General features: G+C 49.5%; 1 protein-coding gene and 1 long non-coding RNA gene across 2 annotated transcripts; both read left to right on the forward strand.

The window, feature by feature from the left end:
- The first annotated feature begins 23,240 nt into the window (after positions 1-23,240).
- LOC146766565 (uncharacterized) lies at positions 23,241-56,298 on the forward strand. The gene is made up of 3 exons (XR_014957267.1): positions 23,241-35,315; positions 45,638-45,770; positions 47,040-56,298. It is a non-coding gene; the product is annotated as an uncharacterized LOC146766565 (long non-coding RNA).
- On the forward strand, positions 38,304-40,995 carry FOXL2 (forkhead box L2). The gene has a single exon (XM_021555819.4). The coding sequence runs from the start codon at positions 38,809-38,811 to the stop codon at positions 39,730-39,732; it is 924 nt and encodes a 307-aa protein (XP_021411494.1). The 5' UTR covers positions 38,304-38,808; the 3' UTR covers positions 39,733-40,995.
- Positions 56,299-57,630: the final 1,332 nt, after the last annotated feature.

Genomic DNA, 57,630 nt, shown 5'->3' on the forward strand with positions numbered 1-57,630 from the left:
TTTGATTACTCTAATTATTGCACTCTAATTATTCAGTTTCAGAGTTTGGTTCTGCACTTATAAGAAAAACTCCCAGGAAAGTCTCCTTGGTCAAATATATCCTTGTGGAAATCTGCTATGTTGTATTTAGTGCTTTAGATCTAGTTCTTGTGGGGTTTTTTGGTTTGGTTTTGGTTTTTTTTTCATATTTTTAGGATCTTAAGTGGATTTTTATTTTAAGGATGAGAATTAAAAGAAGCTTCACTGTATAAATTCAGAGGGAATCAATTAGGTTTCACTTCCCTTCGGTGGGGCTATTAGCCAAAAAGAAAGATTTCTCTAGTGTTTCACTCCAAGAAAAAAAAAAAAATGACGTGTCTGTTCAGTCCTGGTTTGAGCTATCTGATAGGGAGCTGGAATTTATAATTTTAAAAAAGTCTTGTAGCTGAACCTCAGCTCTTCACAATGGACTAATCTTGGAGTGTCTCAATGCAGGGCCAGATCAGCTTCCTTCATGTCAGTAATAAACAGCAAATAATTTGGGGGAGTTAACTGGCAAAAGAAAAACCTCTGAGATGAGCAATCACTCTGTTCAAACTTTCTCTGATTTGCCTACTTTTGTGTCCTTGGTTTTGCCCTTTGTCTCACGTTAAAGGATCTAATTAAGTGAACCTGTTAATTACCTAGACAGCTCTCATGATTTTGTTGTTCAGTCTATATAAAGCTTCTCTCTTTTCAGGAGGCAAATGGGTTCAGCACAGGCAAGAGGAAGAGCACATTGTCCCTCTTTGCTTCCTGGTAGTAAACTCTCCTAATGAGTGCCCTGCCTGGTGGTTGTGCTGCTCCAGAAGACACCTTCTTTCCAGGAGCATGAAAGTCCTGAGATGGTCTGGAAAGACAATGAACACACAGGCTGTGCCAATGAAAAGTCATCATTCATGTAAAAATGCAGACAGTCTAAAAAAGAATAACTGGATCAGCACAATAGTGGCAAACCCTTCTTATTGAACTACTTTGACAAGGGGAAAATTTCTAAAATACTAAAATAAAAGACTTAGCTGTGCTATTCATATCAAATAAATCCAGCATCCCTAAAGCAATTTTTTTTTCTTCGTCATCCTGTGAATAACCTGAGTTAGAACAGCTGGATAAGGAACAACTCTGAATTGCAGATGCTGCAATGCAGATTATATTTTATTAAGCTGAAATGAGAGACATAGCAAACTCTCTCAGGGAGTTCAGGAGTTTCCACCCTCCTAGTAATTGCATACTGTACAGGAAATGGAGGTTAAAAAAAATTACAAAAGTCACTCAGGGTATCTCTAATAGCATCAATGCCTTGAAACAAGTTCTCATCTCAGAAATCCTCTGTAAGAAAGAATCAGGAAAGCCTTTTGGTAGTTCTTGGCATTTTCAGGAAAAAGGCTCCAGAGCTGCAGTGCAGGCACCCAGCCCTGTGCAGACTCTGCACTGACAGCTGCATTTCACACTGAGCTGCCAGGGCACTGCCCAGGATACCTGCTCTGAGCTGCTGCCGTCTTCTCGTATCACCACTGCTTTCCCCTGTAGGCACCACCTCCAAAAAAGGGTGATTTGTTACTCCTGCAAAGCACAGCTGAAAGTATTTCATGTTGTTAATCCCACAGGCAGGCAGGCAGGAGCATTATCAGCCTGCAGCTTTCATCTCGCCAAGGTGGGTGAGATAAGAAGTCGGCACTGGCCTGGCAGGGAGCTCCAGGCTGCTCCTGGCCACAGCCCACCCCTCTCTGGGAGCACAGCTGTGCTCCGAGCTTCCCTCCAGCCACCTGGGCTGCATCTTAAAGGGAGAGCAATGCCTTTCCTCCTGCTTCCTCTCCTTTCCTAATGAATGCTATTTTTAAAAAAATCCAAGTCTGCGCTGTTAGCTCTTGAGAATAAGGTTGTTTTGGCAGTTGCAAGTCATGACAGTCACTATAAAAGGGAAGCTTTATACTCAGATTATGCTTTGTGAGGTAATTCTCTAAAAAACGTGGAGTACTGGGAGTGTCTCATCCACAGCAGTGCCAGAATGATCAGTTTGCTCTCTCGAGTAGAGAAAGAAAGGATTATCTGGGAAACAGAACACTTAATTTTTTGTTTTCTTCAGTGACTGAGTCATTAACAGGTGTATGGTTGAGGACCAGAAGGTTCTGTACCATGTCCTTGTTTCTTTTAGCTGTCTATCATCTACTCCAAATTGGCCATCAGCTTCTTGTACCTTAAAAGAGGCATTGTGTGCCCCTCAAAGGGAAGGAAATATTTGCTTGCAATTTATAGATAAGATGCTTTAAATATGGGTTTGACTTAGCCTGTCCAAATTCAGAAAGCGGAGGCTCTTTGAGGTGTGATATATGGGGTGTACCTGATGGATTGTGCAGGAACTGCTTCATTCAGATTCACTCACTCATCCAGCTGATTCTGGAGGAAATTGAGCTCCTTATTCAGCAGAGTTACCTGGATTTCTTTATGTGTGTCAGGGACTTCACAATCAGTGAAAAAGGGGGCAGTAGATTTTTGTGTGTTTCATTTGCTCTATTTTCCAGAATAAACACAAGGTTGAATATGTTCCATTAAAATGCTCATATTTGAATTTAAACCATCCCAAGTGCAAAAATCTTGTGGGAGGGGGAAAAAAAATCTCTAAGACATGAACCTCATTGTACTTCCTTTAAGACTCCATCAGAATAGTAAATTAGTAAATTAGTTACACTGAAACCACCATGCTGCACAAAATATTTGGTTTAGTTCTGTCTTTGTTACGTACCAGCCAAAACTGGTGCAAGATAGAGGCTCTTAGGAAAACTGAACAATGCATAATACATAAATTGGGCAATTTAGAGTACTGGTGGGATTATATTGCTATAAAAATTGCAGCTATATTAGCTCTTGCAAAATTGGAGACAAGTTGATTGTCCAGGAAAACTTAATTTCTAAAAGATTTAGGTAAATTTCAAATTAACTTCCTCAAATGTCCTAAATTTATGTGAATCTCCAACTTAGCACTCTGTCAGTAATACTAATATGCTTCAATAATTATGAGAATAATTATCAACACTTATTTGACTTCTTCCTTTTTGAAAATGTCTGTACAGTTAACAGCAGTTTCATTTACTTAATCTAGAGAGGAATTTGATTCTATGTATGAGGTAACACAAGTAGTCAGCAAATTTGCATTCATTACGTTTTAATAAAAGATCACATTTGGAGCTTGGCTGTATGATGGCAAATCAGGAAATACAACCTCTAACACATGGCTATCCAAGCTAGATAAATGGGCAAGACAGAAATAAAGTGGCTCTGTACTAATAAATGCAAATCTATGCAGATTAAAGCTAAAAAGAAGGTGTTTGAAAGGCACCAGATTCACTTGGTTTACATCATGGGATCTCAGGAGATCAAGTTGTATAAAAGGTGATTTAACAAATGCTCAGATTTGTAATTTTATCCTTCAAGAAAATAACTGAAGTACTTCTATTGTCACATTTGAAGCAAGATGCATAAGAAATAAAAATCCTACAGTGTCCATCTTTACTTTTAATAAATTTAATTTTAAATTATAGGTAATTTTTAGATACCAAAATGTAGCCTGTGGTTTTAAATAGTTTCTCAGAAGTTATTCTTTTCTTGCCATTATTTCAGTTGTAAATATTCAACAGACAAGTAAAGGGCATTAAATTTATATCACTGCTTCAGTGAAGGCTTTCTGTCAGCAAGTATCAACTGACTCATTTAAGAACTTGGAGTTTTTATGCTTCTTTGACATGCAGCCAGCAGCCAAATTCCCTGGCTCTTGTGTCCTCTTGGAGTGCTCCAAAAGGCTAAGAGCACATTAAGTTGAGAAGAACTCACAGAATGTTACAAGGACAGGCCGCTGTCACATATCTGACAAATCCTGCCTCCATACAACGAGCCACATCTGATGGAGAGAAATGGGCTGAACACATAAAAATCATCTGTTGCACTGCTACGTTTCACGTATTTACAATCACATAACAAAAGCAAAAACACGAAGCCGTGGGCTGGGACCTGCTGATTCTCGTGTCAGCCAGATGTTTGCTGGCCCCGTCTGTCTCAGCTGAATGCATGGGCCTGGCCTGTGTGGAGGAGAGGAAATGGCTGACATCAGTGAAACCTTGCCTGTAGTGACTGCTCTCTATCTTTCCCATCTGAGGCTGCTCATCCTTTCGGAGGAGCTGGTGGGAGCTGCTGGTGTGTCCTGAGAGCGGATCTGGAACGGGCCCAGGCTGTGTGAGGGGCAGCTGTCCTTTTGTCCCTCCGGAGCCAGCGGAAGATCCCAGCCCGGGCAGACCAGGAGCCCCTGCTCCTGCCGAGGGAGGATCTGCAGGACGGGGCAGGCATGGCCCTGCTCCTGCCGAGGGAGGATCTGCAGGACGGGGCAGGCATGGCCCTGCTCCTGCCGAGGGAGGATCTGCAGGACGGGGCAGGCAGGGAGAGCCGTGCTGGAGCTCCCTGCAGCTGGAAGAGCCCAGCACTGCCCAGGAGGGACGGCACCAGCCCGGGCCCGCAGAGCTGTCACTGCACGCGGCTGTGGCAGTGTCTGCCAGGGCTTGTCAGCAGGTCCCAGGCTGTCCTCCCCTCTCAGAGACTCCCTGTGCTCCTGGGGAAGGCTGGTCACCCTGCACAGGGCATGTCAGCAGGTCCCAGGCTGGCCTCCCCTCTCAGAGACTCCCTTTGCCCCTGGGGAAGGCTGGTCACCCTGCACAGGGCATGTCAGCAGGTCCCAGGCTGGCCTCCCCTCTCAGAGACTCCCTGAGCTCCTGAGGAAGGCTGGTCACCCTGCACAGGGCATGTCAGCACATCCCAGGCTGGCCTCCCCTCTCAGAGACTCCCTGAGCTCCTGAGGAAGGCTGGTCACCCTGCACAGGGCTTGTCAGCAGGTCCCAGGCTGTCCTCCCCTCTCAGAGACTCCCTGTGCCCCTGAGGAAGGCTGGTCACCCTGCACAGGGCATGTCAGCACATCCCAGGCTGGCCTCCCCTCTCAGAGACTCCCTGTGCTCCTGGGGAAGGCTGGTCACCCTGCACAGGGCATGTCAGCACATCCCAGGCTGTCCTCCCCTCTCGGAGACTCCCTGTGCTCCTGGGGAAGGCTGGTCACCCTGCACAGGCTGCAGGGTCATACCCAGCTCTGCCTCACTGCACCCTCACAGACATCCTGTCCTTCATGAGGGCTTTAGGAGCAGAGGGACTTTCCTACGCCCAGGCAGCACAGAGAAGTTAACTAGCGCTGAATTCAGAAAGGCTGTGAGTCATGCTGGAGGACAAGGCAGAGATTAGTGCAGTTTCTGAGGAAAGGCAAACGTTTGGATGGACGAGATCAGAAATGATAACGAGGTGGCAGCCTAGGCTGGGTGTGCAAGGCAAGGTGTGCTGCAGCCAGTCATCTGTGCAGAGATGTTAACATCAAGCAGAACAAGGAAGAAGAAAACTGAATTTAGAATTCTTAGCCATCCTAGTCCCAAACCAGGTGTAGCTGGACAAAGAGACTGCCAGGGGCTTGAGGAAGACAGGCATTGGCACAGGGATCTTGCTTCACACCTTTTTCATCATCTCTGTGCTGCTCAGTTCTATTTGCTCCATGTTGTGTTCTGCTCAATGAAGTCTTTTGTTCTGCCTTAAAGTCCGGGTCTATTTGGTGATTTTGTTTGTGAAAGGTGCTCTGTGCCTTCAATTGTTCTCTCTGCCCTGACTCTGCCTGCTCCAGGCTGTCCTGTCTGAGATGTGCCCAAGAAACACATTATATTCAGAACACAAAAGAACCATGGGTGTACACAGACAGGGGAAGGTTTTCAGGTCAACTTCTTACTCTTCATAGAATTCCACCTGCTATTGTGGCAGCTGCTGCTCACTGAGCTGGTAGCTTTTATGGAACCCACTATTTCAAAGTATTGCTCTTGCTTAATGATAGCCAGAGTCCCTCACTGTGGGGATAAAATCAGGACTTTTTTTACTTTGCAGATCACTTCGCACTTTTAAATACTTGAGTTTCATATGCCATTTTATGACAGATGTTAATATTGGCATGTAATTCTACATGGCTGACTTTAGTTTCCACTTCACTTAAAATGCATACCATGAGGAAATCTCCTCTCACTCTCCACTTCTCTAAGACACTCATGAACACACTGGACACCCCAAGCCCCAGGACAGATTCTTGTGGAACTCCACGGTTCCCTGTGGCAAAGCACTCCTACCCCATTTATCAGGAAGGTATTTATGAGTGTGAACACTTAATATGTTTTTTATCCCATTTGAACTTAAAGCTCAGAGAGAGAAAAATGTATCATGAACTCTCTGGGAATATAAGTAAGGTATATGAGTAAGGTACCTATATCTGTGTTTGTTTGTCTTTTCAGAGAAAATCAGTATTTCTAACATTCTGGCAGCCCATTAACCATTCCAATCTCCTTGGTTTTACTCAAGGTAATTTTGATAAATGTGCATTTTTTGTCCCCTTGATATGATGGGTTTATATATTCCTGTATTCTTCACATACAAGATTTTCTGGTTTACCTTTTGATTTTAATTTTCTTTTAACAAGAATTAACTCTGTATTTAAAGCACTGCTGTGGTGGATGTTCTCCTCCTACAAGCAGCAACATGATACGGGTGCTAGTGTTGCTAGTGTTCCTGTTAGGAACATTTTGATCCAGGAACAACTCAGAAACAACTAAAGAATTGTTTCTGCTCTCATGTATATTCTGACCAACTGCTTTGTGAATTTTTTTGGGGGAAGAGATGTTTGTGGGTTTTATTACAATATTATTTACAGGAAAATTTGGAAATGTAACTAGATTTTTAAAATTATGTTCAACATGTGTCCTGAAAAACTAGGTGAGAAAATCATCTTGGTTAGACCTTGATTTTTTTTAATTTGATTTTTATTTAGGAAAATAAAACCTTGAAATGGATTTCTCAAAAGCCCAACACAATGATCTTATGTGAAACAAAATTATTAACTTTCATGTCAAGAAGTTGCTTCTTGAAGATAAAATTGAGCGTGATCTTGGTATGAACAGGCAATTTGAACACAAACCTTTTATTAAACATTTGTGAGATATAATATTTTGTCTCCTCTTTGCTTGAGAGAGGATCAGCTGAGCCACCCCATGTGCAGGCTGGTGGCTGTGTCTGACTGTGTCCCAGCAGTGTCACTGAGCAGCCCCTGGGCTGATGTGGTTCAGCCTTGGGTTCATCCCATTTGGGGTGATTTGCTCCCCAAAGCCTGTTCACCTTTGTTAAATTGTTAAATGCATTGCTGTGTTTGAGCTGTGACCTATGCCACTTGATTTGTACAGAGACAATTCTCCTGAGTGAAAGAGCTAATACAATTAATCTACCTCACTTGGCTTTAGATTTTTCTCCTTGCATTTATTTCCTAAGTCACATTCTGCAGCTCCTGGCTGAAGTGGTGCTCTGCTGGTTTAAAGCTGGGCAGGTGGCTCCTTTCCTTTTGATGGTGTTTGAGGAGAAAGGCTGATTAGTTCTCTCATCTACAACCTTTTGAATGTAGCCTGAGAGAAGTGGTTGAGTCAGTATAAAATCCTCTCTGCAAAGTGCCTCACGCTGTGTGGCAGGACACACATTCCTCAGGAGTGGCAGGACACTGTGACAGACACCACCATGGCACACACACAGAGTCTGTCGTGATGCAAGAGCTTCTGCTCCCTTCCCAGCCAATCAGCCAAGTGATGGATGTGGTCAAAGGGTTTTAAATGTACCAGCTTGCCTATAAATCACAGTCCTGACAAAAGCAGCTTTGTAGCATCCTCTGAAAGAGAAGAAATTCCTCCTTCTTCCTGGTAGTTCCTAACGAAGTCCAGAAAACCTTACTGTAAAACCACTCTAGAAATAAGGGATTCCTTTATCAAAATGATTTCTATAATTATTTTTAAACATAGGAGACTGGGAGAATTCCAACCCATGCATGGAACCATGATCAGCAGCAATGTCTGTCCTGGGCACTGCACAGCTTGAGGGGATGCTCAGCTGAGTCTTTCCTCACAAGCTAATCCAAAATAACAATGTTTCAAAATATTTTGGGGAAGAATCCCTTTTTAGATAATTAATGCTAAGTAGTTTTTAAAAAAAATCCTTTTTCTTCACAATTGCCATCCCATCCCCCTCCAGAAAGCCACAGTCTGACATCTGCTACTGCTGCTACTCTGCCTGTTATTATTTGTCTTAGAGCCTCTGCCCATTTCTTTGCTTCTACAGCTGCTGCTGGTGTTTCCTCTTGGTGCTTCCTGCCTGCCTGGCCTGAATTCCTAAATCTGACACCCTCTTGGCCCTCTGGCTTTCTGCTCAGCTGGTTAAGAGCTGGCATCCAGTTGACTGCGGCGCTTATTTCTGCAGTAGGAACATGAAATAATATTTGGGTTTCATTTTCTTTTGAGAAGCTCTTCAAGACCCCTTCATGAAGGTAATCTATTATGTTTTCATGCTGACCCTTTGATCTGTGGAGGATCTTGTACCCGTGTGAGAATGGCCAGTGCCTGCAAGGTCTGCAGGGAAACTTGGAGCCAATTTCCTGCTGCAAAAGCCTTGTGGAGCTGGTTTGGGTGGGGAAGGGGAAGGTGACTGCAGAGCCTTGCCCTGGCAGCATCCCTGATGTCTCTGCTGTCTGTAGACACTTCCCAGTAGAGGGGAGAAAAATGCAAGGAGGAATTCAGGCTGTGCCTTCTCTCTTGTTCTTTCACCCACGTCTCTCTGGAAGCCCAGAGAAGGAGAGGTTCATGGTGAGTGCTCCTCTCCAGTGCCCTGGGAGATGCTGCCTTCAGGAGAAGGGGGAGTGCCTGTCTGGGCCCTTCCACCTACAAAGATAACAGCTACAAACTGGAGAAGAGGCAAGTAACTGGAACTGCAGAATCTTCTCCAGTTTCACCTTAAATTTCTCACATTTAATGAACTTCATAATACAGTACTGAATTTAACCATATTAAGGACTACATGGCCAAGGTATTTTGGTTTTTGAGAACTGACAGCTGAGAACCTGGCCTCTGGAAGATTAGACATTTGAAAGAGTCCACAGGTTATGGCAACAGCTTATCAGCAATATCCCCATTTGGCTTACTGATATGAGGCTTTTCTGGTTTTATTAGATCACCTAGGAAATATTCCTGTCTTCTATACTAGCACTGGTCCCTGCCAACATGTTGAAGGGTGGGGAACTTGCTGACCTGATTGTTTGGAAAAGACAACTTTTTTTTCCTCTCCTGAAGTTACCAGCTGTATTCTATTAATGGCCAAAATAGACTTCTGATGTAATATTATCTTTTCAGCTGTGAAACAGCACCTATCCCATGTAGATTTTAAAAATTTGGAACCAAAATAAATCTTTGCTTAGCTACAATGTGAGTAGCCTGATGCTGGCTTGTGCACTGAGTGGCTAAAGTGAAGCATTACAGCAACAATCTGATGTTCCCACTTGTCTGTCATCTGGATGTGGAGCATTTTTTTTGCACTGGATAAGTGTAAGATGTTATTCCAGGAGATAATACTGTGCAGGCAAGTAATCACTTTTTAATGGATGAAAGTATTTCCAGAATAACTCCACGTTCAGCACAGAGAATACCAGGGAAAGGTCAATCTGAAATGGGCACAAGGAGTGACATTGGAATGGATGCATGGAGCTGTGCTCCACCAAATGAAGGCCAAGGACTCCTGGTGTCTTCTAAACCAGAAACTGAAGATTCAGAAATTACATGGAAATACCAGTAAATTAAAAGGAAAAAAGTTGCTATCACCTCCCTTTCTCCTGAAGTTGGTCAGTTAGCTCTGTTGAAGGACTGAATTCAAGAAGAGACACAGGTCTGACGTCCCAGGTTCTGTACACAACAGTTTCCAGGTGGAGGGATCAGCCTGTTCAGAGCACAAGGTTTGTTTCTTGCAGCTGGCCTTGAATGATTAGTTCTCAATGTTTTGTTGTCATGCTGCCCACACCACAGTTAAGCAGCACCTGAAACATTCTCAGGACAAGGAAACTAATGAAGGTGGAAATATAAGTTTGAATTTATGAGACAAAAACATGTAACCAATAAAGCATTTAATCTTCATGTAATTTTCTGTCAGTACAACGTAATAGGGAAGAGCAAGAATAATCTTGTGCCAAAAATAGCTAATTTTTAAGAGAACCAAGCTGCTGAGCACTGTCATGTCTCATATTCCTTAAATCTGTATTTTCCATACTCAGATTTCTATCAAAACATAAGACAAATACTATGAAGAAGATCTCCAGCTTTTGAGAATGTTGAATAAAAGCCTGAAAACACAGGATGTGGGTAACAGTGCACTGCAGTCCTGCAGAGACGCTTGTGGTGAACTTCCACCAGAAAATTCCTTGGAGACTCCTTTTCCTCCATTTGGAATATTCTGGGCACTGCCAGGGATTTCACAGGTGGGTGCTACACAGGAAATTCTATTGCCTCTCCCAAAAAGCAAGAGTAAGTACAGGAGGGGTTAATTTTGACTTCTTAGTTCATTCTTAGATAGTATCTTAGGAGTGTGCTTGACAATCTTGACACCTGTATATATATATTTATTTTTATAGGAACATAGTATTACATTGGATTTTAAGTGATTCCATTTGGTTTGTAAAATGATATTTTGTTTACATTGGTTCTTCTGGTTTGTTTTCAAAATGTTGTTACGGTGAGCTCTTAAATATTTTAATTAGCTGCACATTAAAAAATACTGTTTTCAGGGAATTAAGTCATTTAGAACTAGTTAAGGCCCTTCTGTATCACTTTAACCTGAATCTAGGCTGCTAATCCTGTTGAATAACAAAAACACTGAATTTCCCTCCCTGGTTGTAGACTCAGGCAGATGCTCACAAGTAAAGTGCACCTTGAATGTCACTTGAGGGAAGAAAATTAGAAAATTGAATTTTTTATGTAGCTCTAAAATATAAATTAATTCCACTATTGTTGGTTACGTAGTCTAGTGGAATGTTTGAAATTCCTGAGGTATCTGCTTCTGTTTCATATGATATTTCTGATGATGTCTAATAAAATACTCTCAGAAAGTTTCTTCAAGCTGAAAAATGTTTTTGGTTTTCCCATATTTGTAAACATTTGAGTTGCCTGATATTATTTCATGGCTTTTAATGTAATGTATTTCTTAAAAGTTCCCAAATTCATTAGGTGTCTTCTCATTGCTTTTATTGAACGTTTGTCAGATCTTTGGGGGCCACACAAGTACCTCAACGTGTAAAATGCATCACGTACAGCAATGTCTGCAGGTGTGGCCATTCAGAAACCTAAGCATATAGAAGATAAATACAGACATTGTCCATTCAGATGCGCTTTGGTCTGGCCACAGCAGTGCTGCCTTCCTTCCATTTCCCCTTCTCCATGGTTCCCCTCTTTGTCATTCCCCTTGATGCCAGCGCAGGTCTTGACCCTCCATCCAAATCTGTGCTCTTTTTCCTTGGGTTTCTGGGTTTTTGCTGTTTGTGCTGAAAGCCAAGGTGCCGAGCATCAGCTGCTGCTCCCTCCCAGCCCAGACCTGCACTTTTCTGGTGGCTGTCACCTGCCAGCTCTGTGCTGCTGCTGCTCCCTCTGCAGTCCCAGCACACAGGATTTTCTCCCTGGGCAAATAACATGAGAGCCCCCAGCTTCAAACAGCTCCGTTATCCCTGAGCCCCAAACTGCCCTGCCTGCTTTCAGGGGTTTCGTGGGAGAGCTGCAGCCTTGCAGAGCCCCCTCCCCTCTTTGCTCTCCCTGCTCAGCCACAAGTGTCCTTCCATCTGCCCCTGCTGCTGCTGCAGCCTGGAGCAGCCCCTGTGCCCTGCTGCCTCTGACTCACACCTACATCCCAAATGCCACGTGAAAGCCGAGAGTTTCAGCCTTGCCCTGGAACAATCTGCAGCAGCTTAAGGAAAACAGCCTCTGGCTGTTACCCAAAGAGGGTTCAAGAATTATTTCTCTAACCCTCCTAAAGTAAAAAAGTTGGCCACCAAAAACAAATGGGAGGAAGACCCCCACATGCATTATCCATATTGGCTGGCTTTTTATCAAAGAGATAACAGGAATAAAATAAAATAAAAGCTTGACAATTACCTCTGTTGCCTGGAAAATACAAAATAAAAAAATGTCTATCCATGCAAATAAAACAGATCAGTACCTATTTTTTTTTTATTTCTGGTGTGTTTTTCTGTAATATTCCCATCAACTCCTGGTTATCAAGAATCATTTCAGAACAGGTGTATTTTAAGCAGTAGTAAGGACAGAGTGTACTGTTCAAGTAGAAATAAGGTTAAATACCCATCAAGAGCAGGATGATTGGAAGAACTCACCAAAAAAAGCAAGCTCCCAATTCTGTGCTGCTGAGACTGTCCTGCTTTAAAGCCCCATGCTGGTGAAACCCTCTCCAGCACACCCCACAGTGATGGCTGTACTTCTGTTCTTACAGGAGGTATTTTCTCTCCAGTGCTCTCTGTAGCAGGGCCAGGGACAAGGCAGCACCAGACAGGTCTCCAGGCTTCAGCAGAGTAAAAGGAAGTTTGATTAAAATTAATATGGCAGGCAAAAAGCATTTGGGAACCACTTTCTACCAAGGTCTTTGCTAATGCTCCTAGGAACAGAACAGGGAGGGAGATCACAAAATCATCCTCAGTGTTTGCTTCCAGCATTATTTTTACAGGCTGCTCACTGGTTTGTTCTCTTTCTAAAGTTCTTGAGGGCAAATTTTCCCTGTAATTTCATATATTTTTCTCACTGCTCCTTGTGGCTTTGCTTGTGAATGCTCATCCTAGCCAGCTGGAGCACCTTCTTCCTTGTGCCTGGGGAAAGCAGCACCCTGCTTCCAATTAGCAAGGCAAGGAAGTTGGCTGCAGGAGCCTCTCCTAACGAGAAACACCTCTGGTGTTCTGTTATTTGTGATTGCTGCCTACTGTCCCTAATCAAGCTCAAGAGATTGCTGTGCTTGGAACCAGATACACGGATCTTGTCTTCATTAGGAAAAAGGTGGTTTAGATGTCTCGCTAAAGGGATTCAAAAGACTTGAGCTTAATACAAATCAGTTGCTGTTTTTAAAAGGGGGTTGTTAATTTGAATAGCTAAAATAGATTAAAACAGCTGCTGTCTTTGGTAAGGCTGTAGCAATGGCTAAAATCAGGAAATACCCATGGTGTGGCTAAGCCAGAAACTGCCAGACAGGCTCTCTAGGCAAGCCAGGTGAGCTCTTGTTTCTGCTGCTGGGGCCAGTCAGGATTTCTTTTCCAGGCATGGACAAGTGCTTTGTGTGAGCACCCAGGGGTGCCTGCCTCATCTGGCAGGGTACTTTGTTGTATAAAACACAACAAAATGGTGAAATAGGACTTGTACCTTTGAGCAGGTTCCCTATTTCTCAGCATCTAACTTTCTGTTGCTCCTTACAGTATGTGAGTGCACAATGGGTAGGAAATTCCTTCATGAGGGTTGATACGGCCCCAGCTTTCCCCTTAGGCCCTGGAAACTGTGTTGTAATAAAATTTTACATGAAGAGGAAAAAATTGTCAACTGTGAGAGGAAAGAAGACAGTCATTGTCAATCTGAGTGATAAAATTATATTTGCCCATAGTAATGAAGTTTTTTCTGTACCAGACTGGGCAGCTTTGTCCAGATTACATTTCAATAAGTGTCATTCCAAGTTTGGTTTTCTTTCTGTTCTTTTTCAGTACTGTGAGCATTGCAACTGCTGATGTGAACAGTTGTTCCCACACCATTATACTGTTTATGTTATTAACACTAATATAAGCCAGTCTACCCTTCTGACTAACCTTAATGGGGATGAAAGTCCTTAACATCTCCTTAATGCTTTCTTCAGCCACTTCAGTTACTTCTTCTCTGAATCAGAACTACTTACACACTGCTATTGCATTTAAATATGGCACTTGCTTCTCTGTGGATAAATGCTAGTTTGGTTCCAATTATTGCATTGGAAGCCTGAGGCTAGAATGAGGTTATTGCTTAAATAATATATTAAAGGAAGGAGGCCATTTGGCTGGTTTTGTTAAAAATCCTGGGGCAACCATTTGTGTAAAACCACTGAAGGCTCATACAAATGACACCTGTATAAGCTCCAGGGAGAATGGTCATCTCAGTTCACGCTAGAAAAACCCCAGCTTGATAGTCATTAATGAAGCAGGAGAGCTGCAGAAAAATTCCCTTCTGCATCTCTAGTAGGAGATTGAGGAATAGCTGAAGCAGCCAAGAAATATCACTCATCACTGCTCCAAAATCTAAGGAGAGTGGGGTTGGGGGTGCAGCTGAGAGGCTCTTGGAAACTTTTGAAATTGTTTTCATGCTTTAACAGCTATATTTAACCTTCATTAAATGTTCAAGTAAGTGAATATTTTGGTTTATTAAGTGGGGTTCAGGTTGCAGTACAGACCACCACTCATTTCTGCTTTAATCTTTGCACTTAGGGGAAATATTTGCCAAGTTTAGACACTTTCCAGTCTCTTGAATTAAAACTGGCAACAAAGCAAAAAAACTTTTGAAAAGTCCTACTTACATCTGATATAAACTAAAGTTGTGTTGATATTAGATTTCACAAATACCTCGGAATTTCTGAATTTGAATATCTTTGAATTTCTGTTTGGTTAGCTTGGGTACTGTGGGCAGTGTGCTCCTGGATCCCGGGCACAGCTGGCATCCAGTGCTGGGTGGCACACAGCTCATGGCATTTCCTCACGGGGAACCGAGGTGCAGCTGTTCCCAGTGAAGGATCAGGGCTTTCCTGGCAGCAAGGCTCTGACCAGGCTGCCCAGGCAGTGCTTTGGAAAGGTGCACGTTGAGGTCTGATTCCCCAGCATTTTATTTTCAGATCAGCTCTACCTGCTGGAGTAAGATCTGGTGGTGTGACCCTGCAAAGGCAGACACACAGAAGGAGGTGTGAAACCCTTTTAAAGTGGCCAGACCCAATCCAGATACCTTGCTGGTGTTCTCATCCTGCCAGAGCCAGAGCTGTGGGGCTGTGTACTGTTATGAACAAAACAGCCTTGCTGGGACACTGCTGGCTTGAGTACTGACATTGAAACGTTAATTAGCTAATTGCTCCTGGGAACCACCTACACCCCCCACCCACACTGCCATTCTAGGACTGGGATGCAAACTAGAGAGAGACCAGTGGAATCATGGGAGGGGATTTTGGGGATGAAAACACCCTTAAATGGAAGGCTGGGCACAGTGGAGGGGGCTGGATGGGTGCACTGGCTGGGGAAAAGGGAACCACATCCCTGGTCTTTGTATGACCTGTCACCATAACCTGCAGAGGACCAGACTGGACTGGGCTGTGGGAAGTGGGCACAAAGGAACAACTCTCCCTGATGTTAGAAGGAGGGAAGGAGAGGGAGCAGCTGCTGCTGGACTTCAGCTATAGACCCTGGCTCATCCCCTCACCCTCTGGGTACCAGTGTGCCAGGAGGAAAGGAGAGAGGGACTTGGGGCTTCAGATATAGACTGCACACCTCTTCACCTCTGGCTACCGGTGTGCCGTTCATTCCATGTGCCTCACAAGGAAAGGCACAGCTGTGATGCTGCCCTGCAGCAGCTGCAACCCAAGACTGCAGTGCTGTGACTGGGCTGTCCTCCGGGGCTCGGCGCTCCTGGCCTGGGAGCGTTTCTCATTTCTGGGGCGGCAGGATGCCGCAGCCAGAGGGAGCTGGGGCTGGGGACGCTCCATGGCTCTAGGCCTGAGCTGGGGGTGTCTGAGAGCAGCACCCAAGGCCTCGATTCCAGAGTGGCAGCACAGAGCTGGGATTGCCCCCTGCTCTCCCAGGGCTGCGCTGCTGCCAGAGCCAGCTCTGCCCGGCCCCGTGCTGGCAGCAGCATCCTGCTCCTTCTCCTGCCTGCTCCATCCTGCTCCTTCTCCTGCCTCCTCGGGCTGTGATGTTCCCCAAGGTGCAGACAGCCTCATGGAGAGGGAAAGGAGTGGGGGAGGTTATTTTGGCCCGTGCTATTTACAACTGCATGTTGCACAGTCACCTTACAACCTGTAAAAAATGAAGTGCCGGGGCTGGCCTGGTCACACGTCCGTGTGTACAGCCCTTGTGGAGAGCTGTCCCCTCCCTGGCACGCCAGTGTCCCCTCTGCTGTGCCCCTGGCAGGCCCAGGGCCCGGCAATATTCCTGTTAATGGCACCTTGACAGGAGGGGAGCCTGTCTGGGACAGCTGCGAGGGCCAAACTCAGAGCTGGGCTCAGCTCTGGGGGGTGTGGGACACGGGGCAGGCAGGGGACATGGGGACAGTGCGGGGACAGCCTCTGGGGAGCTCCTCACAGCCAGGACACCAGGACTTTGCTTTCGTTCCCAAACCTTTGCTTTCATTCCCAAACCTTTGCTTTCATTCCCAAACCTTTGCTTTCATGCCCAAACCTTTGCTTTTCTGAGCTGTCCCTGCAGCTGGGTAATTTTTCATTCAGAAGAATAAAGCCTAATACATTAAAATAACAGGAAAAAAACCAAACCCCAACCTTCTAACATAGCAAATTATCCCTCATACAAACTCAGTATTTGGTCTCGCCTCATCTCCAGTGCTTTTTAGGCACTTTTAGAGATGTCTGGGATTTCTTCCCTGTTCATGAGCAGTGCTATAACTAGAGCTGGGTGATGCTTTGCAGCTCTCTGTTGTTCTTTATCAGAAATGTAAGTTCTAAAATCCTTTACTAAACTCAAAGCTTCTAAGGAATAAGTTAATCTATTTTTTTTAAAAGGAAACACAAAAACAATTATTGCAGTATGTAAGTAAATACATTTCTTATTTCAAACGACATTATTATTTAGAAATCCATAATGTTATTTTAGATAAGACAAGAATTAAGCAAGATTTCATTTTGGGTGAGCCAAAAGGACTTATTTAGGTCAGGAAAAAAAAATTAAAAAGACTTCTAGAAAGATAAGTTAATTTCTAGGAGCTGAAAAAAAATTAAAAATCCATTCTTAAATTTTTGGTTTAGTCAGTGAACAAAACTCATTTTGTTCTAGACATTGATCTCTGGAGCTAGTAAGGTGATAAATCTTTGTCCAGCTTCTGTTCAAATAATTAAGACATATTTTCTGTATATTACATTTCCTGGTAATACAATAGCTCCACTTTTACATAATGCTATTTCAGGATTTATAAGACTGGAGGTAATTAATTCTAATATAATTATTTGTTACCAACTGGAGATTATGAACAATAGCACAAACTAAAAAGGGAAGTTCTTCAGAAAGCAAGGATAGAAGGAGTACACAAACTAGATTTTTTTTTTCAAATGCTTTCACTAGTAAATTTTACTAAAATAGAAATTCAGACAGGAGCTGTGGGATGTGAGCTCTGTCTTGGCAGGAGTGGGCTCTGGCTGCAGCCACTGTCCACTGACTTACACCACCTGAGCAGCCAGGGAGATTCTGGGAGCTCCCTGCTGCAGCAGCAGGGACATAGCTGGTGCCTGGTCCAAATTTCAAGCAAATAAATTGTGTGTGTGGATAAATCATAACAGCACCAGCATCATCAGAGCCTCAGCTCTGCCCACAGCCTTGCTAAGGTCTGTGCAATCCCTGGGCTGGTCAGTACCTGATGACTATTCTGCCACTCCTGACAGAATGCCCATTTTTCGCATGAATTGCTAAGGTCGCAAAAGCCTCTAAACTGTCTGCAGTGATCAAGTCCTGATTAGAGTTTGCAGATGAATTGAGAGGTCCTGTTCCATAACCTCTGTGTGACTTTGAAATGTGCATTCCACTTCAGGCAGAGTCTAACACAATCTGTTTCCACTGAAGGCAAGCACCACTGGAAATATGATTACAATAATTGTGTTATGAATATGGCATTGTCGTGATCAAGTGAAGGGCTCCAAAATGTAACTGATAAAATTGTAGCTTTGACCTCCATCTTCAGCTCCAAAACTCCATCCAGTTCAAATATCCCTGTGTTAGGCTCGTTAGCACAAAGGCAGCCCAGCAGTTCAATCCCTGCTCCCAGGAGCCACTTCACAGACAACACTGGGGTAAACAAGAGCTTGTGGGAGGGGAGAAACAGGATCCAGCTTTTGATGTTGGTTTAGAGCGTAAAAGACTGAATCCTGTGCTGTAACAGTTCCATCAATTCCCGGAGCTGGAGCAACACAGAATTTGATTTGAAATTCCTGTGTAAACACGCTGGGGCAAATTCCTTGGCTGCATTGGTATCACTGAAACCAATGAATCTGGGGCTGTTTGCACCATATGAGGATTCATCCCCTACGTAAATATTTATGCAAAAAATGAGAGAATTATAGCAATTTTAAAATATTTTAATGTGGTGTTCCAAATCATGCAGGACATAGTAGACCACTTCTGCTTTGTTTTCTTATCTTCTGGCTTCATTCAGGTCCTAGGCTGAACTTCTCAGCTAAATATGGAAAGAAATGCGTGAATTGTACCAGTCCTACCATTAGTTTCAGTTTGCAGAAGTGCCATTGATACAGACTCCTGCATTTATTTGGGGTGGGAAGTGTCTATTTAAATTGTGAGATCAATCGTCAAATTAGATGTGTGACTGCACACATCGTTCCAGTGTTTATTTTCTTTTCTGGCACACTTGTGGCTCTTCGGGTTTGAAGAATGTAACTCAATTGGAATGAGCCTCAGTGATAAAATGGTCATCACATAAGATGTCTTTGTGTTGTTTTGAAATGTACTATTACAAGGCATTTTAATAAACTTTGTTTTTATTTTCCTTGATTAATAACACATTTGCTTGTGAATTTTCTGGGATGTTTGATTCATGGTCTTTCCTTTCTTTTCCTTAGAACTCCTTGGTGGCAGCAGCCTCCAGGAGGCCTTGTGGGACTATCCCATGGCGAGCTGACCTGGTCCTGCCTTTGTCCAAGTAATTTTAGTCGCACTAACACTTTTGACCCCTGGTGTCATTGATAAGCTCCAGAGCACCGAGTGCTGGGTCAAAAACATTTTGAAAGGTCTGCAGAAAACTAAATGCTTAAAGCCATGTCATGGATATTTATTTGTTTTAATGATGAATATAGAAAATAATATTGTCACTTTCTCTTCTCTGCCGGTTCACACTGACAGAGAAGCTGATTTATGGATAGGAGATACATTACAGGAAAAAAACTGCCAGTGATGTAAGGGAGAATATTCTATTTTCACCTTCTCTGCTCAATAGTTGATATGATTTTTACCCATTCCTCAGTTGTGTGTTTTAGAAGACTCCGAGTGTTGTGCAAGGCATTAAACAACAGCAGTTGATCACTTCTGCTAATATGGTTTCACTATAGGATATTGTCATCTTCTTCTGATTGGCATTTGCCTCTCAGAGAATTGTTTGGCTAATGCACTGCTTAATACTTTAATTTTCTCTTTTCCTTTTTTTTTTTTTTTTTGATTGAAACTGGCTTTTATCTTTAAACTGTTTTTATAAAGCAGAAAACTGTGTCCCTTTGAACTCATCTTCTGATGTCATAAGAGCTGGGAGCTGACATGAATTACACTGTGAAAATACTGACATTTAGAGTTAGGTACCAGCATGTGCTAAAACCCAGTAACATATGATGCGCTCCAGAATATTTTTTTTACCACGGTGTTATTAGTGGCAGGCTCTTTGGTCTGAACTCCTTTGATAAGCAAAATTAGCACGCTGTTTTTCCAGCCTAAGTATGGTAAATTCTTTCCCCTTTTGGGGTCAAAAAATATAAATATTAAAGAAAACTCCAAGCGTCGCTATTTGCAAGGTTACAATGTTTGTTATTAGAGCTGCGGAACATGTTCAGCTTTTGGAGAAGACAGTGTGAGGGACCCCTGAAAGGACAGGAAACATCTCCATTTGCTGGCAGCGTGCCTGGATTGAACACATTGCTCCCAGTGCCACCCTGATGGCACGGTGGGGAGAGCCAGCTCAGCTATGCAGAAGGAAAACAGGCAGCATATCGATATTTCATAACACAGCACGCTCAGGAGGGGAGGGTAATTGGATGAGGCTCTTTGCAGGAAGCCAGTTCTGTGGACAGCCAAAAACCCCAGGATGTTCCCTGGAATTAGGGCCCTAATCGTAATCCCCTCCCAGGAGGAGCAGCCCAGTGCAGGAAGCACTTTGCACAGGGCTTCCTCTGGGTGCCCCAGAGATGTCCCACAGAGAAGCCTGGTTTTAATGCTGCATTCCTCAGCACAAATAAAGCACAGCTTTGCAGCCTTACTTGTGCAAGGCTTGAAAGGAGACTCTTATGGAACCCTCCAGCAGAGGTATACTGAGGCAATAGAGAAAAGAACCATTTCCCTTACTTTTTTTTTTAATACAACAGGGTTATGCCTTACATGAAGATAAAGTAGATTTTGAATGTTAAGTAACATCAGAAAAATATACAGTGCTGTGCATTCTCTAAAGAAGGCTGAATTTAGCACCATTTATTTCCTCCTATATCCATACTCTGACTGTGCCTTGTAGAAGCAGTTTTGATTCCATCAGGCAATTTTCATGATTGTGTTAATGGATATTATCTTTCCCAAGAGCATATAGAAAACTTGGAGATGCTTTTAACATCCCCGTTCGTCTTACCCAAAAAAAGAGATCCAACTAATCAAAAAGCCTGCAGCCTTTTCTTTTTTTGAACCTAGTCCATAGCTCTTGGAACTAACTAAAACAAGAGCACAAGAAATGCAATGCATTTGTAAATAATCCCAATTCAGAATAGCAGCTTTGGCTGGGCTGAGTATGGAAGCAATCGGCGTGGCCCTGGCCACTGGAGTGTGACCCAGTCCCACCCTCCCTGCAGGGCACACAGGGAGGAGAGATGGGTTCCCTGGGGACAGTCCTTCTGGAATAGTCCTGCTGGGACAGTCCTGCTGGTGCCATCAAGGGGAGCAGGGATAACTGCTTCTCCTGCCTTGGGAGCCCCTGCAGAGCGCAGGGATGAGCACAGAGGGCTCCAGCCCTGTTTGCTCCCGGACAACAGGGCAGCTTTCCTGATGCCTATTTCAGGCTTTCCTAGAAACAGACACCAGACAAAGCTAAAAAGATAAACGCAGATATATTTAATGAAGGGCCTTCATGTACATTAAGGGCAAGCTAAGCCTCCCCAAGGGGCTACACCCAAGCTGGATGATGGTCATGAGTTTTTCAGACAATTATAAGTTTGTCCATTTACATATCAGGGGTTAATTCTCCAATTTCTGCTTCAGCTAATGAAGTCATTTACCTCAGTTTGCTCTCCCCAATTCACTTTTGTTTGTACTTTTTGGAGCCTGAGGCTGTAGGGTGTCCTTGGATCTCAGGCCCAGAGGGATTGTTTTGTCTGACCAAAATGTGAAGACAGTAGCAAACACTCTGTATGGAGTTTGGAGTTGTGCACTGATGCAGTACAGGATTTGGAAAATACAAAAGCTGAAATCCTAAGGCATCATGATGGTGATATGCCCATGTCCCATGGTGGTGCTGAGCCCCTGAGCAGCACTGAGGGGCTGTGAGGAACACAAATCTGGCAAGGAAAGGCGAGGAAAGGCAGGGGCAGCAGCTGGAGGCAGCTGGAGCTGAGCCGGGCACCCAGCCCCAGGCTGTGCCTCTGCTGTGGTGACAGCACAGCTGAGCTGCACACCCTCTGCCCCCCAAGGGAGCACTGGGAAAAGTGATGCCTCGAAACTGAACAAACATGCAGGTAAGAAGTGGTATAGGTTGTATATTGGAGTGTGTGAGTTGTGTAGAAATTATCATTTCACTGGTAATTGCAAAGGCATTATCAGTCATTTTATCAACTGCTGCTAGCCACAAGGAGTTCTCTCTGATAAAGATTTCTGCTGTTTGCAGGCAGGCCTGGATTTACAGCCACGAGATAAAGTGATTACACTCACAAGAAACCCCTGCTCATGAAGGAGCCCTCAGGGGAGCATTGGTGCCCAATTCTGCTCCGGTTTCTCGCCCTGGGTTGCTGCTTTACCCACCAGAGTGGCCCTGTCCCTGCAGCTGCACTCCGAGGGAGGGCACAAGGCTCTGCTCACAGAGGTGTCCCCACCTCCATCCCCAACATCCTTCCCACACACCTCAGCAGGCTCTTGGCCCCTCTTTTCTCACCCAGCAGATGAATTCAGGCCGCTTACAATAAAATGTTGATAAAGTTTTGTTCAGGTTAAAAATGGTGTTCTGTTAAACATACTTCATTTTCTTCAGAGTCTTTGACTAAATTTTTAGGATTTTCTTTTTGCAAAAATAATGTGAAAGATACAAAAAAATTTCATCTTTTTTACCCCCAAACGAAAAAAAGGGGAAAAAAACCAAAAAACACCCTAAGAAATAGCCAAATCCAATCAGATGTACTTTAGCTTTGAACAAGGAAAGGCAATTTGTGATAGGTTTTTCCAGAAATGGACAATTTGGAGGGAGGATAGCTTCTTGGTTAGGGGAAAAAATAAAAAAAAAAAATTAAAAAAAAAGTATGGGAATTATTAGGAGAGAAGAAACAGTGAGAGAATAAGCAGGAAAAGGGACTTTGGAGGAGTGTGGGCAGCATAGCAAGGGTGGCACACAGGCACTCTGGGAGACCCAAGGGTACTTTATGTGGCTCATGAGTTGTGCTCTTCCACTGCCCAAGTTCCCTAACAAACTTTTCCCAGCAAAAGGGATAATTTTCATCCTGTCCAAACCATTCACAAAATTCTGATCAAGAATGATGCAAAAAGAAGAGTGAATGAAACGGTGCAGGACTTCCCAAGGGGCCAAGCACAGATGGAAGAGCAAGCCTGAATAGACTGGTGATAAAAGATTTGTCAGGAGAAACTCATGAGAAAGATGCCAAAGGTTGGAAAATGAGAAGGCTATTAAGAGCTTTGGAAATCAGAATTTCACAAAACTTTTGCAGGAGAAACCTGTGTGTCTGCTAGCCTATGTTTTTTTGCTATTTTTCTCCAGAGAATTAGGAAAAAATGTGGAACTGAAAAAATATGGGAGCTGAATTGTGTTTAGGTGGACTTTGGGAATTTTATAACATAATGAGAAGGATTCTTGGACAACCTTTGAGAAACCTGGAATTGCCACTGGCAGCAGGGGTGCCCCAGGCTCCGGGGGTGTTGGGCTGGGGTCTCCTGAGCCTTCCCAGCCCCTGCTGTGCCGAGATCAAAGCTGAACCCCCCAGGCACTGCTGACCCAGCGCAGGCAGAGGGTCCCGTGGGTGCCCCGTGGCTCAGCACTGCCCCCAGCCAGGGCTGCCCCGCTGAGCTCTGAGCTCCCAGGGCACACGGGGCTCAGGGGGCTGCTGCCAGAGCCTGCCCTTGCACAGGGGGATGGGGCACAGAGCACACCCCTGGTGTGGGGACACATTGTGGGCAAGGAAAAGCAGCCAGGAGCTTTGCCCTGGAAGCTCTGGATCCAGCAGGGAGAACTGCCTCAGCCTTGGCTCGTGGAGCCTCTGGGGACTGGAAGCTTTTTCCGTGCAGTTTGAAAACCCATGTTGTGTAAAGTTGTTTAATACTCACCATTCAACTGATTTTAAAATGGATAATAATCGCTGAGTTTTAAATACACAGAGCTTGTTGGAGCTACAGCTTTTCTTTTTTAATACTAACATTAAATATTTATTCTGGATAAGGATAATCTAGTAATATGGGGAAACACCTGTGATTGAACTGCTGTGATAAGGATCTCTACTATATACTTCTCCTGCCAATATTTTCACAAACCCCACTATATTCAGGGGAAAATAAACTTAATTCGTTTTCCACTCCTGTTGACTCACAAATTTAAATGTGTTTGATGCATGAATCTTTGTGATAGGTTTTAAAGTCCAGCTCAAAACCTGGGCTAATTTGTTTAAGGAGCTCTGTTTGACACAAGCCCTTTTTTTCCCTCCAGCACCAATTGGGTGATGATGATTGGGTCATTTGTGGAGACACCAGAGCAGGAGAAGGCAGCTGGAGACAAACACAAAGTTTATCCAGCTGGAAAACACAGCCAGTTAAAGATGAATTTCTGTGTGTCAAGTTCCTCCTTCACATATTTAACTGTGTGGTAACTACAGCTCCTCTAATGATAGGTGCAGGCTCCAGGACCAACAATTTCTCTTGTCATTATTTGTTCCAGGGCTGGGATGTCTGTGCATAGCTCTGTTCTCAAATGAGGAATAGGTAGAGGAAACCTAATATGTAGATGAAATCTAATAATAGCATGAAGGTTCTTTTTTTTCAACTCCCTGAATTGTGCTGTAAATGCAGGGGAATGCAGTGGCAGCAGGGTATCACTCATGGGCCAGCTGCCTTTTTCTGTGTCTGTTCCCAGAGAATGTAAATCTAGATTACCTCCTCTTTTAGCCATTGAAAAGTAATAAACAATGAAGTTAGGAACCCACAGAAAAAATGTGCATCTTTTTGAGGAGGTTTTTTTCCCAGTGCAAGTCAGGTGCTAAACCCTATTTTTCATCAGGTCATGGCCCGGGGTACCAGAGGAAAGCTGTCCCACAGCACCCAGGCAGCAGTGACAGCAGATGAAGGACATTGCCTCTTCACTCTGTAGGGGAAAGTAGAAAATGAGCTCAACACCTACACTCTTGTTTTCTCTAGGTGGTTTTCTCTAGACATGGATAACAGCTTCCCAAAAAGGAATATAAAGTTAAAATCACATCTTGAGGGTGCTCCTGTGAGGGTGAGGTGTTACAAACCACCAAAACTTGAAGCCAGCTGACAAGCAGTGAACACGAATTAACACAAATCATTTCCTTTGAAGCAACAGAAAGAAGAAGCCACGAGAGATGTATTTTTATAGAAAATAAGAATTTCAACCACAACACTTTGGTAACTGCTGAAGGACCCATACCAAGACTGTTTTCCTGTGAAACTGGCTGCAGACAGCCAGGAGGGAAATGTCCATGTCATGGCCCCTGTGGAGAGAGCACTAGGGCTGACCTGCCCTGCTCTCCTTGCCCCCAGAGCTGCCTGGCCAGGGCTCACCTTACTCTTACTGCATCCTCATTATTTTTATTATTACTTTTTTCCTTCGGTGACATAACTCGTTTTACTTAAACTACTGGAAAGCCTGGAATACCTGCAAACAGTTTCAAGTGTTAAACTGGGGGCCAAATACCTGCAGAGAACATTGATGTAAGAAGTTTACTGCTGCTGTACTGACATTTGCTTCAAAAAGCAGAACATTCTCAGAGATTGCCCATAGAACCCTCATGAAATTATCCTAGAACACTTGCTGAGATTAAACATTTTCTTTGTTTACTTTTGAAATGACAAATTTACTTATCCAAATTATTTTCTTCTGTGTTGCTGTAGAACCCATTTACATAGGAAGGCTTAAAGAAACCTCAACAAATTAAGTGAAGATGTGAATTTAAAGCAAATTACTTTAGCAGGACTAAAATCCTGTGTAGAAATTCCTTTCAGAATTTGAGTACTCTAAACAGCTTTTAACTTAGTTAACCCAAAAGCTTTTGTTTGTGAATAAGTTGGAGGCTGAGGCAAATTAATTAATCTACTTTAAACACTAATTCAGTATCATTTCCTGAGTGTGTGTCTGTAGCCAGTTCTGAGGAATACGTGCTGCAGAAATGGAACCAGTGAGGATTTTACTCTCCTCCAAAGGACTTTGGTTCCTATCTAGGTCTGGTAACTATTCCTCAAAATCTAAAGTTTTTGCAGTGACTGTGTTGTTGGAGCCCTGGGCTTGTTGCCAACCTCTTCCATAGTCTCAGTATCCTCTTCATCAAATTTTCATTACACATTTCCCTAAGAAAATTCCTTAGGGATGTTGTTTGTGTCAGCCTTCCCATCTAGTTCAGAGCCTTTTTTAATCTACAGCAGTGGAATTTAGAGGAATACTGTAAGCTTTGGAGTAAATCTTAAAGGGAAAATACTGTTGGCAGCATGGAAAGCATTAGATGCTGATTCAGTATAATCTATGCTGACCTTACTAACACATAGAATATATCCTATTTTTGGGATATATTTTGGGATTGGAAATGCTGCAAACTGTGTGTTGTGGTGTAGCAGCCTTGTGTGCACAGTTCTATGGAGTTGGGCACAGTTCCTTGTCCAGTGACCACTCACAGCCTTTGAAATTCTAATTTATCCTTTGCCAGTATAGAATGTAATAGCATCACTGTTTTAAAAAAAAAAAAATCTTCTTGAATTTATATCAAGTATTTAATGGCAAAATCACGGTTTTTTTATTCCACTTAGCCACTTGGCAGTGGAAAGGCCCTACTGTGTTCTTTCTTTGAAGTCTGAAAAAAAATCTGGCCTAGGTTGGTTAGTTGGGGAAAAGAGATTTGTCTTGTGTAACAATTATTCTCCTAATGTCATGAGACAGTCGGGGTGCATTGTGTTTTCCTGACATAAACATTTGTGTTTTCCTGACATAAACATTTAGCTCATCTGCTGTTTTTATACCAATTGCTACTCACATCAGCCCTGTAGAATCTGAAAAATGCCTTCTAGTAGGGGATTGTCTTCTCATTGGCCCTGCTGATTTTCCAAAAGATTTTGCTTTGTGCAATGCATTATAATTACATGACAGGAGAACAGTGGAGAATATGCCATAGCATTTCCCATAGATTTCCTATCTGAGATAAGAAAGATAAACACTCTGCTTTACTTCTCCAGGAACAAAGCCAGCCTTGGGCAGTTTCCTGGATGGGAGCTGCAGGAGCTGTGTGCCTGCAGGAGCTGCGTGCTTGTGTCCCTTCCCCAGCTCTGTCCCTTCCCCAGCTCTGTCCCTGCCTCAGCTCTGTCCCTTCCCAGCTCTGTCCCTTCTCCAGCTCTGTCCCTTCCCGAGCCCTGTCCCTTCCCAGCCCTGTCCCTTCCCAGCCCTGTCCCTGCCTCAGCTCTGTCCCTTCTCCAGCTCTGTCCCTTCCCGAGCCCTGTCCCTTCCCAGCCCTGTCCCTTCCCAGCCCTGTCCCTTCCCAGCCCTGTCCCTTCCCAGCCCTGTCCCTGCCCGATCTCTGTCCCTTCCCAGCCCTGTCCCTTCCCAGCCCTGTCCCTTCCCCAGCCCTGTCCCTTCCCCAGCTCTGTCCCTTCCCAGCCCTGTCCCTTCCCAGCCCTGTCCCTTCCCAGCCCTGTCCCTCCAGGATCTCTGTCCCTGCCCCATCTCTGTCCCTTCCCAGCCCTGTCCCTTCCCAGCCCTGTCCCCCGGAGCCCCGGCTCTCCGCGGCGCGCAGCGCTCCGTGTCCGGCTGCCCGCACGAAGTGCCGAAGCCCCGGCTGAGGTGTGTGCTGGGCTTCCTGACAATGTCCGTGTGCCCAAGGCTCCCTCCACCCTCCCGCGCTCTCTCTGCGGGCCAGAGCAGCTGCTGATGATTTTCCGAGCGCTCTCCTTTCTGGGGAAACAGGGGCGGCCTTTAATTGGATCTCTCTTTTGTTCCTGGATCGCTGCGACTCCAGCGAAGGGGGGAGGACAGAGGTCTGCTTTAGGGTATGCGTGGCTTGACTCTCAATGACCCACCTCCCGTTCAGCCGTGACACCCCGGCCAGGGAAATATTTCGCTTGGGGATGACTTTCCTAAAGCAGGGACAGAATCTCTGGTTGCAGGAGCAGCGAGCGGCAGAGAAGCTTTCAGTTTGTTCCACTCTCTGCTGCACTTCCACAGGATGAATTGTTCAAAAGGGGAAAGACTACCCAGGCATCACTTTCCCAAACCAGCTGGGAAGCTTGTGCTGTGGTTCCCAGGTAACTGGGTGGGTGAGAGATTCAAGAGCTTTAGACGGGTTGGTCAGGAGAGGCTGGAAAATTGCATAATGCTGCCAGTGTTAGTGGCTATCGAGATGTGTCAGGAGTGACCTCCTCCACAGCTTCAGAGCTTTGCAGTGCCCATTTTTGCTTCCCATTTAACTTTCTCATTTGTAACCTCTTTTTTTATTCTCAGACCAAGTTTTGTAATGCACTGACATCTGCTGTGTGTTTGACTAATGCAGCCACTCAAGAACTGAAACAGGCCTTGCAGCCTGGGCAGAATGGGGCTGCAGGAACCAGATTTGAGAGAAAGGGGAAGGAGGGTGGGAGAACCTGGTAGCTCATTATTCAAGGAGGCAAGAGGGAAGAAGCCACCCTGCCCTTAAGAATCTTCTGTTATAATTGTTTTATGGAAGAAATGCACAAAGTAAACTGATTTCAGTCATACAAACAGCAGTTCTATCCATGGACTACCGTTATCACCATTTAGAAAAAACTACATAAGCTCCATTTTTCCTTTCTTTTTTACCTAATCAGGGCTGTGGTGATGTGGTGGACCATATTATGGTCCTGATAAAGGGCTTTTGTGCCAATTTTCAGACACACTGAGACTGAGAGGAAGTGGTGTAGCTGAATGACGTGCACCGTGAGAACCCTATCATTTACAGTTCCAAATTCTGTAAGACAGGAGCAGCCTCCACCCCTCCAGAAAATAATTGTAGGTACCACAGCAGGAGCTGCTGCACAACAGCATCACTTTTAAAACACTAAATCAGCCTCTGAGAAGACTCTCAGTTTGACAGCACCAAAACTTGCTGCTGATTGAAACTTTTCCTGAAGCAGTTTCAGTGGAGGTTGGTTTCTGGCAGGGATGTGAAGCAGCAGAGGTGTTCCCTGGTGGTGTGGGACAAGCAAGACCTCCTCTTCCTCTGCCTCTGCCTCACTCAAACCCAGCTCCCAGCCCCAGCTCCTGCCCTGGGTACATTTCAGCTGGACATTTCAGACACTCAGTGCAGTACTAACCAGAAATTTTTTATCAAGGCCCTTTTAAACAAGAAACTGACCTGTGCCCAAATGAACAGTTAGACAGTTTTGATTTTTGCCAAAAATTGACAGTACTTCTAATGAAAAACTGAAGCCAGGCTTCAGCAGAAGCAGAAAATAATAATTTATAAAAACCACACTTTTTTGCTTTCTTCAAAAAAAAGTTGTTTTCTGGTTTCAGGAAAATCTAACAGCCTCTCTGAAAAGGAGGGAGCCTCCTAACAAATTGTTTTCATTTACATCAGCTTAATGAATCAATGAGTTATGGAGTTATCTCCCACATTAGTCCCTCTATATAGGTATTTTTAAGGTAAGAAGTCTCTGAGGCAGGCAAGACTCTATGCATAGACACTTGAGCAAGAAAGGAGAGATTGCTTTTTTTTTTTTCCATTTTCTATCTCAGAAGTGGCTGTAAAATCTTGGTTTGTAAATGTACATTTTACTAGAAAAACAAGACTTTAAATATGTCATAAACTGTAGTTTCTCTTTTTCTTCATTCCCAGCAAATGTGCAAAATAGCTGCAAGGCCATGACAGTGCTGGATTAACACCTCACCAACAGCAAGAACTGAAACAGAAAAGTACCTTCTCATTATGAGGGGTTTTAAACAGTAGGGGAAATCCTGCTCCATCCCTATCAAGAGGGAAATTCCTTTTCAGCTTCAAAAGAACCAAAGTGTAGCTCTGCATTATTCTGAAAGCCTGTTCAAAAGCCCTCACATTTCGATCCCTTTGCAGTCATCCCACAAAGAGAAGGGACACAGCTCCTCACAGCCTTGTCTGGGGGTTGCAGGACCTGCTCCTGGGGTGCTGCTCAGGAACATTTCTCCAGGCCTTGTAGCATTGAATCACTGCTGCCTCTCTCTTTCTTTTTAGAGTTTTTTTTTGTGTTTATTTGTTTCAATGGCACAATGTCTCCCTTGAAAATCTCTGCTGAAGTGCCCTTCATTCATTGTTTTTAATGCTTCTTATTGTCAAGCCCCACCACATTCTCAAAGTGAGCTGTCTGACATCAGCAATCACAGTCAGGATTTTGAACAGGAGTTCCCAGCTGCGTGTGAAGATCCTGTGTATTACCTAACTCTGAGAAACCACATGCATAAAAATGTGATATGAAATGACCGATGGAGGATCCAATAGCAAGTAAACCTTTGTTTTATGCCTTCCAGCATTGATGCTGTTTGTAAAACACTTGAATTGCTAAAAGGTGTGACATGCTGCTTAAACACTGTATAATACTCCAGTCATAGCATCGTCTACATGAAGGGTTGCAACTGTTAATTAACTTGTCAGGTGAAGCTGAGCCCAGCTCTCCTCACGGAAGTATAAGCCAGGCATTTGACCCCTGGTACACACTGCACATCCTCAGAGCTCTCTCTGGAAGGATGCAGGGACACACAAAGCACTAAAAGCTGACACATCACACAAGGCAAAAGCCTTCTGAAAATGAAACAGCCAAAGCCCTTCATTTCCTCTGCCATTGATTTAAGTCAGCTAAAATCGGAGCTTTAAAATATCCAACTGTTGCACCCTGCCCATTAAAAATAAACCACGGGAGAACATAAATTTTAACTTTTTGAACTATTATTCCAAATACCTGCTGGAGACTTTAACGTGCATTCAGTGCAATACCTGCTTCCACATTCAGTGGGCAGCGCCAGAGTTCAGCCCCACATGAAGCCATCAAACAGAACTGGCTCAATGCAATATTCAGCCATGTAGCACATGTTTTTCTGTGGAAATAATGATCTTTCATGTTTTGTATGAAACACCTATGGCGCCAGGCAGATGAAGACTGATACAGCGCTTAACTTCCCCTGACAGCTATTCTCATAATGGGTCTCTCTTATTTGTTGCAAAGGATAGCTACAAATTGGATGAAAAAAGGAAAACAAATTGAAATTCAATTATATGTAAGTAAACAAACTGTAATAAAATGAGCAGGCTGAACTTTCATCTACATTTCAACTGGATTTGAACCAAGCCCCTTCTGAGAGTCTAAGAAAGTTTGGTTAGTTATTTTTTTGTTTGGTCTGCTCTGCATTTCCTTGCTCTCAATTGTGACCAAGAGGAGAAATGCTGGAAAACTGCAAGCAACTCTAATCTGCTGTTTCTGACCAGCTCAAAAGCAGGACAAGCTGGAAATGTCATGCAAATTCCAGGTTTGGTACATTCCCAGTTCAGGTTTGCATACTCAGAAGGTCAGAACAAGATGGAGAAAAACTAAAAGACCTCGAGGTGATTGTACAGACAAAAATCAACTAGAATTTAGGTGGCCAAGCTTAAACTGAAATATTCAGCTTCTTCAAAGTTTCTGTTCTTGCCATGAAGGGAAATTTAGTCTTTTGGGTTCGCATTGTGCTTCCAAGCCTACTGGTTGGCTGGGACAATGCAGGGACCTAAGAGGTGTCTGGGGATCAGACCCACCCTCCCACTGGCACTGCTACCTCCAGGGAGTGTGTGCTTTCACTTTCAAGTTTTGGAGGGGAACTGTATGTGATCTGAAGTTGACTTTGGCTATGGCTTAGCTCTTTTCCTCCAGAAAGAAGATAATTACTTCAATCACATCACTTTTAACCTGGTTCTCTAGAGATGGCATGTGGTTTGATCCAACTAGACAGATTTGTTGTCTGATCAAACCTAGTTATTTATCTTGCAATCTTATAATCTTTGTAGAAGTACAGTAGTTACATTTAAAAGGAAACTAACTTCTAATTGTTTTAAAGTGCAGCATGTACTGGGAGAGGCACAGCTAGGGTTAGGAGGGAATAGTTGAGTGCACCACTCTGACTGAGGAGCTTGGGGAAAAAGAACGGCCATGTGCTCCTCCTGAACCCTTCAGGTTTTCAAGAGGAGGAAGGTGCTCTTTGCAGGGTGTGGCAGCCCTCCCTCACATAGCTCTGCCCTCTGGATGTGGCAGGACATTCCCTGGGTGCTGCAGCCAGGGCTTCTGCTCAGCCAGCAGATGGGGAGAAGCTTGTGTGTACAGCGAGTTATTCACAAATTGTTTAAGTAGGTAATATATACACACATTCCAGATGTGGACACACTATTTAAAACAAAAGCACCCTGTTCCTGGCTGATACAGCCCCTTCTGCAAGTTCTGGAAGACCCTGGGACATGACTACTTAGCTTTAACCAAGTTCAGCTGCTTCTGCATTGCTCAGGAATGGAAGAGGAGCACGACTTACGTGGCCATAATGTAGATAGCAAAGTCAGAGTACACACGTGGATTTTACAGCACATGGCTGTGTCTGGCTGGCTTTCTCCCAGGGCAGCACTTCCTCTGCGAGAGCCTGCAGAGAGTGGACAGAAAGCCCTGACCATGCCTCGCACTAATTCTTCAGGAGCTGCTAAAGACAAAACTTGAATTCTCACAGACGCGCTGCCCAAATTCAGTGGTTGGAGTGAGTCAGCACGAGCTGCTGGCTCAAACTGCAATCTGCAGAGCTGCAGCCATGTGCCAGCATGTCCCCAACTGGGCAGCTCTGCTGTGGGACTGGGAGCCTCCGACACGAGACTGAGCAGGAGCATCCCAAAAACTCCCACAGCAAAGTGCTCCCAGTACTGACACAGCAACAGCTCAGTGCCAGAGCTGACTTCAGCCCCAAGCCTGAGGTGCAGGCTCTCCAGACTGGAACAGCCTTGCCAGCACCACTGTCTGTAAAAAAGCCTTTGTCAGCAATGCTGTGTCAGGTGAGGAATCCCCTTCTCCCCATCACCACCAATCCAGTTACATTGTTAGATTGTGTTGGTGCATATTTGTCTCCTAAGCTTAGGCATTTCAGCTTCTACCCTGAATGAGCTTTTCAAACAGTGTTGCTTCAATGCAGTAACAGACCCCTTATGAAAACAGACTTGGGTGATTATATAAATTCAGAGAAATTATATAAATTCACCGTGGCTACAGTTTGGGACCCACATTCTCAGACAAGTAATAGGAAACAAATTTTCATTGATGTCTGTAGCTGGGTTGGAAGAATTTCTCTTGAAGTATCTTTTTTATAAAAAACCTTAAATTTGTATAATTTTCCTTGCTTCAATATTTAACTAAGCAAGTTTTTATTACCTAAAAATTATCTGTTAAGCCATGTATCTCTGCAGCAACAATGGGAGATGCCTGCTTTGGCTCGAATTTTGTTGTACAAAGCTATTAATTTGCAGCTTCGGGGTGATCTGGAATGGACTTGAATGGTTTGGGGTTTTTATTCCTCTTTTTATTTCCCCCTCTTCATGCTTTGTAGAAAAATAAGCATCAATTTTGAAGTGCTAGAAAGAGCAGCTTACTTTTGAGTCTGTCAGACTGATACAAACAATCTTTGCTTCGAGCTTCCTAAAAAGACATAATTTCTACCCTGTCTAAAAAGCAGAGGCTGCCTTGTTTGTTTTTATTTGCAGCATTCGGCAGCGTTGCTGTAGGCCACGAGCTGCAGGATGGCAGCAACACAGGATTATCCTGCAGAGCCCTAACTGGTGAATCCATAACAGCCAACCTGAACTCTGCTGCGGGCTGCCATTTAATACCACAAGAAACTGTTTGCATTTCATCATGTAACCGGTTGTGTGAATTCAAGAACCTTCCTTGGATCAGGCTGTGTTTTCAGATGAAAGAAAGGAACTACCAAATGCTGGGGTGAAATACAGAGTTTATTTTCCTCTTGGCCTGCTCTCTAAGCATAAACAAATATACCATAGTGAAGACTCGGGCTCAGGCTACAGAAGAAAAGCTGAGGAGAGATGGGAAGCAGGAATAGATAAGGGGAAAGGGCTGGGGCTGTCTTTTCTCGTGAGGTAGATTTCTTTGATATCGAGGCTACAGGAACAGGCTCAAAATTAAATGGGATCATGAAAATATCTTCAGAGTATCAGCTGAAGGGGGAAATATACCCTCCAGATCCTAAAACCTTTCGCTCCCATTGGATTTGGTAGAGAATTGAGCCCATTTGTGACTCTTCCCCTCGGGCTCTGTTAGACGGACTTTTATTCAATGTGATTTCAGTCCAGATCATAATAAAGTTACTCTGTTCCTCATGAAGCTCACATTATGGATGTACAGCCATCATGGTCTAAGAATTGCTTCGTTTTTCCTGTAAAAACAGAAATCCTTGTACATCTGGGAGCTTGTAAAAACAAGCCTGAAGCTACCAAAATTTTTAGCTGTACAGTGTAAATGAGAAACTAAATTCTCCACTGCAAAACATATAGGCTCAAGGTTTTGACAATGAGACTCATTCATGCAGAAGAAGACACTTTCCAGGTGAATATTTCCTTCTTTTGGCGTCACACGCTGATTAATGCAATTACAAAGCGTTTATGAAATGTTCGGAACTGCGCTGCTGGGAATCCTGAACAGAGGGGAAAGTGGGATTGTGTGTGTTTGTAGTGTCCCTAGATGAGCGAGGTGATTTGCAGGCCAAGTGAGAGGCGAGGTTTTGAAAATGCAAGCTTTTCCAAGACAGTGACAGGCACGCAGTTTCGTCTCACATAATGGTTGTGTTGAGGTTGCAAAGGTTTTATTCTTAGCAGTCAACAAAAGCACCTCCAGGTTCGAGCCCTGCCTGTGGGTGTCGTTTAGAAAGGGAGCAGAACGGGCTCCGGAAAGGAAGCGGGGCGGCTGCGGCCCGGCCCGAGCTGCCTGCGGGCACTGCAGCAGCCGCGTCCCGGGGCTCCTCCGCTCCCTCCGCCCGAGGGGACGCGGAGCTCCCGCGCTCCGGTACCGCAGGAAAACGCCTCCGTCCCAGCCTTTTAATAGATTCAATCGGCTGAATTTTCACTGGGGCCAGAATATTTTATTTCCCGCAGTACATTTCGTTAATTCTCATGAGAGCCGTGGTGTGAGACAGACCCGCGCACGCCGCGTTTAACACCGACCCTACTTTTTCTGGGTTTGTTATGTGGAAAAATACTCCACGATCAGTAGTACCTGGAAAAACAATATTTTAAATATCTCTTTTTTAAAAAATAATAATAATAAAAAGGAATAAACTAGGAATAATTGAAACGGCAGCATGGTGACTGCCTTGTCCCGGCCGCTTTGGGGGTGTGCCGAGGGAAGGAGAACTGCTGGGGGGACGAAGCGGGGACCGAGTGCTCCCGGCCCTCCCCGGCTCCCGGAGCCCCGCGCTGCCGCGGATCCCGTTCCTCGGGGAAACGGGACTCGGAACAAGGCGCGCCCGGGGCCGCTTTTACATCCGTGTCCGTGTCGCTGCTACGTGAACAGAATGAGTGCGGATAATGTCGGTACGGCCCCAGTTTGCTGCGGGCTCGAGAGACACCAGCACCCGAAAGGTGCGTCCTGACGAGGCACCAGCTGCGAGTCGGTCCCGGGGAGCCGGGGCGCGCCGGGGAAGCAGAACGGACTAAGAGCCGCTGGACCGACAACGGGGCTGTGTCGCCTGTCCCCGTCCGGCTATCGGTGCGGGAGGCGAGAGCCCTGCCCCGGTGCCTGCAGGCGGGCTGCGCTGGCCGAACGGGAGCGGGGCTCTCCGAGCCAGGGGCGGACCGGCGCTCCCCGCCGGAGAAACGTTTTCTCGCCAAGAGAAAAGAAAAATTACCAAAAACCTCAACAATCTTTAGTAGAGGAAGGCTGCTGCATTTTTAAACAAAACAACGCCAGACCTTCCAGGCTCTGCTGCCTGCAGAGGGTGAGTAGAAAACAAAACCAAACCACTTGGGCTACTCGAGTCTTAGCAAGAGCCTCAGCTGAAGGCACGGCTTTCGTGGGCATTCTCGTCCGCAGTGTCGGGGCCAGATGTGGGGGTGGCACCGTGCCTCCTGTCCCCGCGGCAGACCCCGCCGCTCGCCGTGCCCCGCTCCGCTCGGCGCTCCCACCGCGAACGGGCTCAGCGCGGCGCAGCGGGAATACCGCGCCGGGGCCGCGCCGGGAGCTCCCGTGCTCTGTTCGGGAAGGGGAACCCGGTCCGGCTCGGTAGCGGCGAAGCCCCAGTTTGCATCACCTCTCGGGTCCCCTCTTTCAGCGGGGTTGCGCGGCCGCGATCAAGTCCCTCTCTGCCCGCTTCCATCCCGGCTTCCCTGCACCGGGGCTGGGCCGTGGCCGGGGCTGTTCTGCCCTCGTGTGCAGAAAGCGAGAGCCCGTTCCTCGCCGCAGCAGGCCGGGACAAGGGCACGGCGCCGTGAGCCCCCTCCATTGCTAATTCCCCGCCTGTTTCCCCTACCCCGGCGAGCGGCTGGAGGACCGGCCCGGGAGCGGCTCCGCCGGCTCCTTCTGCTCCCGCCTTGTCCCGGTTTGTCCGGCCGCTGCCCGGCCGAGGGAGCGGCGGCGGGAGGGGCGCGGGCTCAGCCGGGGGCACCGGCGGATCGGGCTGCTCCCGGGGCCGTGCTGGGATCCCGGTCCTTCTCCCGAAAGGACTCTCCGCGCTCCTCTGCTCGCTGCCCGTCCCCGTTACTTGCATTCCCCTCGCTGCGGTGTTTGTGTGGCTGCCGAGAAGCCCTCAGCTCTCCGCTTAACCGCAGCTACGGCGTGCAGCTGCCAGGGGCGTGTTCCTGCCTTTGCAGGTAGTTGTTTCATGTCCCAAAAAGGGCTTAATTAGGAGAGGGGAGAGGGGAGAGGGGAGAGCCCGACAGCCCCTGCCTGCCCTTGTGTCAAACGTTCAAGTAGCCGCACACGGGGCTGCGCGCTCACCTTTGCTGCTCGGCCCGACCGCCGCTCCCAGCGCTGGGCTGAGCTTCTGCCCTGGTGTTCATCCGAAATCCCCCTTGGTGGGGCTGTCAAAAAAACCCAAACAAGACCCTCGGATGTCAAATGTCCTTTGCGAGCGAGCGAGCCCTGCCAAGGAGCTCCGCGCCCGGCTTAGGAGTGAGAAGGGAGGAATGTGCCATTTGGCGGAGGTGATGACACACGCGGCAGCGCTGCTACACCTGCACCGGCCCTCGCCGCGGAAATGCCTGCGAGGGGGAGCGCCGGGAGCGGCATGGGTGGCCGGCAGAAAGAAGCTCGCCCCGGCCCTGGGGAGCCCAGCAGCCCCGGCCCCGACGGGGGGGGGCACAGCTGGCTCCGGCTGCTGCGTCGCCCTGAGCGGAGCGAGCCGCCGGGGAGCCGCCGGGGGCTGCCCGGGGAGGGGAACCCTGGAGAGGGTCTCTCCTGTGGGCCTCATCCCTTCGCCGTTTCGTTTGTGCGCGTTACGAGGGTGCCCGGGGCTGGCGTGCGCTGCTCCGCGGCGGGGTGCGGAAATAGACGGGCCTCCTTTCTGCGATCGAAGTCGTGCAGCCCGGTTTTGGGGCACACGTTCCTCCGCCGACGGGAGGTAAGGGACTGGTTATACGGCTCTAGGCGAAGATGCAGAAACGTGTTCTAACTGAGATAAATAGAAATATATAATTTTATATATATATACACATATATATATAATTTTATATATATGTATGTATGTATATATATATATATATAAATCTAATAGTTCCTCGAAGAGCTAATTTATTTATTAGTTAAAATACGTTTCTACATCTTCGACTGCCTTTACCCGCAATTAGCTTGTCCCGGGAGCAGGGACCCATGGCCGGGCAGAGGAATTAGAAATCTGCTCATGGGCCACCGAAGCCCTGGGCGCCCCGAGGGGAGAGGCCGGCTGCCCGGGCATACACGTCTGGAAGATGCCAGCCCCCCGGGCTCACTCTTGGTCAGGAAAATTGATGTCGCAGTTAAAATCATCGGGACAGGGCACATCGTGAAAGGCGGTTCACGTGCAGGAAAGGCAGGAGCGAGTCTGAGGGCCATGAGCTGCCGACGGGCAGAGCTGCGGGCGCCGAGGTGAGCGTGCGGCTGCTCCCAGGGCCGCTTCGGGCAGCCCGAGGTGTGTTGAGCACGGGCGGTGAGTTCGGGTCCTGCGGAGCCGTGCCGGCAGCAGCGAGCTGCTGCAGCGCCCCGGGGCCCAGCGAGGCGCGGCCGGCGAGCGCAGGTGGTCCCGGCCCTGCGGAGCTCGGCCCGGCTCCTGCGGCTGCCGGCGGGTGCCTTGGCTGGTGGAAAGGCTCGGGGAACAAACGGAGCCGGTCTGCCCCGCTCCCGGACAGGGACTGGAGAGCCCGTTAGAAACCAGTGTGGAGTGTCCCGCTGCTGTACCGGGGCTGAGCCCCGGGACGTTGGTTTGTTAAAGCCAGCTGACACTGCCTGTCTGCTGCTCGGGGAGGCTGAAGGCAGGAAAGGGGAAGGAGAAGGGAATGTCGGTGCCACATACGCTACTCCTGGAACCGTGTGAAATAAGCCGAAGCCCTCCAGGGGAAGGAGCAGGAAAGCTGCCCAGTGTCATCCCCCGTCTCGCCACCCTGCCCCGGCCCTCGAGGCGCCTGTCAGCCCCGCAGCCGCGTTGGGGGTCTGCGTGTACTCTGAGGGGAGGGAGAAGGGGCGACCCGACACCTTTTGCTTTCTGCCTCCTGCAAATAAGAGCTGCAAGAATCGACTTGCAGGGAGCGGCAACAGCCTCCTTGTGCTCCTCGGGCGCGATCGGTTGGCGGGGCCCGCGGCCAAGACATATAAACGCGACCGCGTGTGCGGCTGGAAGCGTGACAAGCCGCCGTGGCAGGGCGAGCGCTGCGGGCACACCCCCTCGCACCCACAGGCTGCAGCGCGGCCCCGCGCCCGGCGGGAGGGGAGCGCGGCGCCGCGGGCCCCGGCGGGCTCCGGAGGGGGCGGCGGAGGCTCGCCCAGCGCCCCCCGGGGCCGCCCCCCGCCTCCCCCCGCCCCCGGCGGCTCGGCCGAGCCGGGGCGGTTCCGCGCAGTTCCGCGGGGCCACGTCGGGCCGCGTGTGCGCGGGGCTGAGCGCGGCGCCGTGACTGCAGGGTGAACTCGGCCGTGCCCAGCGGCTCGGCGGCGATAGGGGAGCGGGCTCCTGACGAAAGCGGAACTCGGCCGGGCCCATACAAATCAGAAAAGAGCCCGGCCGCCGCAGCAGAGGGGAGCGGAGCCCGCGGGGGCAGGGACGCCGCCGCCGCCGCGCTGCACGGACCAGCGGCGCCGCGAGAGGCGCCTCCCGATCTCCGTCCGGGTCCCGGCTTCGACTTCGGCTTCAGCTTCGGCCCCGTCCCGGCGAGCGCGGAGCGGGACGGCCGGCAGCGGCGGCTCCGTGCAGCGGGCAGCGCTCCGCACCGCGCGGCGCCGGGCGCCCCGGGCGGGCGCGGGGCACCATGATGAGCAACTACCCGGACGGCGAGGAGGACACGGTGGCGCTGCTGGCCCATGACACCGGCGGCAGCAAGGAGCCGGACCGGGGCAAGGAGGAGCTGAGCGCGGACAAGGGCCCCGAGAAGCCGGACCCCTCGCAGAAGCCCCCCTATTCCTACGTGGCCCTGATCGCCATGGCCATTCGGGAGAGTGCGGAGAAGAGGCTTACGCTGTCCGGGATCTACCAGTACATCATCAGCAAGTTCCCTTTCTACGAGAAGAACAAGAAAGGCTGGCAGAACAGCATCCGCCACAATCTCAGCCTCAACGAGTGCTTCATCAAGGTGCCCCGGGAGGGCGGTGGCGAGCGCAAGGGCAACTACTGGACCCTGGACCCCGCCTGCGAGGACATGTTCGAGAAGGGTAACTACCGCAGAAGACGAAGGATGAAACGGCCTTTCCGGCCGCCTCCGACCCACTTCCAGCCGGGCAAGACCCTCTTCAGCCCCGACAGCTACGGCTACCTGTCCCCGCCCAAGTACTTGCAGTCCACCTTCATGAACAACTCGTGGCCGCTGGCGCAGCCCCCCGCGCCCATGCCCTACACGTCCTGCCAGATGTCTGGTGGGAACGTCAGCCCCGTCAATGTGAAAGGACTCTCGGGCCCGGCGTCCTACAGCCCCTACTCGCGGGTGCAGAGCATGGCGCTGCCCAGCATGGTGAACTCCTACAACGGCATGGGCCACCACCACCACCACCACCCGCACGCCCACCACCCCCAGCAGCTCAGCCCGGCCAGCCCCGCGCCGCCCGCGGCCCCGGCGGCAAACGGAGCCGGCCTCCAGTTTGCCTGCGCCCGCCAGCCCGCCGAGCTGTCCATGATGCACTGTTCTTACTGGGAGCACGATAGCAAACACAGCGCCCTGCACTCCCGCATAGACATCTAGGGAGGCTCCGGCCCGCCGCCGTCACAGAAATGCACCGGCCCCGCTGCCCCTCTCCTACCCCGCCGCGTTCCCCTGCGCTCCGTGTCTCTCCTCCTCGTCTCTAGCCACGGACTTCCCTCTCTCTGTGCCCAAACTCTCGCGGTGGGGAAATAGCAGCTTTGCCCCGCGCGTAGTGTCAGTGTAGGAGCCGTCCCTCCACGAGAAGAAGGCAGTGTAAGTGTGGGGGTTCCCCGCGGGGCTGCGCCGGGCAGCGGCGGCCGGGCCGCCTCTCTCTGGGCGAGCGGGGATTCACCGGGAGTTTCTCTGCTCGTGTGTGTGTTTGTGAGTTGGGTTTGGTGGGGTTTTTCGGTTTGGGTTTGTTTGGGTTTTGTTTCTCTTTTTTTTTCTTCTTCTTTTTTTTTTTTTTTTTTTGTTTGTTTTTGTTTTTGTTTTGGTGGGGGAGGGAGGGGGGAGCATCTAATTAAGAATTGGTTGTTCAGCCGTAATCTTTTCGGGCTCACCCATGAGGAGAGTAAAGTGGAGTTTGTAAATAGCGGAGGCATTTTCACGCGTGCGGTGCGGGGCTGGCGGGGCCTAGACACTACCGTGTGCCCGCGGTGCTCGTCCTCGTCCTTCTCTTCATCCCCTGTCTTCTTCCTCGCTCTGCAAAGCACTGCGCTTCTTCCGAGCTGTGGCTTTTCGTTCAAATAGTAATTAACGTGGGGACTGCTGTAACAGCAGATGTGTGATATTGCTGGTTAATAGAAACCAACAAACAAAACCCACCAGGGTCACTTGTGAAACGTTTCGGCAGCGGTAAATATATTTTTTAAAGGAGACAATGTCCTCTGAGGTCTTAAAAGTAATTTTATACAGGTCTAAAAAAATATTTTGATGTTATAAAAAAAAAAAAAGAGACGCTTTCCTGTAAATTGGGATATTTTTCCATGTGTATATTATTATTAATAATGAAAGTTTAAACTATCTTCAGTTTTTTGCCCTCTACCTGGCCCAAAATTGATTTCCCGGTAGGTTCTGCTTTTGAATGCTTACTCTTTTTCTTAAAAGTTTTTGATCCTTCAATTTTACATAGATTAATGTGAAAAAAAAATAGCGATTTTAAAACAGGGGCCAGTTCATAACGATTTTGTAAATGTTTGTGTAAACCGATAGATGCTGTGGCATAGTACCATTTTGGGACCAACTTTTCTAGAATGAACTAGCACTTTCATTGTACTTTCTAGCATTGTAAAGTCTCCAATAAAATGCCTTTCCTTCTTTCCATATCGTTTTATTTCACTCCGCTCCTCCGCGCTCGGGATCGGGACGCGGCAGCGGGAGCGCGGCGGGCGCCGTGCCGGGGCCGCTCCGGGCGGCGGGCAGCGCTCCCGGCCCGCGGCCGCCCCGCTCCCCGCTGCGGCGCACGGGGCTCGGCTGCGGGGCCCGTGCTGGGCGCTCCATCATCTCCGCCAGGCCCCGGGGCTGCCTCGGCGGCGGCCGACAAGGTGCGGGGCCGCCGCGTTGGTCCCGCGGTGTGCGGGGCGGGCGGGCCGGGAGCGCCTCCGCTGCGGGCCGCGGGCAGCTCCGGCACCTCGCCCGTGTGCCCGGCCGGAGCGCCGGCGGCAGAGGCCCGAGACTGTGCCAGGGCCGTGCCGGACCTTGGCTTCGCTTTCATTTCTTCCTCCCGTGCTCGGAGCCGTGGTCCTGGAGGGAAAAGAACGGTCCCGTGCGGCCCCAAGCCCGGCCACGCTGCAGCGGGGCCCGAGCGCCATGCGGGAGCCGCAGGCAGGGCTCTCTTTCCTCGCCGGGCCTCGCTTCTAACTCTGCCCGTCCCCGCGGGCAGCGGCCCTTGCCGGGGCCCGGGGGCCAGCGGGGACGGCAGGCGGGCGGCCCCCGCCCGGCGCGGGCCTGGCTCGCACAGCTCCGACTCCGGCCCGGGCCGGGCCTGCGCTGCCGCCGCGGCAGCGGGGATGCGGCGTTCGCTCCCGGACCGCTGCCCGGCCAGCGCTGCCGGGGGCGAAACCCGGTAACGGGGCTGAGCGCTCCGCTCCGCAGCCGGGGGCCCGGCACTTCCTTGCCCGGCTGCCTGACGCTCTCCCTTTCTGCCAGGGCCGGCTGGCCTGCACGGCAGGCAGCGGCAGCCTGCAGCCCGGTCACAGATGCTGTGCGAGACGCGGGGCCTGGCCGCCTCTCTGCCGCTCGGTGGGCACGGCCAGGGCACGGGGGCTCTGCGGAACCCGCCGGCCCATCCCGGACCCTGCGGTACCCCCCGGCCCCGTGCCCCAGGCGGGGAGGATGCTGCGAGCGTTGATGCGGCCGAGGGGCTCCGCTCCGGGCGGACAGAGAGGCACAGGGGTGCAGACAGCGGGGTCGCTGCCCGGCCGTGCCGCCGCCGCTCCGCGCTGGGCACGGGAGCCGCGGGCCGAGCGGCTGCCCCGGTACAGGGGGCAGGGACAGAGCCTGGCCTCCGCACGAACACCGACTCAACAGGAGGCCGAAGGCCGAAGCGGGGATGCCAGCGCACACGGGACGCGGCCAGGTCTCATACCAGCGGTGGTTCTGCGGCAGCGGCTCCTCTACGTCTGACCTGCCCGGGCCCTCGCGTGGGAGCGGGAGGCGGAGGAGAGAGAGAGGCAGCACCGCTCACACGCACCGAGGATCGCAGCTTTGCACCGCAGGGCTCAGGGCCTTGGCTGCTTGATTCTTACTAGATAGATGCTGCCAATACCGCTGCTTTCCCCCGGGGTATGTTGAGGCCGAAAGGGAAGCCCCCGCCAGCGGAGGTGGGCACGGGACGAAGGGAGGGTGGGAGCACCTCCCCGGACCCCCGCACAGCCCAGCGGCGCCTCCTGGGCTCCTTCCTGGGCTGTGCCGCCGTTCGGCCTGAAGCAAAGGCTGCAGCACTGCTGGCACTCTCCCGGGAACGGCTGGGGCTTGCCAGCTCAGAGTGAAGCGATACCTCACCGTGCCAAGTGCAGGGGGAGAGGCGGCAGCCGGGACCGGGCAGGGTCGTGCGGCCCCTGGGCTATTCCAATTCCTGAGTGGTCTCCACCCAGGTCCCGCTGTGCTTGACCAGCGGCCGCTTGAGCCCATAGAGAGAAGCAGGGAGCCGCGCGGCTGGGAGAGAAGCGGGCCGGCAGGGCCGTGCGGCCACTCTTCTGCCAGGCCAGCGGCCTGTGCGTCTGCCGGGCTCCCCGTGCCCGGCCGGGGCTCTGCTTCCTCCGGCCCGAGCTCCCCGCGCCCGGCCGGGGCTCTGCTTCCTCCGGCCCGAGCTCCCCGCGCCCGGCCGGGGCTCTGCTTCCTCCGGCCCGAGCTCCCCGCGCCCGGCCGGGGCTCTGCTTCCTCCGGCCCGAGCTCCCCGTGCCCGGCCGGGGCTCTGCTTCCTCCGGCCCGAGCTCCCCGCGCCGCTCCCGGGCGGCCGTGGCCGTCGCGCCTGTAGGATGTTTTCACGATCGTTTTGTGTATTTTACAGAGACTGCACTGAATGTAAACTCGCGGGGAAATCGCAGGGAGGGCCTGGCCGCCGTCGCTGGCTGCGCTCGCCGGGCACTGTCGGGCGGCAGCCCGAGGCAGGGCTGGTCCTGCCGGCATCACCCCGGCCTCTGCAACCCCCACGGCCGGGGGTCCCGTTCCGTGCCGCCGGCCTGGGGAGGGGCTGGCCATCATCTCCCCGTGCTGGTGCTTGTCTCGGCAGCGGGTACGGCCCCTGGGGGGCTGCCACGAACCGCGCTGCGCTTCATCGAGAACCCGGGCACGCAGGGACCGAGTGCCCCGTGGGGGCTCTGCCTCCCCGCGGGCCCGCTGGGCAGCCCGGGTGATGCGCAGCACCGGGCCGCACCCGGGCGGTGGCACTTGGGACGGCAGGGGCTGAGGCGGAGCAGGATCTGTACAGACCGCTCTGCAGCCAGCTCCGTGGGCACGAACACCACCGCAGGACCAAGGGGTGCCCGCGGTGGCTCAGCGTTCCCTGGCCCCGCGCCGTCACCTCCTCCGGGGCTCCCACCTGTCCCGGGCCGCGCCGCCGCCCAGCCCCATCGGCCCCCCACAAAATCAAGCGGCCGAGCGCCGCAGGCTTGGCAAGCGCAGGCTTTGCGCGTTGTGTAAGGTCTTTCCCCGTTATATAAATGACGGCTGGAGGAATGCGCACGGAGCGGGACGCGCTCGCCGGGACAGCACCTTGGCGCGGAGCCTTCTCCGGTACCGGGGCCGCCGCCCGCCGCGGGGCTGCTCGGGGGCCAGAGCCAGGGAAGGGGGGCTCAGGGCCGCCGAGCCGCCGCCGCTGCCCTTTCAGAGCGGCCCCGGGTTTATGCAACGCTGGCGAGAGATGAAAGCAGAAGAGTGAGGAGTGTTTTCTCCCCGCTCGGAGCGGGCGTGGAAGCAGCCTGCCTCTGCCGGGGAAGGACCGGGTTCGGTCCCCCAGGCTGAGCGGACTCCCAGCGCCCGCTGCTGCTCCAGCCCCCGGGGCAGTGCCAGCTCCCGGGGATGTTTGCCACCGCCGCTTTCTCGTCCTCTCCGGTCCTTTGCGCAGGCCGCAAAGGTCCTTTGAAGCCCTGGCCGGGCTCGGAGGGTGGCAGAGCCCTCGGCTCCGGGAGCGCTCCCCGGCGGCACGGCACGGCACGGCACGGCACGGCACGGCACGGCACGGCACGGCACGGCACGGCACGGCACGGCACGGCTGCCCTCTGCCTGCGGGCCGGCGGGAGCGCGGGGACAGCTGCCCGGCAGCGGGGTGCTGAATGAGGGACCCCGCGGGCTCTGTCCCGGCTGCCCTCGTCGTGCCGGGGCCGGGCAGGGCCGGTGGCGGTGGCTGCGGGCAGGGCAGAGCCAGGCTCCGTGAGGAGACACACATACAGCTCTTACCTTGCGCCCCCCCTCCCGCCCCGGCCAGAGCGGCTGTTTAATACCGCCTGATTCCTGGTATTCTTGTCAGTGTTTTAAGTGGTGAAAAAGTCATTTCCAGTCCCATGGTCTGCGTTTCACCCTGAACTCATTGAAAAGAGAGTGTGGGGTCAGGACTGTTTATTATACAACCAATTAAAACAGGAAAATATGCAAAGGCTTCATTCAGCGAGATCCGGCTATTGTTAAGCCGAAAACGATATTTTTGCTTCAAAAATAAAAAAGTACATTTGTTACTTAAAAAATCTCCACTCTGCGTGTGTGACAGTGGGGAGCGGGGCGAGCTCCGGCAGCCCCGGCTCGGGCCCGGCCCGGCCTGTGCGGCCGGAGGGCGGCTCGAAGGGGCGGGCGGGCACCGGGGACCCCCGTCCCCCCGCCCTGCGGGCTCCGCTCCTGCCCGCTCGCAGAAGGGGCCGGCCAGCCTCAAACACGGGGGACCAACGCCGTGCAGGCGGGCACGGGCCGCTGGCGTGGTGCTTCGGTCAACACAAGACGGCGAAAATATTGCGAGGGCTAAAAAGCTCAACGCTGTAGCGGGCTCGGGCAGGGCCGGATAGCCAGGCTGGAGAGCCCCGAGGAGCGCTGCAGAGCCCAGGGTTGAGCCCCGGCGCGGCGCCGGCAGCCCTGGGCACACCGCGGTGGCCCCGGCAGAGGGGACTCAGGCGGGGCTCCCGGCTCTGCCGCTGCCGTGCGGCTTCTCCCGTGCGAAATCCACCAGAAGCCCATTGCTGGCTCTGCGGAGCATCGCCGCCTTGGCAGGCTCTGCTCTGGGGCACTGTGACATCTGCCCCGCAGCACAGGACAGGGGGAGGGCAGGGGGCTCCTCCCGGCGCGGCTCGGCGCCCGCTCCGCCGCCCGGGGCCGCGGCTCCGCCGCCCGGCCCAGGTAGCCCTCGGGGATGTGCTCAGCAGCGGGCCTGGGAAGCGTTCACCAAAACAATCGCTCGCGCTGGCCTAATCCAATGAGTTTATTTTAGTCCTCGAGCTGTATTGAAAACATTCGCTCTGCTTCTTGTGGTTGTTTACAGTATGTCGGTCTCAACATCACAGCCGCCCTTCTGGAAAAGTCTTACAGGATTCAGGCAGAGGGAAACCAACACAGAAGTGACTCGGCAAGCATGATGGCAAATGATTAATCAAATCAGAGACAGGAAGGCGGAGGTAATCAATGAGTTTTCACTTATAGTTTACTTGGATTAACATATTTTTCCTTTTTATTTCCGTGAGTTTAGAAACCACACGGGGTTTTATTGCCCAAACAAGCAGCTGCAGGATTTGGTGCACTGGGGGGAATTCGTTCAGAATCAGCTGCATGTTTCCTGAAGAATTCGGCTTTCGGCAGAACCTCGTGCTCGTTCCCGCCCCAGGCACACGGCACCGGGCACCGGGCAGGGCTGCGCCCCGCGGGATCTGCTCGCTCCCGGTGCCCCGGAAAGAGGCAGGCGAGGACCACGGCTAGGAGCTCGTGGGCAGGGAAGGGCAGCCCTGCTCTCCCTCAAGTTGCGCAGTGAGCAAATACCTTGAGAGAAGTCATCAGGTACGATTTGAAAGTGAAACACCGGCTCTCCCTGCTCTGCCTGTGAGAGAGGGTTTGCGAGCTGTTGTAAGGCCTTTTCCCGTTATAAAATGACGGCAGGAGGAAGGGCACCCTGTCCTGCCGTGCCGTGCCGTGCCGGAGTGCCAAACTCGGTTTTCCCTGAGGGCACATGCGGGTGCGGGCACACAGGTGGCTCCTGACACCAACGAAAGCTCCTGGCTTCCCAGCTGGTCCCTGTAAACTCATAGGTTTTGCTGGCAGATGAACTGTTCGCCTACTTTCGTTTAATTTCTTTCTCTCTCCAAGAGGAACTTTCCCCCCATCCTACATGAATAGCAAATTCGGAACGATCACGAATTCGGGACGGAATTTCACTTTTCTCATTCACCACTCAATGACCATTTTCGATGACTCGAGGCAGCACGGGGATGGAGTGGCCCCGAGCCGCGGGCTGGTCCTCGAGGGACATGTCACTGACAACTGATGGGCATCTGGCCTTTGGCTGGGGCAGGGAATAAAAACCGCGGGGCTTCAGTACACGGGTTCTGGGAGAGGGTAAAGTTCGTGATTTGTGGGCTGTCGGGGCAGCCGCCACTTCTTCGGGCAAATTGTGCTTGCCAAGGTGAGGGTTTGGAGGCACGCTGCCGGCCCCGCCACAGAGAAGAGTTACTGACCTATTGTTTAAGATATGTCGCCCGTTTCCCCGTTTTTTTCCCCAGCGATAACTGATTCTTTTCGTTACTATCGTTTTGTTCCTCGAAAACCCAAACAATCAATAAAGTACAGGGCACAGCTGAGCACAACACGAGGCGTAATGTTCTCAGTTATCAAAACGGGGAGAAAACAAAAAAGAGTCACTCGCTACTGATCTCTTTTTTTTTTTTTTTTTTCAGGTGTTGCTTTTAACAAGATGTTCAGAAAAAAATTTTATCAGGTACATGTTGACCTGCGCTTCCTCTGCTCCTGGCTTTGGCGGTGATATCGCTTAGTGATTATCAGCCACAACGTCTGAGGCATCTGGTACGTGGCTCCCAACTGCTCCCCGCGCTCGGGTACGAGTGGTTCTTGCGGCACGAAGGCTGCCCCGCATCCAGTCCCGCATCCAGTCCCGCATCCAGCCCCGCATCCAACCCCGCATCGAGCCCCCCATCCAACTCCGCATCCAGCCCCACATCGAGGCCCCCATCCAGCCCCCCATCCAGCCCCCCACCCAACCCCGCATCCAGCCCTGCCGAGGAGGTGCTGGCTGCCCCAGCGGAGGATCAGAAGCGGCACTGGTAGCGGCTTGCAGAGTCCAGACAACGAAATCCCTAGAAATGTTCACCGCCGCTGGCTGCCTGGCTACCAAACACCCCCCGGGCGCGGGGTGAGGCCGGGAGGGGTTCCCGGGGGAAGCAGGTTGCAGGACCTGAGGTTTGGGCAGCCGGACTTGTGCCTTATGCATTATCCCTAAGGTTTTGGGGCCGCGCTCGCCAGGCGCTTCGCGGAGCTGCTGCCAGCCCCTCCTGCCTTCAGAGCAGCCCCGGCGGGGCAGGAGGGACTCGCAGCCGGCGGCCCGGAACGGCCCGGGACCCCCGCTAGCAGCAGCGGGAGAGGGGCTCCCGAGGCACTTCAGTCCATGGCCCCGTTAGAGCCTCCACGCATCTGATGTTCCCTGCCGGGCAGCCAGGGCAGGCGCAAGGGCAGGGACATGGGAAGGAGCGGCCTCGCAGTCCCCGCGGCCTTACAAGTTGCTTTTCTTCTTCCTATGAACGGGGACGTTTTCCAAAAAAAAGAAAAAAAAAAAAACAGGAGATTTAAAAAGTTAGCAGTATGGCTTTTAAAAATACACATCAGTGATGATATCTCCTGTAGAGCAGCCTCCTGCCCGGTCTGATGTAGTTCTAGTCCCAGGGAATAGTCCTCTTAACCTTTCCTCTTTCCTCAAAATCAACGAGTTGGCTTTGGACGTCTCTTGGTTCGTCTTTTTTGATAAATCACAGTTCAGTTCAGCCCAATGCAGCCAGTGGTGTCTGGGAGAGTCACCGGTTGCCTTGGAACAGAAATAGGAACCACTTGTTTAAACATCTCAATGTCCCAGAATCTCTAAGAGCCATCACAGAAGGGTTTGGGTTTTTTTGTTCCCTTCCCGAAGCGAGAAGGGAGCGAGGGGATTACGGGGAAGAATGTCTGCGTCGGCTGCTGCAAACACCAGAAGATTTTTGTTTGCCTTTCCACCCCCCCCCCCCAAATCAGTTTTTCCATTCCTTGAGGAAAATTTTTCAGTATCTGAATCAAAGCGCATGATTCCAACTTTTTTTTTTTTCCCTGTTGTTTTGTTTTATCTCGGCCTTTTTTCATGTTTTCATTTAAAAAGTGACAGATTTGGTAGAACTCTCAAGTGTTTCCCATTAGAGGCGGGGAGTTCACCAGTGCGCCTTTCTGATGCTGCTCATGACACGTTTCGGGCTTTGAGGCAGGAGCACGCCCTGAGCAGTTGGGGCAGCGGCCGGGGCAGGGCCGGGCCCGGCCGGAGCCGTGGCCGAGCCCGGAGCCGTGGCCGAGCCCCGTCTGAGCCGTGGCCGAGCCCGGAGCCGTGGCCGAGCCCGGAGCCGTGGCCGAGCCCCGTTCTGAGCCGTGGCCGAGCCCCGTTCTGAGCCGTGGCCGAGCCCCGTCTGAGCCGTGGCCGAGCCCCGTCTGAGCCGTGCCCGAGCCCCGTTCTGAGCCGTGGCCGAGCCCCGTTCTGAGCCGTGGCCGAGCCCCGTCTGAGCCGTGGCCCAGCCCGGCCCGGCGCCGCCCTCTGCCGGCCCCGCTCCGCCGGGGAGGCTCGGTGCCCGCCGCCCGCGGGGCTCCGCGCGTCCCGGCGCAGCGGCGGAGCACGCCCGGCCCGGCCCAGCCCGGCCCAGCCCGGCCCAGCCCGGCCCAGCCCGGCCCCGGGGGCGGGCGGTGCTTCCCCGCGGTGTTTCCCAGCCCCGGGGCGCTCTCCGTGCGGTCTCGCAGTGTGGGGAATTCCTGCTCTAGAAAGGCGCGGTTGCACATTTCTGCTTTGGCCGGCTCCCTTCCCCTCGCGGATTCTCCTTCGCTGCTGCTCTCCCTCTCTCGCCTGTACCTCTCTTGCCCTCATTCCTGACAGCAGGCTTCTACCATTGCTCTGGCGTTCCATGTTTTTAACCACTGGTCTCTCCTTGAAGGAAAATTTCCTTCATGTAACAAATCGCTCCGAGTTCTTGTGTTTTGGAGTGTGGCCCCGTACAAATTTTAATAAAGTGTTGTGGAAAGCAGCACTTGGTTAGCAAAACTAGAAGGCGTCAAGTGATCTTCACAGCCAAATTTCCCTGTAAAAACATGCAGGATACAAACCTTCTTTGGCAATTGAGACTTTAGAAATACAGAAAAGGTGTGTGTACACACTTACTGACATTTTTGGTACTAAACCTTCATATATATTACTTCATATATATTACTGAGATCCAAAAAAGTCACTGTGTAGTCCATTCACCTTGAGCAAAGGGACATCTGTAATTGCAAAATGTTAAATGAGAAAAAAAAAAGAACAGGGTATGGGCTAAGGAAATATCCCTTTCCATACATTACTCACATCTGTTAATGCACGGAGATAGGATTGTTGCTAGCTTACAGCAACAATTTGTAATTTATGCAACAAAATCACCAAGTTCTGTAGTTCCCAATGTCAGGACTTTAAGGTGTTCACAATTTATTAGATCCTACATTAATCCTAAAATTCTTTATATGATCAGCTATTGCCCTTTATATTTATAAAGTATTAGGAGAAGCAGGGTTTGCTGAAGAAGCTCGAGTGTGGTGGATCCTGGAGAAGTGTAAGGAGCAGTGAAATGATGCTGCAGTTAGAAGGGAGCCCTGGGATCCCCGCGCTGGTGTGAGCTCCCTGGCTGGGTCCTGGCAGCTGCCCTGCCCCGTTTCGGTTCTGCACGGGGCTGGGCAGGGGGATTCTGTGCGGCACTGGGACTGCAAGGGAGTCCCCCCGGGCCCCGGGCTGCAGCGGCCGAGGCAAATCGCGAGATGACTCCGGTTCTCGTGTCTCAGCAGCCAGCCCGGTGGGAGGATGAGCTGTGATGTCCCCTGCCAGCGCAGAAATGCGGACTGCAGATGAGCCCCGCTTTGTGCCCAGCCTGGCCGTGGCGAAGGCACAGCCCCCGCTCAGTGCCGCAGTGTCGATGTGCCAGCTCTGATGGCAGGATGAGAGTTTGAGTGGCAAGGACTGAGCTAGGGCACCTCTCCTCCGTGAGCAAACCTATCTGCCTTGATTTCCAGGGTTGTTTTTTCTCTAATCTTCCCATTTCTGAGCTGCCAAAGACTAGAGCAAGGACTAGGTGAATTTTGGACTCACTGAGCACTCACAGCCCGAGCCAGAGCAGTGGGAAGATGAGGAGCTGACTATTTCTGGGAGGAAGGTGCTCACCTTGCGTTGGGAATTCCAGGAGTGGGAAATTTTTTTTTTTTTTGTGGTTTATCTTTGTAGCTATGGTTATATTTGTTTACTGTTCAAGCAAAATTGAGGCGTTTCTGCAACACCACAGCGCACGGAGCAGCCCCAGCTCCTGAGAGCCCCCAGACAAAATACTCCTGCGATGTTTGCAGACTGTTGGCTATTGCAGACCGAAGGGCGCTCTGCTCCAGGGCTGCTCCTGCTCCTGTTCCAGAGAACTTGCCAGGGCTGATGCTGCCCTGGTGCAAATCAGCACAGCAGTAATGAACTCAGTGCACCCTCACGGTGCTAGGATGGATTTCCATTGACATGGTCAGTTAAAAGCACTTTTTCCTTTGTCCTGTGCTTCACATCACTGTAGCACAGAACACCTGTCATGATTTAACTTTTGTGCTTTTTTCCTAGAGAACTGAGGGAGATGGATTGTTTTCTGGTGGTCACTCAGTATTTTCTGGCTGGCAGACATAAATAAAACTCATCCACTTAAAAAGCCCGGGTGTGGCAGGAGCAGGGTGGAAAAGGCAAACCCCTGGGCACGGCTGTGCTCTCAGACTCCTTGAAGGAGGGTGCCTGTGGATTTGACACCAGTGGATTTGACACAATGTGAGAACTGTTTTCCTGTATCATTCACATTATAGTTGAAATATGAAATGAGCTCCATGTGGCAGCAGCCAAAGGAAAGGAAAAGGGAAAAAAAAAAATGAAGGAAGCTCTCTCCAAAAGTTTCAGTTATCCCTTGAAGCTATATTACAACATCTAATGCTCTAATTGAATCAGTGTGAGAACTTTTCCCCTCCATTTAGATCATTCCTAGTCTCTGCCCACTGTTCCCTGGAGATGCACGCATTTGATGTAAGATGTGCCAGGAACACCCACACCTAGGGTGGGATTGAATGGTCAGTTTACTGAGTGAGGTGCTGAGAAGGAAATGTCAATTCTCACATGTCTTTGCCAGAATCCATTATGATGCTCCCCCTCTTCTCTCCCCTTCTCTATAGACGTAGCACCCAGGTGAGGCACAGGAGTTTTGTCTGAGTAAAAGCTACTAGGTGTGCTCTGAGGATGCAATAGGTGAATTGATCATTTCTAGGGATGAATCAGAAAACCTTCCAGGCAGTGGTAGCACCTGTGCCTGGCGGTAGCAAGGCTGATAGCGATGAAGAGGCGTTGTGGTCTCGATGCTGCTCAGACTCTCCCACCCTGCTGGCCCCGAGCAGGAGCTGCATGGGAGGCTCCTTTTTCACCCGTGAAAGAACAGCCCAGCCAGCATTGTGAGCTCTCATTCGTTGCATTTAAAGAGTATTTTTAGCACCATGGAGAAAATTTCTGCATATTTCAAAGTATCAATGCTGTTACATAACCCAAAATTAGTTGACAGCTGAGAAAGCAAAAGCCCTGGATACCCAAATCCGGGTCTGCTCCGTAAGTGTTCACATGTGCCAATCAATACGTGATCCACAGAAACATATGGCTCTTGTATCAAATACATGGAATCAACTTGAATTACGAAGACTTTGAAAAGGTCCTCAGCTTAAATGTACGCGGCTCTCTGAAATGTCCAGCTAGGTTTAATGCAACAATTAAAACCAGATAGATTGTCAGGATTCATAGAGCAGGGGTAGAATTAATTCAGTATGAAAGAAATGAATGACTGGGAAGAAGACAGAAGAGCAGAAGCAGAAGGAAAAGAGCAAGAACGAGTGGAGGGATGAAATGCTAATATGGGGGGGAGGGTAGGGAGAGTGAGGAATGGAAGGGGGGAAGAAAGAAGAGAAATTAAAGAGAAAGAAAAAAAATGAAGAGGGATATGAGATAGGAAAGAGAAGGAGAGCAGCAAGAAAAATAATGACACTTTACTGTGCAATGTGTCAGCTTTTATTTTAGAAGAACTAAGCCTGCAGCATAAGGTTACTACTGTTGTATTTAAAGTTTGTGGGATGGGGTTGTTTCTTTTTCATAGTTATGGGGGTTTATTTTTATTTTTATTTTTATTTTTATTTTTATTTTTATTTTTATTTTTATTTTTATTTTTATTTTTATTTTTATTTTTATTTTTATTTTTATTTTTATTTTTATTTTTATTTATACGTGTGTGTGTGTATCCCTATGTAATTATATACATACTATGACACAGAAATTTCAGCCTTCCTGGGATCTCCCACTCTTCCCCATACGATCAGTTTTCCCACCCTGCCACATGTCCAGCAGCAGTAATGCCCTTTTCCATGCCATGCTGTGAGCCAGGGCTTTCTGTTTCAATTTGCTGTTTCCTTCTGTCCTGCCCTCCAAGAGCTGGAAATGGAGATTCTGGCTCCCCTGTCCTGCAGCCCCTAACTTCAGGCTGTCCACTGAGGTAGCACAGCTCCAGCTCTTTGTTTGCAATTGCTGTTTCCTCCTGTTGATATTCATGGCAACATTGTCATTTTGCACTGACTGATCAAAAATATATGAAATGTTTAATTGTTGAATTATTAATTGAATTAGTGTCATTGGTTTTGTCTTGTCTGTTCCTCTGCATGCAAGCTGCTAGTAAAATAGCATTTCTTTTCATGCTTTTTAGGGTTGAAAGAGTCATTGAGTGATATTGAAACTATCTGACGTTCTCCCCAAGGCATGATGAAGGTCAGGCTCCTTTAGCTTTCTCCCACACACTGGAGAGTTTCCTCTTCTCCATAGGTATCCCCAGGTCCTCCCCTGATTATGTTTGTCCCTTGTCTCTCCAGGGAGGGGCCCTTTTTGAGGAGTCTGAGGATTTTGTAGTTCAGTGATGGATACTTTATTTCCTGGTGCTGTTGGAAGTGGCATTTGAGTGTTTTGTTAGTGACCTGTGTGCTTCATTCCCATGCCCTGTCACAGCTGGCATTGTTCACCTTTTCCAGGGTACAAAGTGTTCTAGCCTAGGCATGGATCCCAGGTTCATTAACAGTACATGGTTAATCTGTCATTTTTCTAAAACCAAAAAGGCCTCTGGCCAATGCTGGACCAATTCCGGATGTCTGTTCTGCTGTTTTGTATAAAAAATCCAAGCTAAATTTGCCATTCTCCCTTATAATCCCCCTGTTTAATTTCTCATAATTCTAATAATCTTGTTATGAAGACAAGAAACAGAAACATGGATGTTTAACACTTAACAATGTCTTATTGTCTTACTGCTTTTGGAAAAGGGAATGGAAGAGGAAAAACCTCACATAGGACTATAAAGAAAACAGAAGGAAGTGAGTTCACTATCCACGGGAAAGCACAACTCTCCTGTAAAGGAGATTTTTGTTTCAGTCAAGGGGAAATGCACCACTGGTCTGGTACTGAGTAGTTCTTTTCATCAGGCTGCAAAGCTGAGAAGAACTTGTCAGAAAACCCCATATATGTGTACCTTGGCAGTGTTTCTGAAGAACAAGAGGCCTTAGAGTCTGAGGCAGAATCAGAACTGCATTGGAGAACTGGGGATGAAATAGTTAAAAGCTCCTTAAAAATTCTACAAATTTAGTGATATTTGCTAGAACAGCAAAAACCCAGATTGCTTAATGTCTGAATTTTGATAAAGCACAAATATATCTGAGCAGCCTCATTTTATTCCCTTCCTCCAGAAGATGGCAAAAGTTAGCTGGACTTGACAGCAGTGGAGGGAAGCAAAGGTTGCAGGGCTGAGTGTCCTGCCTTCAGGTCAGCAGGGGCTCAGAGCTGCAGCTGCAGGAGCTGATGCTGGCCTGGGACAAGTGGGGCTTGGAGCAGTCAGCCCTGCAGCTGCAGCACTGCTGAGGTGCAGCTCGGGCAGCAGCAGTGGCTGCTCAGCTGCAGCTCCCCAGGAGCCACCAGCCCCGGCCATGGCTGCACCTTTCTCTTCCTCAGGGGGTGGAAATAGTCAGTGACATCTATGGAGATGTCAGACAGATCTATGGAGATCACAGCCAGAAATGCAGCTGTGAGAAGTTTAAATTTTATATACCAAGTGTGGAGCACAAATTGCAGTATTTGTTAGTATTTGCTCATGTTACCATGAGCTCATGGTATGACAGAGCTTCTGCTGAAGAAAAATCCCTTGCAATTCACTTCTTAAGTACCAAAGATATTAGCTCCCACTAATATAGCAGATATTCTCACTGTGGAGAATTTGCATTTACACAGGAACCATGACTGAAAAAAAAAAAGCAAAGAATATATAACAAGTATATAGAAAGAAACATCCGATTAAATACAGATTTGGCAATTAGGATTTTTTTTCTTTCCATATCAGTCAAGGTACTCTAGAAAAAGGAAAGAAATATTACTAACAAAATCAAAAGAGACACAAAATAAGCTTTTATTTCTCCTGCGGTTAATTTTGTTCCTATATTTAGCTTCTCTGGCATTTTGTAATTTCAATATTAGGAAAATATGAACGTATTTGGGTAAAGTAATACACTGAAGTCAGGAGGCTTCCTGCCAGCAGAAAAGGAGAACTGGGGACTACTTGTTTAAAGGGTGCTCCTGAGGTGGTTCAGCTTAACCTGATGCTTATCCCATTGTGAAAATCTAATTTGATCCCAAGCAAATTTGCCCTCACAACTTTTTGGCCTAAGGGTTTTGACAGCTGCTGCAGCCAGCTGCTGGATCGATGCTCACAGAGGATTTGTGCTCACGGCCTTGGGAGGGAGGGGAGCTATGGCCAGTTTGGAGGACATTTGACAAAGGCCAGCACACCAGCCAGCTGTGCTAACAATTCCTCTCCTAAATTCTCCCTAAGAGGAAGCAGGCTGTGTCCCTAATTCACAGAAAGCTCCAACTCTCTTACTGGAAGGGCAGGGCAGGACCAGGGATGGGGAAGGACAAGGAACTCTCACCTGTGCTTCCTTCACATGGAGCTTTGGGTGTGGACAAGATGGTCCCATTTGAGGGCACATTTTCTCATTTGGACAGTGTTCAACAGCCCAGCCACACTGCTTGATCCACAGTCAATTAGTGGTTGTGTCTTCTGTTATGAGAAAATGTTTGTGTCACAGTTCACTTCTACAAGGCCATATCCTTATTCTTCAAGCTGTTTTTAACAAAGTGATTCCCTGGTCCTCTACTCCCTGTGAAAATGCAAATATATGAGAACAAAATCTTGGTTGGTTTTTTTTGGGGTTTTTTTTGTTTTTTTTTTTTTTTTTTTCAGTTTGAAGTCTCTTAATATGTCAAAATATTCAGTTTCCCATCCAGAAGCAGGAAAAAATCATGTTATCTCAACATTTTTGGCCGGGCTGAATTTTCTGGGTAAATTCAAATGTGCAGAAGGAATATTGCCAACTGTCTGTTTTTAGCAGCATGAGAAACAATACCAACGGCGGGGAACGACCCCGTATCCCTCCCCCTGGCATGATTCAGCGATGCTCCGCGTCAGGAGGCGGCTGTGCTGGGGCAGGAGAGCCCCGCGGTGCCGGGCTGTGACTCCGTCCCGGCCGTGCAGCAGAGGAAGCCGGCACACAATAGCTCCAGCGCTAGGAAGCATTCCAGCGTCCCCCGGCTTCCTCCCCAGCAGGGCATTACCTGCCTGCCCAGCCCTCTCTGCTGGGGTCACCTTCCTGTCATCCCCTGCTCCGGCGGCTCCCTCTGGGATGGAGCGATGGGCAAAGCCCCGCAGGAACGGGACATTCCCCCCGAAGGAGCTGCTGCAGTGTTAATGGCTCTGCCGCTGCCAGATGAAAGGAGGGGAGTATTCAGATCTAATAAATCAACAGATGTTAAAGCCATTTCTGCCTTCTCTCTTATACTGCACATCGACAGGAACGTGCTAAAGTGCTTTTTTGTACCGTTTAGCATCTGACATTTCAGCACATCTTGTGAGTGTGCATTAGGAGAATGGAATGTTACTATATTTGTACTCGCAGATTTGGAATGAGAATAAAATCTGGAGAGATGCAATGTGCAGATGGGATGTTTTCCAGAGGGGTTGAGGCTGAGGAAACTCAGCACGGTGAATATTGAGCTGTCTTGAGACTTCAGGCTGCAAATGCACGGAGTCAGAGTTTTGAAATGGAACTGAGAACTGTAGAAACTTGTAGCTGCCTCTCCAAACCCTGCTTAATTGTGGGATCACAGACACCTTTGTAAAATACTGAAATAGTGTGTTTGATTTTTGCAGTTACTCCAAAATATCTTGTTCCTTCCTCTTGAAAATATCTTGTTCTCCTCAGCTGTGGGTGATGTCCCTCCGGCTGGGGGCTTCAGAAGGGCTATTTTTAGGGAAACCAGGCTTTTACTGCTGAGACCTGGCAGGGCTCTGAGACAGCCACTGCACATCAGCACGACCTCTCCCCATGCTCTTTCAGCAGTTTGCTGTTAGATCCCTCCTTGCCCACGCAGTGAGGTCCCTGGAGCCCCCTCGAGCCTTCAGGCAGTACAGGTGTGTGGGCCCTGAGAGCACCAACAGGCTCCAAGCAGCCCAAACAGCCTCCCCTGGGCCCTCCAGCCACACCTCTGTCCATGGCCAGGAGCCTCTTTCTGCTCACCTGGAGCCTTCAGTGTTGACCTGGAGCTACGTGCCAGCTCCAGCCATGGTCACAGCTGTGTCACAGACTGACATTATGGCTGGGTCCCAGCCCTGCCCTGTCACTGTGGATCTGCCTGGGAGACCTGGAGGGCACCGGCACGTTGCTGGAGCAGTGAGGAACCACAGCCTCGACTGCATTTTGACATGGAAGATGAATCTTGGGAGATGGGCCTAATGCTTAACTCACCCCAAGAGAAACTGAGCTCTGTCCAGAGGTGAAGAGACACCTCTACAAAAGAAGAAGCTCCTTGTAGATTTGCGTAGGGAGAGTATTTGTGCCCTAAAAAGCAGAGCTGAATTGCAGAGGCAAAACTGGTGAAATCCTTCTTTTCCTCCTCTCCTTTATTTCTCCTCAATTGACTGTTTGGATGTTACCTTTCCTTTCAAGGTTCATTTCTCTTCTCCTGCCCAGGCTCTGCTTTGTCTTTTTCAAGAGTAACGTCAGTGTTCAGGTGCCCTTTGCCCGCTCAGCCCCTGTGCTGTGCTGGCAGGGCTCTATTTCCAGCCCAGGCTGCCTTTGCAGTTAGCAGGG

Source organism: Lonchura striata, chromosome 9, assembly GCF_050655825.1.
Source record: "Lonchura striata isolate lonStrDom1 chromosome 9, ASM5065582v1, whole genome shotgun sequence".
NCBI lineage: Eukaryota > Metazoa > Chordata > Aves > Passeriformes > Estrildidae > Lonchura > Lonchura striata.

Bases quoted from the DNA above. Each gene is read 5' to 3' on its own strand.
- FOXL2 (XM_021555819.4), top strand. From the start codon at position 38,809: ATGATGAGCAACTACCCGGACGGCGAGGAGGACACGGTGGCGCTGCTG.